This window comes from Oncorhynchus gorbuscha, linkage group LG23, assembly GCF_021184085.1.
Source record: "Oncorhynchus gorbuscha isolate QuinsamMale2020 ecotype Even-year linkage group LG23, OgorEven_v1.0, whole genome shotgun sequence".
In the NCBI taxonomy this organism is placed as follows: Eukaryota; Metazoa; Chordata; class Actinopteri; order Salmoniformes; family Salmonidae; genus Oncorhynchus; species Oncorhynchus gorbuscha.
In genome coordinates, this window is record NC_060195.1 from 38224900 (window position 1) to 38295911 (window position 71012).

At 42.8% G+C, this 71012-nt stretch overlaps 5 protein-coding genes across 8 annotated transcripts; 3 read left to right on the forward strand and 2 right to left on the reverse strand.

The window, feature by feature from the left end:
* The first annotated feature begins 1595 nt into the window (after positions 1-1595).
* LOC124010593 (cytochrome c oxidase assembly protein COX18, mitochondrial) lies at positions 1596-11557 on the forward strand. 4 transcript variants are annotated; one of them, XR_006834479.1, is made up of 8 exons: positions 1630-1762; positions 6622-7060; positions 8141-8241; positions 8581-8747; positions 8873-8988; positions 9704-9811; positions 10369-10607; positions 10769-10897. XR_006834479.1 is itself a non-coding variant. In XM_046323239.1 (7 exons), exons 2-7 carry the CDS (start codon positions 6632-6634, stop codon positions 10934-10936), a joined length of 1089 nt encoding a protein of 362 aa, XP_046179195.1. In that variant the 5' UTR covers positions 1596-1762; positions 6622-6631; the 3' UTR covers positions 10937-11557. The 4 variants fall into 4 exon arrangements, 3 of the variants coding, with proteins under 3 accessions (XP_046179195.1, XP_046179196.1, XP_046179197.1); XM_046323239.1 differs by lacking the exon at positions 10369-10607 and having other exon boundaries at positions 1596-1762; positions 10769-11557; XM_046323240.1 differs by lacking the exons at positions 1630-1762; positions 10369-10607 and adding an exon at positions 1873-3941 and having other exon boundaries at positions 10769-11557.
* A 129-nt stretch (positions 11558-11686) lies between these two features.
* Positions 11687-27938, forward strand: igfbp7 (insulin-like growth factor binding protein 7). Its single transcript, XM_046323242.1, has 5 exons — positions 11687-12174; positions 15300-15409; positions 17945-18052; positions 26810-26936; positions 27651-27938. The coding sequence occupies exons 1-5, from the start codon at positions 11751-11753 to the stop codon at positions 27671-27673; spliced, it is 792 nt and encodes a 263-aa protein (XP_046179198.1). The 5' UTR covers positions 11687-11750; the 3' UTR covers positions 27674-27938.
* Positions 27939-30099: 2161 nt separating this feature from the next.
* Positions 30100-44785, reverse strand: LOC124010823 (DNA-directed RNA polymerase II subunit RPB2-like). The gene is given in 25 exon segments (XM_046323533.1): positions 30100-30454; positions 30742-30937; positions 31175-31335; positions 31445-31558; positions 31839-31946; positions 32273-32362; positions 33019-33269; positions 33410-33504; positions 33587-33683; positions 33804-33972; positions 34138-34491; positions 34631-34742; positions 34867-35006; positions 35190-35333; positions 35463-35649; positions 35808-35927; positions 39713-39909; positions 40042-40206; positions 40306-40464; positions 43298-43333; positions 43335-43518; positions 43630-43742; positions 43849-43999; positions 44112-44184; positions 44645-44785. Coding segments are annotated over 25 exon segments (3525 nt in total). The 5' UTR covers positions 44664-44785; the 3' UTR covers positions 30100-30364.
* A 224-nt stretch (positions 44786-45009) lies between these two features.
* Positions 45010-50516, forward strand: noa1 (nitric oxide associated 1). Its single transcript, XM_046323147.1, has 7 exons — positions 45010-46388; positions 47696-47860; positions 48056-48270; positions 48880-49011; positions 49226-49342; positions 49457-49574; positions 49688-50516. Exons 1-7 carry the CDS (start codon positions 45086-45088, stop codon positions 49918-49920), a joined length of 2283 nt encoding a protein of 760 aa, XP_046179103.1. The 5' UTR covers positions 45010-45085; the 3' UTR covers positions 49921-50516.
* Positions 50517-50738: 222 nt separating this feature from the next.
* LOC124010566 (RE1-silencing transcription factor-like) lies at positions 50739-58947 on the reverse strand. Its single transcript, XM_046323146.1, has 4 exons — positions 58641-58947; positions 56146-57053; positions 55964-56047; positions 50739-55608 (listed from the first exon to the last, which is right to left on the reverse strand). The coding sequence occupies exons 2-4, from the start codon at positions 57035-57037 to the stop codon at positions 53357-53359; spliced, it is 3228 nt and encodes a 1075-aa protein (XP_046179102.1). The 5' UTR covers positions 57038-57053; positions 58641-58947; the 3' UTR covers positions 50739-53356.
* Positions 58948-71012: the final 12065 nt, after the last annotated feature.

Sequence of the window (71012 nt, forward strand, 5' to 3'; positions counted from 1 at the left end):
TAGAGAAGGACATTCAACAAGCATGGCACCTACACAAATGACTGATGATTGGATGAGAGAAATTGATGATAAAAAGATTGTGGGGGCTGTTTTGTGCGCTCTTGGACATTATCGATCATTGTCTGCTGCTGGCATAACGTATGTGTTACGGCTTTACACCCCTTGCTATATTGTGGATAAAGAGTTACCTGTCTAAAAGAAGACAGAGGGTGTTTTTTTTAAATGTAAGCTTCTCCAACATAATCCAGGAAGAATCAGGAATTCCCCAAGGCAGCTGTCTAGGCCAATTACTTTTTTCAATCTTTACTAATGAATTGCCACTGGCTTTGAGTAAAGCCAGAGTGTCTATGTATGTGGATGACTCAACACAATAAGTCAACTATTACAGTGACTGAAAAGACTGCAACACTTAACAAATAGTTGCAGTTAGTTTCAGAGTGGGTGGCTAGGAATAAGTTATTCCTAAATATTTCCAAAACTAAAAGCATTGTATTTGGGAAAAATCATTCACTAAACCCTAAACCTCAACTAAATCTTTTAATAAATAATGTTGAACTTGAGCAAGTTGAGGTGACTAAAATGCTTGAAGTTACCCTGGATTGTAAATGGTCATGGTCAAAACAACAGTAGCTAAGAAGGGAGAAGTCTGTCCATAATAAAGCACTGCTCTATCTTCTTAACAGCACTTTCAACAAGGCAGGTCCTACAGGCCCTAGTTTTGTCGCACCTGGACTACTGTTCAGTCGTGTTGTCAGGTCCCACAAAAAAGGACTTAGGAAAATTGCAATTGTTTCAGAACTTGGCAGCACAGCTGGCCCTTGGATGTACACATAGAGCTAATATTAATAATATGCATGTCAATCTCTCCTGGCTCAAAGTGGAGCAGAGATTGACTTCATCCCTACTTGTATTGTTGAATGCACCAAGCTGTCTGTTTGAACTACTGGCGCACAGCTCGGACACCCATGCATACCCCACAAGACATGCCACAAGAGGTATCTTCACAGTCCACAAGTCTAGAACAGATTATGGAAGGTGCACAGTACTAAATAGAGCCATGACTATGTAGAGCCATGACATAGAGCCATAGACTATTCCACATCAAGTAACTCATGCAGGCAGTACAATTAGATTGAAAAAACAGACAACAACAAAAAAACACCTTACGGAACAGTGGGGGCTGTGAAGCAACACAAACATAGGCACAGGCACATGCATACACACACGATAACATACACACTATACACATGGATTTTGTACTGTAGATATGTGGTAGTTCTGGAGTAAGGGCCTGAGGGCACACAGTGTGTTGTGAAATCTGTGAATGTATTGTAATATTTAAAAAATTGTATAAACTGCCTTATATTTTGCTGGACCCCAGGAAAAGTAGCTAATGGGGATCCATAATAAATACAAAATAAAAATAGCCTAAGTATCCGAATACATTAACGGGCAACGTTATCATTATAAAGAATAATTTGTTGTTAACTGACTTGCCTAGTTAAATAAAGGTTTTTAAAAAAGTTAAATACGCATTCCTTCATGATCAATTGCAGGTATCATACATATTTTTCTCCACAAGGTGGTGCTAATGCTCTAGCCTCTCACAGACGTATTAACTGTTTTCCAGACGTCATATTTCCTCGACACGTTTGGCGGCTGGAGGTGAAATCATAAATTAATACTAGATTTAGCGTGCGGCATTGTAATGTATAGATTTGGGATAGACGTTTAAATATTAGTTTCTGCAAGTGGAACGAAGGTGAGAATGTATTATTTTGTCTGAACTACATGCTATAACTAGCAAATTGCATGTCACTGACTAGCCTCATGAATCGTAGTTCCATTACACAAGAGTCATTGGACGAAGGTGTCTTCTGTACGGGATGTAAAGCCCCGTCTCTCGGTCCGAACATTTAACTCACATCGCTTGCGTTGCTGTTTTGGAAGCATGAGGACCTTTATCTTCCATATTAGCGAGAAACCATTTTCAAAAAACAAAACGTTCAATTGATACACACCTTTTTATAAGGTTAGGTTTCCTACATGACCATATCTCCATGCTGCAGCCCGTGTTTATGGAAGACAGATGGACTACGTGTGCTTAGGAATTAGCTATCTAACATGCTCCAAACACCTGTGTGTACCTGAAGGCCGCCAGAAAGTGTTGTCCATGAAAAGGTGTCAACTGCAACTGTGATAAAGCCTGTTAAGTGTCCAGTAAGTGTATTTTGATTAGTGTATATGATTGATGTGATACAAGTAAAACGCTTTGTTTCTAGAACCATGTCGCAATTGAGAATCGATTCACATTAGATAGCTTATGTGCAGTACTAGCCCCACAATGGACTAAAGGAGCCTAACGTTACTCCTTATGATCCAATGACCTTACATCATGTTTAAAGGTGAATTGGCTCTGGAAACCAAAACAGTCAAATACGCCATCTAAACATGAATCGATTGGTTCTCAATTGCGGTAGTGTTCTAGAAACATAATTCCATTTACGTTCATATCACATCAACATAATTTCACAAATGCAAAATAAACATACTGTACACTGTTAACAGTTGCGGCCAAATATATTTTTCAGTGACAACACGTTTTTTTGGCATAGCTCTTAAAGTTTACACACATGTAGGTGTTAGGAGACGCAGATAGGTAATAAGTACAGGTAGTGTATATTTAAGCAAGAAGGCACTGAGGTTGTGGTATATGGCCAATGTACCACTGCTAAGGACTGTTCTTATGCAAGATACATCAAGGTGAGGTCTGATTTAACACGGCTGTCGGCCAATCGGCATTCAGGGCTCGAACCACCTAATTTATAATTTCGTTAACCCACAATCCATTATGTTGACCAGATACTCTAGTTGTCGCTCTAACAATGAAAAGAAACGTCTTCAAAAAGGAAAGGCAGTCGGTAGGGGGACAAGATCAGGTGGTACCATTCTAGCCGATGAGAGGGCAGATATGCGTGTGAACAAAAGGTACAACTTTTTCCACTAGTTCCCACAAACACACATTTGAAATTGGCTATCGTAAACACTCATTGAAGGCTAGCTGTGTGGTTAGGTTTAAAATTGTAGAAATTGGCTTTGGCTGTGACTGGCTTATGACTTTGGCTGTTGGGACCAGTGACAACTGATATAAATTGGGTACCCTTTTCAGTACACTTGTAACAACCTAATCATTACGAACCTAATACTCGATCAAAACATTTTTTGTTAACCAAATTCAACACACTTATTGAGCTCTATACCAAAACTCCTTGCTTGGTGAGTGAAAAACATGAAAAAAACACCACCTGCTGGAGAAGGGATTTTGGCCCCAGTTGTCCCTCGCTTCTTCCTCTCTGTTTAACCTAACGTAGAACGCTTTAAAATATGCCTGAGCAGAGTTCCCACTTCAGCGGAAAAGGAAGCTATGTTGAATTAGCTGTATCCCTGAAAAACGGATGCACCCGGTTGTTGGCAACTCCGCTAAGGGAGGTTTTCAATAAACACTAACATAGAGATATGGCTGTGTGGGAATTCACTAACCCTATCATTGATCAGTGTGTATCAATGTAACCTTTTTTTATTGATTATTATTATCAGATAAGACACAGAAGGTCCTTATGCTTCCGAAACCGTAACGCAAGTGATGCGTGTTAATGTTCAGACCGAGCGGTGGGCTCTCGACAAAACTCCCCCGTACAGAAGACGCCTTCGTCCAATGACTCTTATGTGTAATGGAACTGAGAGTCATGATCAAGGGCTAGTACAGTACATGATTTACTAGCTACAAAGAGGTTTTTAGTTGTAAGATAACCTTGCTGCTTGCTTACAACAGCGTTCTTGAGTCGTTCCTATTCCCCTAAAGCAGTGGTTCCAAAACGTTTTATAGCCCGTACCCCTTCAAACATTCAACCTCCAGCTGCGTACCCCCCTCTAGCACCAGGGTCAGCACACTCTCCAATGTTTTTTTTTTAACATCATTGTATGCCTGCCACACACACTATACGATACATTTATTAAACGTAAGAATGAGTGTGAGTTTTTGTTACAACCCGGCTCGTGGGATGTGACAAAGAGCTCTTATAGGACCAGGGCACAAATAATAATACAATAATCAATAATTTTGTTCATTATTTAACCATCTTATATATAAAACCTTATTTGTTCATCGAAAATTGTGAAGAACTCTCCACAGGTTAATGAGAAGGGTGTGCTTGAAAGGATGCACATATTTCTGCAATGTTGTATTGGAGAAAGTCTCAGTCTTAAATGATTTTCCACACACAGTCTGTGCCTGTATTTAGTTCTAGTGAGGGCTGAGAATCCACTCTCACAGGTACATGGTTGCAAAGGGCATCAGTGTCTTAACAGTTCGATTTGCCAAGGCAGGATACTATGAGCACAGCCCAATCAAGAAATCTGCCAGTGGCTTCTAATTAAATTACATTTTTACAGAACCGCTTGTTGCAATTTCGATGAGGCTCTTTTGTTCAGATATCGGCAGGTGGATAGCGAATCCAGTTGTTTGTGTCATCCCTTCGGGAAAGGACCTGCGTAATTGTGCACCCAACTCATTTCGTTGCTTCGCTATATCACAATTTTCATTTTTAAATTACAAATTTTTCTCAATTTCGTGGTATCCAATTGGTAGTTATAGTCTTGTCTCATCGCTGCAACTCTCGTACGGACTCGGGAGAGGCAAAAGTTGAGAGCCATGCGTCCTCCGAAACACAACCCAACCAAGCCGCACTGCTTCTTGACACAATGCCCACTTAATCCAGAAGCCAGGCGCACCAATGTGTCGGAGGAATGGGTCTCCCGGTCGCGGCTGGCTGCGACAGAGCCTGGACTCGAACCCAGAATCTCTAGTGGCACAGCTAGCACTCCGATGCACTCGGGAGGCCTGCTATATCACATTTGACATTGTCCGTAAGCTTGAGTTCATTTGCACACAAAAATCATACATATAAAACCTGTGTGTTGTCCTTGTGAAAGCAGACAGAGAAGAGCTCCAACTTCTTAATCATAGCCTTGATTTTGTCCCGCACATTGAATATAGTATTGCAAACTGCCAAGCACTCCCTTGGCAGCAAGAGCCTCTCGGTGGATGCTGCAGTTTACCCAAGTGGCGTCGGGAGCAACTGCTTGCATGCGAGTTCCCCCTCCACTATGTCTTCCTGTCATGGCTTTTGCGCCATCAGTACAGATACCAACACATCTTGACCACCAAAGTCCATTTGATGACACAAAGCTGTCCGGTACTTTAAAAATATGCTCTCCTGTTTTCCAGCGGTTTGCAGAAGAGGATGTCTTCCTTAATTGACCACCCTATAAACGTTAATGGACATATACCAGGAGCTGTGCCAGGCCCGCCACGTCTGTTGACTCTTCCAGCTATAACGCATATAATTCACTGGCTTATGTGAATTGTTTCAAAACATCTCCTGCCATGTCACTGATGGGTCATGAAACAGTGTTGTTTGATGAAGACATTGTCTGTATAGTTTTTTTGCCTTTTCCCCCAGCATTGTCCCAACCATATCCGTGGCAGCAGGAAGAATTAAGTCCTCCACAATAGCATGGGGCTCGTCTGTCCTAGCCACTCGGTAGTTCACCATATAATACACTTCTAGCCTCTTCTTATTAATGGTATTTGTTGCTTTTATACATGTCTTACCACTCGAAACTCATCTTAATTCTCGATCCAAATTGGCATGTTTTGTTTTTAAATGTCTGTGCAAGAGTGAAGGTTTCATCGAGTTGTGAAATAGTACTTTTGAACATATAACACACTGTGGCTGAGGAAAGGCACTACTCCCAATATAAGTGAACCCCAAATCAATGTAGTTCTCATCATATTTGTGCCTCTTCGATGGTCCAACGTCCCCGCCTGTTCGGTGCTTTCCCGGGTAAGGGGGAAGTAGCTCTTCGGCTGCATCAGATTCACAGCTGTCCGTGTCCATGCTAGCTGGGCTAACAACAAATGTAGAAATACTGATACTAGTATTGGATGTGCTCGTGGAAGCAGAACGACTTGTCGTCGACAGGTGCAGGTGTGGTACTGCTGGTAGAAGCAGTACTACCAGTAGAGCTGGTATGTGTCTCTATGGACGTGGGCCTTTTTTTTCAAATACATTTTCAAGCAAACGGAATGAGCAGCAACTGCATTTGGCTACATACGGACCGTTAATGGAATTCCTGCGACAGAGTAACGGTTAATGTGATTGGATGTTAATTATTTGACGAGGCTACCTGTATTTGACATTGTTGTTATTTCGCTGAACACTAGATGGTTTAATTTTATTTTTGGCAGTGGGACGAGGCTACTTGGGCGAGAAAAAAACCTTACCCAAATGTATAGATGGCATTCCGTACCCCAGTTTGGGAATACCTGCCCTAAAGTAATGGAAAACTTACTGCAAAGTGAAAAGGTTCCAATGTCCATTGACCTTGTTGCCTGTGTAGCTAGCTAGCTAGTTGACGTGTATGTCTCCCTTACAGAAGGGCCAGTCATTGCTGCTAGCTAGGCTAAATCAAAATGAGCCAATGGTGATTGATTTACATACTATTGTGCAACTTATTTTGCCCATGCCTACGTCTTAAAAATTGTCCTCTCCTCTACAGATTTGTGACAATGCTGTGTCTGAAGATGACCATGAACGTGAGACCTGGCTCACTGTGGATGTTACATCAAATCAGCCACCTGTCACCCAAACCTCCCATTCGAAGCATCTCCCACGCTCCCTTTACCTGTGACCACCACAAAACATACCGCAGCCACGTCCCTCTTCGGGTGGCCACATTACCACGCCTCCGTCTTAGTCTGCCTCTCAAATCAACTTTATGCTTTCAGCCATGTAGACCAGCATCGACAACCAGCGGTACAGGCTGGTATGAGAGCCTAGCAGACTCTACCCCTGTCCATCTGACTGAGCAGCTACTGATCTCTGTCCATCAGACCACAGGTCTACCATGGTGGGCCAGTCTCGTATGCACCACTGTGGCCCTGAGGACAGTTGTCACACTGCCACTTGGAGCCTACCAGGCGGTCATCATAGCAAAGGTCTGTGTTGCATCAAGAACCAAGCATTATATTGTAGTGTTTTTTTTTTCTTTCAGCCCACACTGGTCCTAATGGGCAGAGTTGAGATTGAGAAGCCCTTGGGTGTGCATCTCTATAGTCTAAAGTCAAGTGGCATTCTTCCTCGTCTTATTTCCTTTGTCTGCAGAGATGTGCAAGAAACTGGCAAGTTGAAAGCGAATATCCAGGAAGCGTCGACCATTGGTTTCACCTATTTTGTAAATACATATGGGTGCAGGTCAAGGAAAAGAGATGAGGAAGCTATGTTAGACTGTTGAGATGCACCACTGGAGTAATGTATCATTTGATATGTAAATGTACAGAAACAGGATTTGAAGTTCTCATCCATATTGTTGTGTGAAACAAGTGGGCTGTGGAACATGATATAGTCACAATGGGAAGATGTTCTCTGCTGCTTATTCACTATTGCACTTGAAACTTGAAGATGTTTACACACATTCTGGGGGACAACGACAGGCAATTTAAAGTCAGCCAATGTTTCTCTGTGACTGTGCAAACATTGCTAAGCCCTTGGCCTTTATTAAGCATTCTTTCCCACTCCTCAGTTGTCGGTTGTTTCTTTTTCCAGTTTTTTTCCCCCCAGTGTCGTCGTCCTACCTTTCTTCCCCTCCCCAGTGCTGCTCTCTCTCCCACTGTGTGAGAGCAAGGGTCAGCATATCGCTCCCACAGGCCTCACACACACACACACGCAGCAGCATTCTACTCAAGCCTATGAATGTCCTCCATGATGAGTCATCATGAGAAAAACAGCTTTTTGACTTTGATATTTGGCTGTAATACATCAAGGTCCCGGACTGTTGGAGGACTTTGAGAACTTTATTTTTTTTTTAAAGGAGCAGTCGGGTTGAATGTTTTGTTGTCATAACTCAGAGAGTGGTCCTTTGTGACCAGGCTCCCTGGCCAGCCTGATTCCCTCTACGACCCATGTCCAGTTTTGGGTTACTAATGTGGGCTGTGTAATTTAGAACTTTTGGCTACATTTCATGGGGAGTCCATGTTGAATCAAAGTTAACCCCCATGCTCCTCTTTGCCTCCAGCTAGGTTGAAGCCCTGCAAGTGGAAATAGCGGAGCTGGCTAAGAGGCTGCGCTACGAGATCTCGGTGCAGGCCAAAGAGAAGGGCTGGACGGAAAAACACTGCCGGTGAATAATTGACCTTTGACCTGGGCTCCTGGAGGGCTTCCTCTGGGAGCTTGGCACCAACTCTGAAACCACAGTCTATAAATATTAACCAAAACACAACACACTTCCATGCAGTTTGAGATTTTCTTCAAAGAAAAGTGCTCTCTTGGTCTTATCTGTCAATGTAATGGTGTATGACAGTTCACTTTTTAGAACTTCTATGGGAAAGTTCCATGTTGTTCAACTGATATTACACTGTATCAGGTTTCCAAAGTCAGCTATGAGGTTTTAAAAGTAGTGACATTAAAAATGGAACTTCCTTAATGGCCTGGCATTTGGGTTCCTTTTGTGTCCCATTAGATACCAATTCAAGAAGAACCTGAAGAGGATAGTGTCTGAGCTGTACGTGAGGGATAACTGCCACCCCTTCAAGGCCAGTCTGCTGGTATGGGTGCAGCTGCCCATGTGGGTATGCCTCTCCCTGGCCCTGCGTAACCTGAGCCTGGGGGTGTCTGATGCTGCCACTGGTAAACCTCCACACTCACCATGGACGTGAATCACAATCGTCTGTTGTATCTTCTACAAGCTCCATAATCACATTTATTTTGCTTTAAGTTTAGAATGGAATATTTCATATGATTTTTGTTTTCAGCGTTGCAGGCAGAGCTGGCAGTAGGGGGAACTCTATGGTTCTCCGACCTGACATTGCCTGACTCTACCTGGATCATGCCCGTCTCTCTGGGCCTCATCAACCTGCTCATCACAGAGGTGAGGCCCTGGTCGAACTAACACACCCGGCTTGAGCAACACCTCCGTTCCATTACACACAATGGGGAAACCTTTTGGATGAAAGCTTTGATCCACCTAGTCTTCAGACCCTGTGGCAGTTTTTACAAGAGGACACTCCTTACCTAACTCGCTTTCAGATAGACCTGTGTTCAACTCACAATAGATTTCAGGGGGTGGAGTGGAGTGTCAGGTTTTGGTGTAATGAAATACTCAAATGTAGGCTAGGACAGAACATACTATCGTAGATTATCTACTGGGACGCAAAAAAGATAGTGATGTGAGTTGCTCGCTTGGTTCGGACTAGTTTTGTGATAGTCACATCTGTTTTTGATTTAAAGGGATACTTCAGGATTTTGGCCATGAAGCCCTTTATCTACTTCCCCAGAGTCAGATGAACTCGTGGATACCATTTGTATGTCTCGGTGTCCAGCAAGAAGAAAGTTGCTGACTAGCATTAGTGCAATGACGAAGTCTATGGCAACTGCTAGCAAGCTAGTAGATCCCACAGACATCTAGTCACTGCGCTAACACTAGTTAGCATTGGCTTGTGAAACTACCTAACTTCCTTCATACTGGATGCAGAAACATAAAAATGGTCCCTATGAGTTAATCTGACTATGGGGAAGTAGCAATGAGAATGTCGAGATTTTCACCGCGAATGTTTCCCTTCAGTCTAGTTTATTTGTGTTGTCAGGTATTTGCTCTGCGGAGGATGGAAGCGTCCAAGTTCCAGAAGTATGTGACCAACTTTATCAGAGGGATCTCTCTGCTGATGATACCCATAGCTGCCACCGTGCCCTCCGTAAGTGTGTGTGTGTGTGTCTGCATGCTTGTATGTGTCAGCACACGCAACCACAAACCATTTGTCCTTCAACAACATGTCCTCACAAAAGCTGTTAAACATGCCACATCACTTTCCCCCTGTAAATTAAGACAGCTAGCGCATTTCACTAGCCATCCCTATGGCAACACCCTCCCACTAGCGCTGAAACAAAAGACTTCAGCCACACCTCTGTCTCCCTCTTGCCCAGACAGGCATAGCCTCCATTGCCCCGTGCGCCTATCCACCCATCACATTACATAAGGGATGGATGAGACGAACACTTTGTTTAGGAGGCCACCTAAATGGTGATAGCAGAAAAAACACTGAGGATGTTTTCGCCCCGACTTTGGTGATAGTTCCACCAAGTCCACAGACCCATGCACAGGACGTCCCGCTTATCTGGGACACTGTGCAAAAGACACATACACACTCTGTACACTCTACAGTTGGACAGATGTTGCCACAGACAAACCCTGTTTGTCCCTGAAGACCCCCATCTGGCTTTGAAAGCCCTCTCTTGTTCCTATCTTTCCCAGATACACTGATGCAGCCTCCCAATCTAGCCCCCCCCTCAATCTGATTGGATAATCTGGAGCGTAATGTTTGTTGTGTCTCCCTCGGAGCACCATCGTAGTTGCATAAGAAACTGCCGAAGAGGAACCCAAAACGGACTGGTCCACGTGAGAGTAGGCCTTGTGAAATGCTGCAAAGGGAGACTGAAAAAAAATCAGAAGCTCTTCACGATCTTTGGTTTAGTTAGATATATTTTAGCAAGGTGATGTTTGGTAATGCTTTTTCAGATATAATTATGAAGGGCTAACCGTATGCACCTCAAAGCTTTCGGTTGAATTACATTTTACGGCTATGCATGGAGTTCAACTTTGCTTATTTGTCTCTGCTGAACGCTCTCTTTCTCCCTTCCTCTTTCTTCCCCAGTCCATGGCTCTGTACTGGCTAAGCTCCAGTTGTGTGGGACTGGGCCACAACCTGCTCCTGCGCTCGCCTCGCTTCCGGAGGCTGTGCCGCATCCCCCCCACGCGCTCCGACTCGGACACGCCTTACAGGGACATCGCTTCTTCCTTTGTCTCCAAATACATCAAGTGAAAGAGGTTTTTCCATCTGATAGTAGGGAAAGAGACTGTAGCCCCCAATCATGTCAATGCCATAGCCCCTTCCCCTGATTCAGTCAATCTTCACGATGAGTTGAAGAATTACGTGTGTTAGCGCTGGGTTGGAACAAACACCTGCACTGTACACCATGTATCTCTCCAGGACCAGGGTTGGCGACCACTCAACTAAGATCTGGAGTGGACCACAGTCCATCAGAGAATCAGACCTTGTGGACATGGAGTATCCAACACGTCCATGTCTGACAACCCAAGTCAGTGTCAAGATCTGTTTGTGACTGGTACTGTAGCATGTACATGCAGGTTTACTTTGAAAGGTAGCCACTCCCTGTTCTACCCAGGATAACTTGGTGTTGTGATTGAAGACTAACTGGCAAATGACATGGAAGAAATGTACGTATTTAAGATGAGGACCACAGTCATGGATGATCAATGGATACTACATTTGTACTTTGAACTTCCAGTGTGAATTGCATGAAAGGTTTGTTATTTTGTGAATTTTATTGTGATCCAGAAATTGATGACATCAGATGTGCTCAAAGTTGAAGTAATTGAGTGAAGTTACATCAGTAAAATAAAACATTTAGAATTAACTGTGGCATTTGGTTAATTGCAAAGTAAGTACATGTATAATGGAGACTTAGACCTTAACTTCGATGGAGACATGGAAATCAAAGATGGAGTTTAGGGGCGTGGTTGATCTTCAACAAAATCGCTGATAACTGTACAGTGCTTCACATTGTAAGAGTCTGAACACATACAGAACCGCAACTGTAATCTCAGCAAGCAACATGTTAGTGTTTTTCGCTGTGGTCTTATCGTTGTCACTTACGTCCGCATTTGCGGACCGAGTGCCGCGCAGTTGTGGCGCTTGTGAACCCAGTCTGTGCGACGCTCTCCCAGAGGTGGGCTGCAAGTCTGGCACGATTTTCGACTCCTGCGGTTGTTGTTCACTTTGCGCGGCTGGAGAGGGGGAGCCATGCAGGGGGCGCGGAACCACAGCCAAGCGTTGCGCCTCTGGACTGGAGTGCGTTAAGAGCGACAAGAACAAGAAGACAAAGCTCGGAGTTTGCGCCTGCAAGACCAAATACGAAGTGTGTGGCTCCGATGGAGTGACCTATAAAACTGGCTGCGACTTGAAAGTTGCCAGCCTGAAAGCGGTGAGCGAGGAAAAGCCTGAAATAAAAGTCCTGAATAAAGGAAAATGCGCAACAGGTGAGAATGGGGGACACTTCTATTATAGTGGAAATTGAATTCTGTCTATTTGAAAACACTCATATTTTGGGTATTGCACTAAAATAATTCGGATCTCGCTCAAATACATTTTAGCCTGATAGCCAATAGTTCACCAAGGTGCCTAAAATATTACATTTTGGTGTGATGGTTCACTTTCATATTGACTCATGTTTCTCCTTTCTCAGTAATTTAGTTATAATAAACAACGTTAAGATTTCTTGTGGAGGCTAATTAACCATTAACTTACTGTAAATTATGGTAATGTATTAATCACTGCTGGTATCTCATCTATTGTCAATGTTTGCCTTGCATGAACTGATTCTAAGTTATATTGATTTGACTATTGTCCAATGCACCATCAACTTACATTGTTATTGGACATCACTGCCACAATGCACTGATTTGTCTTGGGACCCATGCAGAGACATGAGTGCTCTCTAGTTACTGGATAGAAGAACTGGCTGAGAAATATGGAAAATCTGTGGCACTGTCCACGGGGTGTGGACAAGGTCTACCTCTATAACCCTTGCGAAATAACCAGAGTTAACTAAAGACAGCCACTGAATAAGCTGAAAGCCATTGTCTCCACTCTGGGGTGGCACCCTCCACGGCCCTGAACAGACATGTCTGAAATTCCACCCTCCAAGGGAGGGATTTTACATTTTGTAAAGGAGAATGGCCGTCAATCAAACAGCAGTGCCTCGCCTACATACACACAGACAGGCGCTGTTGGTTTATAGCAAAGCAAAGGCTTCAGTGTTTAGTTCAGTGAACCTTTACATGATTAATTAGAACTGCGTGCTGGTTTTGGATTAGGCAGGCGAAAGGGTTCGGGATGTGAAGAAGAAAAAATGTCATACCACACGCGAAAAGCCCCAGACTAATTTGCCCATATCTAACAGGGCAAGGTCAGAGAGCAACTTTCGCTGCGCCCTTAAGGCTCGCAGAGAGGTCAAAGATAGCACTACGTTAGGTTCAAGTTCAAGGCCACCATTCCTCTCTCCACTCCATGTTGTTCTTGTTTTCTCAGGGTCTATTAGCTAGGCCTATTTCAGGGGAGGATTTTGTTGACCATACTTAAACTGGTAACAGTGAATTACCCCCGGAACTCAAAATAACAGGGGCTTCTACCTCCAATATATGAGACAGTGCTTATTTATTATAGTCGTGATCATATCCGTTCCTTGGGTTGGAGTATTGAGATGACAACCCTATTCAATCTTCCATAGGCATGTGGCATCATTAATATTATCCTAAGGAGGCTTTCACTTTGCAACCCCTGTCATTCAAAGCCTAGTCTTCACAACTAAAATAAGATTTCAGTAAAGCTACACTTCTGTCCCCACTTGTGCCCCGCCCCACATGCAAAGTATTGTGTGTCAGAAGTGTGAAATTATGTACAGTTGAAGTCGGAAGTTTACATACACTTTTATGTTGGAGTCATTAAAACTTGTTTTTCAACCACTCCACAAATGTCTTGTTTACAAACTATAGTTTTGGCAAGTCGGTTAGGACATCTACTTTGCATGACACAAGTAATTTTTCCAACAATTGTTTACATACAGATTATTTCACTGTATCACAATTCCAGTGGGTCAGAAGTTTAAATACACTAAGTTGACTGTGCTTTTAAACAGCTTGGAAAATTTCTGAAAATGTCATGGCTTTAGAAGCTTCCTATAGGCTAATTGACGTCAATTGGAGGTGTACCTGTGGATGTATTTCAAGGCCTACCTTCAAACTCAGCACGTCTTTGCTTGACATCATAGGAACATTTTTAAAAATCACTCTGAAAAAATCAATCAATCCCAAAAATCAATCCCAAAACAACAGCAAAGGACCTTGTGAAGGTGCTGGAGGAAACAGGTACAAAAGTATCTATATCCATAGTAAAACAAGTCCTATATTGACATAACCTGAAAGGCCTCTCAGCAAGGAAGAAACCACTGCTCCAAAGCCGCCATAAAAAAGCCAGACTACGGTTTGCAACTGCACATGGGGACAAAGATCGTACTTTCTGGAGAAGGTATTGGAGTGGCCGTCACAAAGCCCTGACCTCCATCCCATGGAACATTTGTGGGCAGAACTGAAAAAGTGTGTGCGAGCAAGGAGTCCTACAAACCTGACTCAGTTACACCAGCTCTGTCAGGAGGAATGGGCCAAAATTCACCAAACTTATTGTGGGAAGCTTGGGGAAGGCTATCTGAAACATTTGACCCAAGTTAAACCATTTCAAAGGCAATGCTACCAAATTCTAATTGAGTGCATGTAAACTTCTGACCCACTGGGAATGTGATGAAAGATATAAAAGCTTAAATAAATAATTCTCTCTACCATTATTCTGACATTTCACATTCTTAAAATAAAGTGATGATCCTAACTGACATAAAACCGAGAATTTTTACTAGGATTATATGTCAGGAATTGTGAAAAACTGAGTTTAAATGTATTTGGCTAAGGTGTATGTAAAGTTCCGACTTCAACTGTAAGTAAATGCACACATTTTCTTGATCCATAAAAACAGAAAGTTATTTTTGAGCCAAGCACATTACTAGAAGTTTTGTTTATCAGATTAAATCATATTTGTGAATTTGTGCAAATCCGCGTAAAACCTGTCCCAATGTTTGAAAGGCAATGACAGTTAATGTTCAGTGTTCGTATTGAGAAACCAAACAGAGTTACTTTTTAACTTATTCTGACTGGCATGAGAAAACTAAAGGGAGAAAGTATGCTTAATATTTCACTAAATTCCTCACTAACAGAATTCATTCTAAACTCTCATATGGTCCATGTTACTTCAACTCCTTCACTTACTGTACTAACCTAAAAAATAAAAATGCCACATTCATTCCTTTTTGAATGGCTAAATGGACTGGAGATGTTATCTGTTAATTTATATAATACATTTATCACATATCAATCAGTACATCTCTCTGTTAGGATATTGCTGCTTTGACAATTTCCGACCTGTACCAGCTAGTCCCAGTGGATTTACAGCAGAGCTATCTCTGATTCCGCCCAAGTTAAAAGATAAGCATTACAGGTTGATTTGAAGGAGATGATAAATCCACTCAATCGTCTCACTTTTCTCTTCTCCTCCACAGCACCTGTCATTGTGACGGCCCCTGGTGAGGTCTACAATGTCACAGGCTCCCAGGTGTACCTGAGCTGCGAGGCCATTGGAATCCCCACCCCCGTGATCACCTGGAAGAAGGTACCGGAAGGTTCAATTGTGAGGTCTCTAGGACTTTTGAATCCACACTTTTCTCGGGTGTGGTACAATTATTCTTCTTTTTGAATCGCTCCATGCTTTGGGAAAAGTCTTTCCATATGGGTATATTTTGTTTTAGAAACACTCCCATATGTAGTTTCGTATGATGGTCCAAAGAACTGTACATACGGTCGTTAATGTCTTTTCCTATGTCAAGTTATTCATACGTCCCCTTCCACTGATTGTTGATTTGGGCTCTGCATTTGAGGACACAATGGACGAAAGAGATGTGAAAATAGAGGATATGAAGCATGCTATTGTTAACCACACACACTGACACAATAGCACAGGACATGAGAGGTTTCACACACTGACACAATAGCACAGGACATGAGAGGATTGAGGGGAAATCCTTAAATATTATCTGATCTTTACAGTCAAGGCTTTACTCATATCCGCGGTCAGCGGCTAACATTCTTTACATTCTTCATGAAAAAAAAGTAAAGAAGCATGAAATTCCCATTGGTTTCACAGACTAAAAATACTAAAGTTAATGAGGATAATTCAGAATGAGGTTGAGAAAATATGTAAGAAAAGGGTAAGGGAGGGGAGAGAAACAGGGTCATGGAAAGCCAGGATGCAAGAAGTCATTGTGGAGAACACAACTCATCATTCCTGGACAGACAAGGAAGTTAACCCACTGTTTGCTTACTCTCAAAATAGAGCAAGTGAACACTCTATATAGGATTTAATATGAAAACAGATATAATATAAGTTTTGATGTTGTAAGCATTGTTTTATTGAGTCGATTAGCCCAAACTACCACTCTCTCAGCTAAACAGAATGTTGCTTTGTTCGAACTGTACCCTTAGATCTGAGATTTGCCTTGACCTGTTAAATCTGACCCATTTACACAAAAAATATATATAAAATGCAACATGTAAAGTATTAGTCTCATGTTTCATAAACTGAAATAAAATATCCTGTACATGTCCCATATGCACAAAAAGCTTATTTATCTCAAATGTTGTGCACAAATTTGTATACAGCCCTGTTAGCAAGCATTTCTCCTTTTCCAAGATACTCCATCCACCTGACAGGTGTGGCATATCAAGAAGCTGATTTAACAGCATGATCATGCCACAGGTGCACCTTGTGCTGCGGACAATAAAAGGCCTCTCTAAATTGTGCAGTTTTGTCACACAACACAATGCCACAGATGTCTCAAGTTTGGAGGGAGTGTGCAATTGACATGCTGACTGCAGGAATGTCTGCCAGAGCTGTTGCCAGAAAATGTAATGTTAATTTCTCTACCATAAGCCACCTCCAACGTCATTTTAGAGAATTTTGCAGTACGTCCAACTGGCCTCACAACTGCAGACCAAGGGTAACCACGCCAGCCCAGGACCTCCATAATCTGGCTTCTTCACCTGCAGGATCTTCTGAGACCAGTCACCCGGACAGCTGATGAAACTGTGGGTTTGCACAAAATGTCAGAAACCATCTCAGGGAAGCTCATCTGTGTGCTTGTGGTCCTCACCAAGGTCTTGACCTGACTACAGTTCGGCGTTGTAACCAACTTCAGTGGGCAAATGCTCACCTTCACTGGCCACTGGGATGCTGGAGAAGTGTGCTCTTCACGAACAATTCCCGGTTTCAAATGTACCGGGCAGATGGCATGTATGGCGTTGTGTGGGCGAGTGATTTGCTGATGTCAACATTGTGAACAGAGTGCCCCATGGTGACAGTGGGGTTATGGTATGGGCAGGCATAAGCTATGGACAATGAACACAATTGCATTTTATCGATGGCAATTTGAATGCACAGATATGACGTGACAAGATCCTGAGACCCATTGTCGTGCCATTCATCTGCCGCCATTACCTATAAATATAAAGGATATTTCATGCTGAAACCCTCATTAAAACACCAATGGTATTCACTAACTTGATAGTTTGTATTTAGGATCATGTTTTACAGCTGTCACTGTATTTTTTAACATTTTTAAATCTTATTTCAGATATTTTACATGTGATTAGGCCACACCGAGGGCCAGAGATAATTACAGACACCTGTGATAATCTGAAGTATCCAAAAGGGCCACTAGATGTCTTGTGAGAGATTACATAAAATCCTTGAAAGATACCAAAATTCTGGTAGTTTACTGGTAAACTTAGAAACGTTCAATTAATATACCCTCCCTTTGTAACTCTATATGTGTTACATCCATCTTTCCATTTCAATACTTTCTTTTTGTCTCTCTGCTGTCTCTTTTTTTTGTCCCACTGATTTCCCAGATGAGCCTTTATTTTCTTTGCTTGTATCATGTGTTTTTATAGCTGTAGATGTCGGTGTCTGAGCTCAGGTCATATAAAGAGAATGTGATCGTCGATTACATGAAATAACATTTGCTTTAGCCAGTTGTCTCTTGTGCTGAAGCGTTGAATGTTTTCAGTCTCACAGCTGCACACACACACAGCATGCTCTTAATGGGTTGATTCGATTAGATAGTTATTAAGTTAATGGTTGTTTTCCCAGGTCACCAGCGGAAAACAGAGAATGGAGCTGCTTCCAGGAGACAGAGACAACCTGGCCATTCAGACCCGTGGAGGACCTGAGAAACATGAGGTCACCGGCTGGGTCTTGGTGAGTCCAACCAGCCCCCCCCCCAACCCCCCCCACACACATTAACACACAGATACACACTACTTTTTGTCATGTTTGTATTTTATTTTTTAGGGGGTAGATCAGCTTTAACATTGCAGTTACATTGTGGTTTCTATCAAAGTAATTGTCTGCATCATTTCCAATCCCCCATATATACTGTGTGTGTGTGTATATATATATATATATATATTTTTTTTTTTTTTATGTAACCCTGACACCCCTCCCCTAATTGGAGTAAACTAATGGAAAACAATACTTAGGCCTCCACTGCCAGCCAGCTTATCCATACTAAATACATTTCACGGACAGTATATTTTACATTAGTCCCAGCCTTCAGCTACCCTCAACCCCTCTCATAGTTTCTACAGATTGTAAATTAAAGATAAACACCTTTGCTAAGAGTATTATTATATTGATGAATTGACTTTTCAAATCACCCAGCAATGCTATTTCCAAGTAAATGTTGCAATCTTGCAGCCATTTCTGAACCTGCGACCAAAAACAAGCTACATATAGGCAGTCCCAAAACAAGTGATCTAATGATTCTCTTCGCAGCAAAATCTACAGAGCTGGGATGGTTGTATCCCCCATATATAACATTCTATTGGTTGCAAGAATTTTGTATAATAATTTAAATTGAAAAACTCTATTTTATTCTGAATCCGGCGTCATTTTGAATATCAGTTCAAAAACCATGTGTCATACATCGAAAATATCCTTCCAACTATTTTGCAACCTGTATGGTGCAGCTGTAAATGTTTTGATCCTTAAATTGCAATGGTAACCTTTTTGGTCTTTAATAAAGGGCCAACAGACAAGTTCCTTACCTTCTCCCCTTTACCCTTACCTTCTCCCCTTTACCCTTGCCTCTCCCCTTTACCCTTACCTTCTCCCCTTTACCCTTTCCTCTCCCCTTTACCCTTACCTTCTCCCCTTTACCCTTACCTTTACCCTTGCCTCTCCCCTTTACCCTTGCCTCTCCCCTTTACCCTTACCTTCTCCCCTTTACCCTTACCTTCTCCCCTTTACCCTTGCCTCTCCCCTTTACCCTTACCTTCTCCCCTTTACCCTTGCCTCTCCCCTTTACCCTTGCCTCTCCCCTTTACCCTTGCCTCTCCCCTTTACCCTTACCTCTCCCCTTTACCCTTACCTTCTCCCCTTTACCCTTACCTCTCCCCTTTACCCTTACCTCTCCCCTTTACGCTTACCTTCTCGCCTTTACCCTTACCTTCTCCCCTTTACCCTTGCCTCTCCCCTTTACCCTTGCCTTCTCCCCTTTACCCTTGCCTCTCCCCTTTACCCTTACCTTCTCCCCTTTACCCTTACCTTCTCCCCTTTACCCTTGCCTCTCCCCTTTACCCTTGCCTCTCCCCTTTACCCTTGCCTCTCCCCTTTACCCTTACCTCTCCCCTTTACCCTTACCTTCTCCCCTTTACCCTTACCTCTCCCCTTTACCCTTACCTCTCCCTTTACGCTTACCTTCTCGCCTTTACCCTTACCTTCTCCCCTTTACCCTTGCCTCTCCCTTTACCCTTACCTTCTCCCCTTTACCCTTGCCTCTCCCCTTTACCCTTACCTTCTCCCCTTTACCCTTGCCTTCCCCCCTTTACCCTTGCCTCTCCCCTTTACCCTTGCCTCTCCCCTTTACCCTTGCCTCTCCCCTTTACCCTTACCTCTCCCCTTTACCCTTACCTCTCCCCTTTACCCTTACCTTCTCCCCTTTACCCTTGCCTCTCCCCTTGCCTCTCCCCTTTACCCTTACCTTCTCCCCTTTACCCTTACCTTCTCCCCTTTACCCTTGCCTCTCCCCTTTACCCTTGCCTCTCCCCTTGCCTCTCCCCTTTACCCTTACCTTCTCCCCTTTACCCTTACCTTCTCCCCTTTACCCTTGCCTCTCCCCTTTACCCTTACCTTCTCCCCTTTACCCTTGCCTCTCCCCTTTACCCTTGCCTCCTCCATTTTTACGGTAATGCTGCAATCAGTTGGTTGTCATTTTAGATAAAAAGGAAATGTCGGCTCTTTTTGTTAACTGCATGTGTCACATAACTCAACCAGTCATATTTATGATATAATTTACAAAGATTGTTGTGTTAAAAAAGTATAATCTGTATATTTTAGTTTAACCGTAATATTTGTTCTGACTTTCCTGGTGGATTAAACTGAAATTGCAACCAGCTGTCTATTGTTTGTTTTAAAAATAGTGATATATTGGAGATTATTTAATTTTCCTATTTAATTTTGTCTGGCTTGCGGTTCCAAATAAAGGGGAATATTTATTGCTCATATATATATTTTTTTAAACAAGTCTTTGGGTGTAGGCAGGGCCATAAGTATATAGGTAAACTGGGATATCACTAAATAATTAACTTCTTATGGCTGCAGGGGCAGTATTGAGTAGCTTGGATGAAAAGGTGCCCAGAGTAAACTGCCCCTATTGAATACACAGTGGAATATTGGTTATGTTGTTATTCCCTTCTTTAGAAACTTGTTTGAGGATTCTACTGTGAAGTGGGGCCGATTGAGTCAGAGGTCTGCCAGCAGTCACGCGCTGGTCACGCGCATTTCACATGAGAGGTAGCTCACGCTCTTTTGCTTTTCTGAAGACAAAGTAATTCTCCGGTTGGAATTTTATTGAAGTTTTATGTTAAAAACATCCTAAAGATTGATTCGAGACATCGTTTGACATGTTTCTACGGACAGTAACGGAACTTTTTGACATTTCGTCTGCAACTGGTGAACGCGCTTCGTGACTTTGGACTTGTTTACCAAACACGCTAATAAAAGTAGCTATTTGGACATAAATGATGGACATTATCGAACAAATCAAAATTTAATGTGGAACTGGGATTCCTGGGAGTGCATTATGATGAAGATCATCAAAGGTAAGTGAATATTTATAATGTTATTTCTGATTTCTTTTGACTCCAACATGGCGGATATATCTATTTGTTTTCTGAGCACCGTTCTCAGATTATTGCATGGTTTGCTTTTTCCATAAAGCTTTTTTGAAATCTGACACAGCGGTTGCATTAAGGAGAAGTTTATCTATATTTCCTTGTATTTTCATCAACATTTATAATGAGTATTTCTGTAAACTGATGTGGCTCTCTTCAATATCACTGGATGTTTTTGGAATTAGTGAACATAATGCGCCAATGTATACTGAGATTTTTTTATATAAATATTAGAGGTCGACCGATTAATTGGGGCTGATTTCAAGTTTTCATAACAATCGGAAATCGGTCATTTTGGACGCCGATTTTCCAGATTTTTTTTTTTTACACCTTTATTTAATCTTTATTTAACTAGGCAAGTCAGTTAAGAACACACTCTTATTATCAATGACGGCCTAGGAACAGTGGGTTAACTGCCTTATTCAGGGGCAGGATGACAGATTTTTACCTTGTCAGCTCAGGGATTCAATCTTGCAACCTTACAGTTAACTAGTCCAACGCTCTAACCACCCGCGTTACGAGCAGCCCGCCTGTTATGCGAATGCGGTAAGAAGCCAAGATAAGTTGCTAGCTAGCATTAAACTTAATCAATCATAATCACTAGTTATAACTACACATGGTTGATAATATTACTAGTTTATCTAGTGTGTCCTGCATTGCATATAATCGATGCAGTGCGCATTCGTGAAAAAGGACTGTCGTTGCTCCAACGTGTACCTAACCATAAACACCAATGCCTTTCTTAAAATCAATACACAGACGTATATATTTTTAAACCTGCATATTTAGCTAGAAGAAATCCAGGTTAGCAGGCAATATGAACCAGGTGAAATTGTGTCACATCTCTTGCGTTCATTACACGCAGAGTCAGGGTAAATGCAACAGTTTGGGCCACCTGGCTCATTGCGAACTAATTTGCCAGAATTGTACGTAATTATGACATAACTTTGAAGGTTGTGCAATGTAACAGGAATATTTCGACTGATGGATGCCACCCATTAGATAAAATACGGAACGGTTCCGTATTTCACTGAAATAATAAACATCTTGTTTTCGAGATGATAGTTTCCGGATTTGACCATATTAATGACCTAAGGCTCGTATTTCTGTGTGTTATTATATTATAATTAAGTCTATGATTTGATAGAGCAGTCTGACTGAGCGATGGTAGGCACCAGCAGGCTCATAAGCATTCATTCAACCAGCACTTTCGTGCGTTTTGCCAGCAGCTCTGCTGTTTATGACTTCAAGCCTATCAACTCCTGAGATTAGGCTGGTGTAACGATGTGATGTGAAATGGCTAGCTAGTTAGCGGGGTGCGCGCTAATAGCGTTTCAAACGTCACTCGCTCTGAGACTTGGAGTAGTTGTTCCCCTTGCTCTGCATGGGTAACGCTGCTTCGAGGGTAGCTGTTGTCGTTGTGTTCCTGGTTCGAGCCCAGGTAGGAGCGAGGAGAGGTACGGAAGCTATACTGTTACACTGGCAATACTAAAGTGCCTATAATAACATCCAATAGTCAAAGGTATATGAAATAAAAATGGTATAGAGAGAAATAGTCCCATAATTCCTATAATAACTACAACCTAAAACTTCTTACCTGGGAATATTGAAGACTCGTGTTAAAAGGAACCACCAGCTTTCATATGTTCTGAGCAAGGAACTTAAACGTTAACTTTCTTACATGGCACATATTGCACTTTTCCTTCTCCAACACTTTGTTTTTGCATTATTTAAAACAAATTGAACATGTTTCATTATTTATTTGAGGCTAAGATTATTTTATTGATGTATTATATTAAGTTAAAATAAGTGTTCATTCAGTTTTGTTGTAATTGTCATTATTACAAATACATGTAAAAAATCGTCCGGTGAATCGGCATTGGCTTTTTTTGTCCTCCAATAATCGGTATCGGCATTGAAAAATCATAATCGGTCGACCTCTAATAAATATGCACTTTATCGAACAAAACATACATGTATTTTGTAACATGAAGTCCTATGAGTGTCATCTGATGAAGATCATCAAAGGTTAGTGATTAATTTTATCTCTTTGTGCTTTTTGTGACTCCTGTCTTTGGCTGGAAAAATGGCTGAATTTTTCTGTGACTTGGTGGTGACTTAACATAATCGTTTGTGATGCTTTCGCTTTAAAACCTATTTGAAATCGGACACTTTGGTGGGGTTAACAACAAGATTACCTTTAAAATGGTATAAGATACGTGTATGTTTGAGGAATTGTAATTATGAGATTTCTGTTGTTTGAATTTGGCGCTCTGCACTTTCACTTGCTGTTGTCATATCAATCCCATTAACGGGATTGCAGCCCTAAGAAGTTTTAATCAAGGCGAGCTTTCCAGAAATAGACTGTTCTAACTGTTCCTGGATGGTTGGGAGAAGTTGCTCTCGGAGGATGTGTTGGTACCATTCTTTATTCATGGCTGTGTTCTTAGGCAAAATTGTGAGTGAGCCCACTACCTTGGCTGAGAAGCAACCCCACACATGAATGGTCTCAGGATGCTTTACTGTTGGCATGACACAGGACTGATGGTAGCGCTCACCTTGTCTTCTCCAGACAAGCTTTTTTCCAGATGTCCCAAACAATTGGAAAGGGGATTCATCCGAGAAAAGGACTTTACCCCAGTTCTCAACAGTCCAATCCCTGTACCTGATGTTTTTCCTGGAGAGAAGTGGCTTCTTTGCTGCCCTTTTTGACACCAGGCCATGGTCCAAAAGTCTTTGCCTCACTGTGCGTGCAGATGCACTCACACCTGCCTGCTGCCATTCCAGAGCAAGTTCCGTACCGGTGGTGCCCCGATCCCGCAGTTGAATCAACTTTAGGAGACGGTCCTGGTGCTTGCTGGACTTTCTTAGGCGCCCTGCAGCCTTCTTCACAACAATTGAACCGCTCTCCTTGAAGTTCTTGATGATCCGATAAATGGCAGCATTATCCTTGCCTGTGAAGCCCTTTTTTTGTGCAAAGCAAAGATGACAGCACATGTTTCCTTGCAGGTAACCATGGTTTACAGAGGAAGAACAATGATTCCAAGCACCACCCTCCTTTTGAAGCTTCCAGTCTGTTATTCAAACTCAATCAGCATGACAGAGTGATCTCCAGCCTTGTCCTCGTCAACACTAACACCGGTGTTAACGAGAGAATCACTGACATGATGTCAGCTGGTCCTTTTGTGGCAGGGCTAAAATGCAGTGGAAATGTTTTTGAGGATTCAGTTAATTTGCATGGCAAAGAGGGACTTTGCAATTCATCTGATAACTCTTCATAACATTCTGGAGTATACGCAAATTGCCATCATACAAACTGAGGCAGCAGACTTTGTGAAAATTAATATTTGTGTCATTCTCAAAACTTTTGGCCACGACTGTAGTTAATTTAATCTGATTGCCATAGGGCCCTGTCCACAGAAAATACATTTGGATGATTTTGATAAAATTTTGGGTGTTTTATTTAACTCTTGTACACTTGTGGTGTTCCCGGTCAAAAATGACCAGTCATTAGAAATTAATGGGTGAGACTACAACTAGTGTATAAAATTGAGTTAAGCCACATGCCTATTCATCAGATGGACACACTTCCTCTCCCACAAACGCATGTGTGTTTGAGCACACACACACACACCTCACTCCCCTACTTGGCTTCCATGACAACACCCACGGGAACATTTCCCCAATATAATTGGGGAATATAACCACACCTGTTGGCATTCTCACAAACAATTGCAACATTGTTTCAATAATATATAGAACTTTCCTCGCAGCTCTGGTATATAAAGCTTTTTTGAGGTCTTGCTGACAATTCATTCTATGGCAGCACAATGACCATAATGATATACTGTATGTGAGGCTCTTTATCATGAGGAGGAGAGAGGCCAGGAAACTGACAGGGACGATGCAATAGAGGAGGAAGTGTCAGAAGTTGAAGACAACACAGAATATGATCCAGACCAAGAGACAACCGATATGGAACAATCCAGTGATGAGAAAGAGGGCCCTACTGAGGTTGTTGTTACATTCCTGTCAAAAAATGGAATTTGTCCTTATCTTCATCCCCAACTGAGAGGAGAGGTCGGCTGTCGACTGAAAATGTTATCGGATACGAGATACACCAGGTTGATGACAATCCTGCCACTATTTAAACATTTGCAATGTTTTCAAAACAAATGTCCTTTTAAACTTTGACACAAAGCAGTCTGTGATAAATAGCACAATATGTTTAATCTGAGTATTTGTTATAGTAAAAGTAATCCATACATTATGCTTTTTTTACTCAAAAATGTGTTGTATGAGCTCAGGGCAATGAGGCCTACAGGCCATAAATAGCAAATAGAAGTTCAAAACTTGTAATGTTCACAAGAACTGAAGTTGATCAAAATATAATATATGTATTATTATGGATTTATAATCAGCTATAATGGGCCGGTAATTTTGGACCGGGAAAACATAATTAATTAACATGAAACAAACAAAACAGGAGGTTTAAAAGACAACAGGAAATGTCAGCGTACAGTGACACGTTTATTTTTAAGCCCTGGATTTCTAGCCCATTGATATTAGTGTTGGATCTGATTTTAATAGCTAACATTTCGAAGGCCATAATAAATAGATATCCCGATAGTGGACAACCTTGTTTTACTCCCCTTGACAATTTTATACTTTTTGAGAAGTAGCATTATTTACCATTTTACACCTGGGGTTAGTAAACATAACTTTAAGCCATTGTATAAGAGATTCTCCAAATTTAAAATAGTCCAGGCATTTATATATACATTTCAGTCGTACTTTATCAAAGGCCTTTTCAAGTTCAGCTATGAATACCAGGCCTGGTTTCCCAGATTTTTCATAGCGTTCTATACTCTTTCTAGTATATGTCTTATATTATCGCCAATGTATCATCCATGTCAAAAACCTGTCTGATTAGGATGAATAATATCTGACAAAATACAGTTTAAATTCTATGCATTTTGCTAAGATTTTGGCATCACAACACTGCAGTGTAAGGGGTCTCCAGTTTTTTAGATGGACTGGATCTTTGTATTTACCACCTAGGTCCTGTTTCAGTAATGGTGAAATCAGACCTCGACTTGAAACACTGTTAGTACAAAGGATTTAAGCTATCATACAGACTTGTGGGTCGTCCCGCAGAAACAAATCAGTCAAATACCTCAAGGCCCACACAGAGGTAGTAAAGGTAGAAATTAAGCATAGAAGAGTTATGTATTAGATACCTGACATTCTATTACTTTATTTATGAATAATATTACTTGAGGCACATTCCAAAGTTATCCATGAACTTGTTACCCAATGACTTGTTCTGTTCAGATCCTCTACATAACAGAGAGTTTAATACACATGCAACTCCTTCCTCCATGTCTGAGTAAATGAACAGAAAACATTGGTGGGCCCTGTTCAGTGGTTAGATCTATCTACCCATCCCTCTCTGTTTCTCTCGCAGTATTCTGCTCCCCTGCTGTCAAACATCACATTCATTCAATTTCTTCATAGAATTTCTACTCATTGGCCATCTTCCATGATATGTTTGTACCTGTGAGAAGTATCTAAAGACCTACACAGGTGGATGCCGGCACTGGGCAGCAGTCAGACAGCCGTAAAACAATCCTGAACGCTTCTTTCCAATTGAAATGGCACCCTTGCTCTGTCGAAATGAGCCGAGCTTGGCTGGGAGGAAGAGTTGAGGCCGTGTTTGTGTTGCCTTGCGTGTTCTGATAAAATCAGATAAGGCGATAACCGCCGCCACCATGCTTTTCAGATCTCGCCGCTCACCAAGGAAGAGGCGGGCTCGTATGAGTGCCACGCTGTCAACGCCAAGGGAGAGGCCTCAGCGGTGGGCACCATTCATGTGGTGGAGTCCATCGATGACATCCCTGTCAAGAAAGGTACCCAGCACATCCTTTTCTATTTCACTGCTATTTCATGTTAAATCTATAGACCCACACAATATGGCAAAGGGGGATATTTACCACATACAAAGGGCAAATGTAGGTATTCAAAGGGCAAATCAAAGGGTGTGTATTGCACAGTATGTGTGACATGTTTGGAATTCAAGCCCGCTAGCCCGTGGTTCCCATTCTGTCCTGACATGTTTAGGAGTGCATACTTAGCTTGATCCACATCACCTGGCTGCTCTCTTGACAGGGCTTGATGGTTGCCTTCGACAAGGCAGCGCGTGTTACTGGGTGTGTAACTTTGTGCGAGCGTTGACAGATGCACTCACTGCACTGCCTATACATCTAACTTGGATGTTTAAGTGAGAACGGCATTCATATCAAAAGGAAAGCTCTACTTTTAGGTGTTTTTCCAACCCTGGTGATCTGTGATAATGGACCACTATTCAAAACAAGGGACGCTCTCCGTCCTGCAAGATCTAAGCACTTCTTCATTACCAGTGATCTAAAAAAGGAACCAGGGCTTGTTATGGGATACAAATCTGATGGAAACAGATCAAAGTATTCAGGTCTCCCCCAGATTCACATATAACACATAGGTCTCCCCTATCATTGGTCATAAATAGGACCAGTTAAGGACGATTACCATAGAAATCCACTTACCCAATGTGTCATTGTGCTCTTGCCCGTGTGTCTCTCTTCCAGTGGCCAAGGATGATGAGCTGTAAGGCATCTCAGCACAGTAGAGCCTCGGTGGCGACTCCTGGCAGGATCAGGAGAGGGAGAAGCCCCTACCATCCCACCCGTAGACCTGTACAATGACTAAGAAAGAGGACCAACAGCCACCATTAGCATCCCAGAGATCCATCAGATTTATATTTGAGAACGTTGCCATTTGTTAAATATGTGTTAAATATTTTAGTCATTTAGCAGACACTCTTATCCAGAGCAACTTTCAGTGGTGAGCGCATATGTAAAAAAATAAAAAATAATTCATACCGGTCCCCCATCCGAATCAAACCCACAACCCTAGAATTACAAGCACCATGCTCTATCAACTGAGCCACACAGGACTTGTAACAAGTCAGTTTTCAGTGATATTCAGTACACTGATTTGTAGATAGTCATCCACAAGAGTCATCTAGGCCTCTCACACACATTTCATGTCACTGACATCACACACAAGTTAATTCATCAATAAGTACACAGTGTACAAAACATTAGGAACATCTTTCTAATGTTGAGTTGTATCCCTTTTTGCCCTAAGAACAGATTCAATTTGTTGGGTCATGACCTCCACGAGGTGTCAAAAGCCCACAAGGATGCTGGCCCACATTGACTCCAATGCTTCTCACAGTTGTGTCAAACTTGCTGGGTGTCCTTTGGGTGGTGGACCATTCTTGATACACACGGGAAACTGTTGAGCGTGACCAACCCAGCGGCATTGCTGTTCTTGACGCACTCAAACTAGTGCGCCTGGCACCTACGACCCCACCCTGTTCAAAGGCACTTAAATCATTTGTCTTGCCCATTCACCTTCTGAATGGCACACTTACACAATCCATGTCTCAAGGCTTAAAAATCCTTCTTTAACCAGTCTCCTCCCCTTCATTAACACTGATTGACATGGATTTAACAAGTGATTTTTTTATTATTATTTTTATTATTATTTAACTAGGCAAGTCAGTTAAGAACAACTTATTTTCAATGACGGCCTAGGAACAGTGGGTTAACTGCCTGTTCAGGGGCAGAACAACAGATTTGTACCTTGTCAGCTCGGGGATTTGAACTTGCAACCTTTCGGTTACTAGTCCAACTCTCTAACCACTAGGCTACCCTGCCTATAGCTCTCACCTGGTCAGTCTGTCGTGGAACGAGGTGTTCCTAATGATTTGTACACTGTGCATGTGCATGCTTCACTTACTATTCCATCTTTTTTTTTATATAGTTCACTGTTTTTATGAATTATTCCATTTAATTCTAGCAAAAATAATACATTGCAAGACCATCACTAGTTGGCCAAGCACGAACAGATTACCGAACGGGTGCGTGCCCCCTGACCTATTGTTTTTCTATTAGCATATGATTGCAAAATGTGTAGAATTGCATGAAATTAGCTTTAAAAATGCAACATTTTCTCTCAGCCTCATGGCAAAATGTGAATAAAAGCATGAGACAAGCTATAAAACAGCAAAATAATCCCTTCCCCATGGCAAAAAGTGTATAATTGCAGGAACTTAGCTTTAAAACTGCAACATGTTCTGTTAGCTTCATGACAAAATGTGCAAGAAGTTGTTGAAATGCAGGAAGTTAACGGACTACCCCCAAAAAATGGAGGCCGGTTCCCGGGGGCCACAAATGCGGTAGTTTGGCCCTGTGGGCAAGGCAGAAACAGACACCCAGGCATAAAACAATTACCCTTACTAAAATTGTCATGTGAAAAAAAACACATGAATTTGAATAAATCTTACATTTGAAATGATATTATTTTTATTTCTAATGTACCAAGGTTATTTTTTGGACCCCCTGAAAAGTACACAAATCATTTTCCCCTTGACATGATGCTTGACAAGCCATAAAGACATGCCTTTGCAAAAGCCATTGTGTGGAGTGAGTGATCAGGAATTAGAGGAAGGAAAACCAAACTCAGAACCCTCTTGTATTCATATAATCCCAGTACTCGCATACTACGGGTTTAGCTACCAATCCAAACAGTGGCAGATGTCTGGGGATGTACTGTAGGGCATATTGAGTAACCGACAAGTATGAAATGGTGTAGAAAAAGGAGGATTTATGATGGAATGTAGAGATCCACTTTCGGTGCTAAAAGTCTGCAACTCCAATGAAGAGGCCAGCGGACATTGCTTTTACCAAATGTTTCTAGTTTCCCCCAGACTTAAGCTGTATGTATGAATTTGCTGTATTCACGTTGGTGTATGGTTTACTAACACTAGATGTTATTACTGTGTGACAGCTGCTGTACATCACACTAATAAATACAAAAATTGACTTGTGGTTATTTTGTGTTTTTTTCAATATTACATGATCAAGAGGTATGCACAGAGCTTTTTAAAGTGTGACAGAAATATAACATCTCAGTTTTTCAAATCCAGATCAAGATAGCTACAAAACACTGAATTAAAAAAATACAGTGTGACAGCACATTAAACATTTATTCTAGTTTTACAAAAATAACAGACGATCTTCCTTCTTTTCCAAAACTGTGATATCACAAAAAAAATACTTTCGCAGACAAAAGCACAAGCCTGACCATTAGCATCAAAACAAGTTGACTGTTGCTTTTAGTTTTAAAATCAGTCTCCTGTTTCTCCAGCTCATCCACTGTAGAGATAACTGATGCTCTCGGCATTCCTTCCACACATAATTGAATTCCCGTCGACTCGAAAAGGGTAGTGCTCCTAACTGGTCATCATACGAGGGGCGATACTCATGGACATGAGCTCCTGGAAGAGCAGCTTGCAGGCGTACGGCATTCTGACCAGGGAGATCTGAAAAGGTTACATTGTATATTATCTTAAACAAAACTAAGGCTATAGAGGCCCAGAGTCAAGATTTTTTTATAGGCTAGTCATTTTTTAACACTAATCTATAGGACACATTTCACTAGAATGTATTGTAGTTAGAATCAGAATTGGCATAGTTACTGTAATAAAAGGTAACAACAAATTAATAGGCCGACCTAAGCATAAACCATGTTAAATAAATGTGAAATTAAATAAACTAATAAAATAAAAACAGGGATAACAGGGACACCGGTGGTGGTGTTGACACGTACCTGTGTTTTGTTGCGACAGCCCCTGCACTCGTAGGTGTGCGTGCGGGTGTTGGCGATGGCCATGAGGCCACATAGGTTGCAGACGTGGACCTGGTAGGGGTCGGACGCCTCGAACAGCCTCTCACGCAGAAACTGAGCTGCGCCGTGGGCTATCTGACAATCGCGCTCCATCTCCCCAAAACGAAGACCTCCGTCACTGGGTGGACAGATGACAGCATGGTTAGTAAAGTGGGCCAAAATCAGGGCCTGTATTAGCAAAGCATCTGATCTAGGATCTAGTGCTTTTATTATCATCTAAAAAGACAGAACCGATCATAGATCAGCTCCTACTTAAAAAGTCGCTTTATGAATACGAGCTCAGAAATGGATACCATTTCTCACATAGTGACATAAAAGGGGAAGTCAGACGGTAAATAATTATTGGTGTTCTTACCGTGATCTGCCCTCCATGGGCTGTCTGTTGAGGATCTGGACTGGGCCTCGGGCCCGAGAGTGGATCTTATCGTCCACCATGTGCTTCAGGCGCTGGTAGTATGTGGGACCGAGGAAGATCTGAGAGGTAATCTTACGGCCGGTGAAGCCGTTGTACAACACCTAGAGGGGAAAGATGAAGCCGGTCAATTGGAATCTCTAGACAGACTAGTGTCAAGTAGCTACTATAGACAAGTAGGGTGTGAATGGTAAAGGAGGCTGGCGTCCTGACCTCGTTGCCCCTCAGGTGATATCCGTATTCAGACAGCAGGTTGGAGACTTTCTGCACATTGACCGCATCGTTGAAAGGCGTGGCGTCACCAATCTCCCCTTTGTTGGCTGAAACCTACAAGGTGAAAGGAGGGCGGGAAGGTGGAAACGTTGTTACAAGATAACTGCCATCCGCAACACTTGATTTACATAACATCTAAAAAAAATTAAATGCTCTGCTTGATTTTTTTATTTAACAAATTCTCGCTGACCTTTGTCATTTGTAAAATATCTAAATCTAGACGACAGACAATCCTATTGGTTTTACTTATGATCACTTTACGGTCACATTAAGAGGTCTAGTAAAAAGGGAGTAAAAGTTGAAGTGGGTGGAGGAGTCAGACAGGCGACAGTACCTTGCCCTGCAGGCACTCAATCAAATGGCCGACTGTCATACGAGAGGGGATGGCGTGGGGGTTGATGATGATGTCTGGGGTAATTCCCTCGCAAGTGAAGGGCATGTCCTGCGGAAAGCATCGGAAACAATGGACTTTACAAAGACTTCTGCACGTGGGTTCCAATTTTCGGAACCAGTTCATCTAAGGGATATCCTCTGACAGGAACGTGGCACATTCTTCCATGTTATATTTCAAATCAGTTTTATAGTACATACTCCTTCTGGGATGTTGCTTAGCATTTCCTGTGAAGAGACCTTTGTTTTGTATTTATGTTCAGTCTAAACACAATACGTCTCTAGACAATTGACCAGACAGCCTGGCTCAAATGACACACTGTGTAGTCTAGTGAGGAGTCGGTAGACGAGGCATGAGGAACATGTCTAATACTTCACCTCCTGTCTGTACTGAATACCACAGGTACCCTTCTGCCCGTGTCGACTGGCAAACTTGTCACCGATCTGGGGGATACGAACAGAGCGAACCTGGCAAGAAAAAAAGAAATGGAGTCAAGTTAAATCCTGCCACAAGTAGGCAGATGAGTGGCATGTGTAAGGAGGCCTAAACCTTCAAATCTAACTATTTGTCACATACTGCAGATGTTATTTGCAGGTGTAGCAAAACGCTGGGTGTTTCTAGCTGTGACGTAAGGATAGAGGGTGCAATATTCCGTCAGTGGAGTCCATGTTTTATTTAGTCAATCTGTCAACAACTCTGATTTGGCTTGGGGGGGGCAGGTAGCCTAGTGGTTAGAAACATTGGGCCAATAATTGCTTGATCGAATCCCCAAGCTGACAAGGTAAAAATCTGTCGTTCTGCCCTTGAACAAGGCATTTAACCCATTGTTCCCTGGTAGGTCGTCATTGGAAATCATTTGTTCTTAACTGACTTGCCAAGTTAAATAAAGGTTACACACGCACACACATACACACACAATTCTGCGTGTGAAACTCAAGTCATGGTTAATTCAAACCTGCCCCTACTGTGGATGTAATTCCTGCCTACCCTAAACTTGACAAATGAGAAGTAGAGCTGTCAACAGGAGTAATTTGTTACCATGTTTGTTTTTACATTTTTACAGCCTACTACCCGCGTTGTCAAAATGTCACTACTGGGAAAATCTAGAGGACTCAGGACATACCCTAATCTTGCAGAACTTGTAGCCCTCCTGGTTGAGTGTGACCATGACTTGGTCCACGATGCCCGTCTCGCTGGTGCGGAGGAAGGTGCTGCAGTCCCTCTTGGTGTAGCGCCGGTTGGTGCTGTCCAGCTCATCGTCGTTCTCCGGCAGGGTCACAGTCTTGCCGATGATGACGTCCTCGCCGGAAACACGCACTCCGGGAGCTATCAAGCCGTCGTCGTCCAGCTTGTCGTAAATGGCGTGCCTCATGCCTGGGGGAAGGGGAGGACCATTGGGTTGTTCAATGAGAAATTCTCTTTGTATGAATGCCAATTTAATAGAAGTTGCAGATGGAAAATGTATGAGATGATGGAAATAGGCTCTGGTTTAATGGCTGATGCCAAGGACGTACCCGAACAGGTTTCGCGTGAGGGTTTTTCAAAGATTTCCTCCTGATCGAAGCCTTTCTTTGACTCCTGCTCTTTGTAGGAGCGGTAGAACACAGACCTGAAATAAAAACACTTATTTACACATTTTGTCTTAAGTCATTTTCACAGCAAAGTGCAGGTCTTCAGATCACAGCACAAACCTGAAGAATCCACGGTCCACCGCAGAGCGGTTCATGATGACAGAGTCCTCCTGGTTGTAGCCAGTGTACGCCGCAATAGCCACAATCGAGTTGATACCTAAACCAAGCACAAATGGAGGATTTCAACGAGCCAGAACTAGAAAAACGGCAGACATTTTTAGGTCAGAGTTAAAAAAAGTGTAATTGGCTGCCAATTCTGCAGCGCTCCAGCTCTCACCTGCAGGGAGCTCTCTGAAACGTAGGTACTCCATAGAGCGGGTGGTGACTAAAGGTTTTTGGGGGTAGTAGAGCACGTGGGCCAGGGTGTCCATCCGCACATGGAAGTTGGTGATGTACACACCCATGGCTTGTTTACCCATAGCAGACTGGTATGTGTTTCTGGGAGACTACATGGGAAAAGGTGTTGGGGGGGATGTATTCATTGATTTACAGTTCAAATAGATGGATAAAAATCTTAATTTAGGATGTTTCATAGCATAGATATGAACAGTCTCTTGCCATTGCATCCTATTCAAATCAGCCCCAATAAGATTATTTTTTTGTTGCTGTACCTGGTTGTGATCGGGGAAGGGGATGATGGAAGCACAGACTCCCAGGATCATGGAGGGGTGGATCTCACAGTGGCTGTATGTAGAACAGTAGGCCACGCCCTTCTCCTGGAGGTCATCAGGGGTCATGGCCAGCATCACAGTCTCCTCCTCCAGGGTGTCGATGTACTCCACCACGCCGCTGGCCACCAGGTCCTGCCAACTGTAGTTGTTGTACTCCCTCTCCTTCAGCTGGTCGATGTGTCTCCTTTTCAGCAGCAGCTTTTGCTTCTCTACGATCAGCAGAGGACGACAGATCCTCCCGGCGTCCGTGTAGATGCGGATCTCCCTCTCTCGGATGTCTCTGATCATGGACACCTAGAAAACGGGTAATAGTGTATGAGAAAATAGAACACCTGAAAAGGGGGATATTGGGTTTTTATGTGTAGGTTAATTTAATAATAAAATAATGAAAATGTCAGAAAAGTCCTGAAAATCTGGAACAATTCTCTCTTACCTCAGACACAATGATGTCCATCTGCCTCCTCAGTTTCCTCAGTGTGTTCATCAGCTGCTCTGGGTCCTTGTGTATACCCACCCAACAGCCATTGACAAAGATCTTTGTGGCACTGTTAGGGTAGAATTAATGGAAAACATAAAATGCAGATAAAATGGGTTGACAAACTTTTCAGAGACATGACAATGTTTTTCTGTATTAATAAAGAGCAGTGTGCTGCCATCTGCTGGACTCACTCCGCAATGGCTGCCGGTGAGATCTCCTCCAGGTTCTCCATGCTCCACTCCTCCAAGAACTCCAGGATGGGAGAGGGCTGGGAGCCCACAGAGATGTAGGCCATGAGGGCCAGGTTCTTCACTAGGCCTACAGCATGACCCTGGGAAATAAGACAGGGAGGGGACATAAAAATGGGGGACAAAATAAGCAGGGACAACACTTTCAATGTCAATTGTAAGTGCGAGCTTAGCTCCTTGTGGGTAACATTACAACTTGTCATCATACAACAACTGACCCCCTTGATAAGGAACATAAATGTGATTTGGAGTGGTATTGGGCATACCTCCGGGGTCTCAGCAGGGCACACCATGCCCCACAGCGTGTTGTGAAGCTGCCGGGGCTTGGCTAGCTTGCCGTCCCTACCGATGGGGGAGTTCACACGACGAAGGTGAGAGAGGGTGGAGGCGAAGGTCAAGCGGTTCAGCACCTAAAAACAGACGAGGAATGTTGTCATTTTTAATGACGATAAACAAAATCATCTTTTCGCAGCATAACGGAAAACTAGGCTGTAACTATATAGGGATGTGTACCAGATGTTTTCTGCCCTGTGTGTTACCTGGGACACACCAGCTCTGGCCTGATGGGCCTTCTTGACGTCACCCCAGTTCCCCGTGGCCAGAGAGTACTTCAGGCCGTCGGAGATGATTCGTGTCTTGATGGCCAACTCCAGGTTGAAGTCCTTCCCTCGGTCAATAAACTTTTGGGCGTAGATGCGGATCTCTTTCAGCAGGTTCTTGAACATTCTAATTGGGTCCAAAAAATAATAATAATAATAAAAAAAGCTTCCATACATATTCACCAAATGCTCAGTTTGGATAGGAGTGCGGTTTACAAAAAGTTGCACTACATCTGAAATGAAAGCTTTCTAGACATTTTATAGATGTGTTTCTTTAGGACTTACCCACGGAACAGGAAAGCCAACAGCGGCCCAGCCAAGTCTAGCCTCTTGTTGCCATAGTGATCCCTGTCATCCAGCTCTCTTCTGCCCAGGGCCGCTAAGAGGAGTCTGTGGACCATGTACCTGCAAACAGACACAGATACACCACCGAGTTACATCGTCCAGCAACAACATAAAGACCATTGCATGAAGTAACAGAACGCCGTCATAACCTAGAATTACATAAAGAATGTCCAACAGAGATCTGGTGAGTTACACAATCTCTATGGCAGTGGTTTCAACCTGTGGCCAACAAAGTTTGTACTAAGATTTTAAAAAGTTTCATATTGCAGTGTTATATACAATTTTATATTACTTTTCACAACGCAAACCGTTTAACAGACATCCATCTGTAATAATGGGGGTGGGGGTCCAACTCAAGGTGTCTCCCCAACTTTTCAAATATTTTCAGGTGACCCTCCCCTTCTACTGTCAAATAAATTGAACACCCCCCCCCCCCCAAAATCATAGAATTAACTCAAAATAATGTTTTAGACCACAAATAACAATAACTGCGTTTATAAACGTGGATATCGACTTCGCCACTTCAGCATGCTTTTGTGGCACAGTTCGATGCCATGCAGGGCTGCTGGCCAGAAGATTCGCCGACCACCACAGATGATCGCACTCTCCCTGCTGGTTTCATTACTTCACGATCAGAGCCGCTTGCAGACAGTGATCAGCTAGGGTGGAATCAGATTTTCAACACTTTTACGCCACATTTATAATTATATAAAATATATACAACAGTTTTTCCCACCAACAGGTTTCTGTGCCAATGCACCACACAACCAATAAACAAAACATACGAATACGAGCACTTCAATATCATGGTTTGCGTTTTCAACACCACAATAGACTACGTCAATCTCAACAGAAAACACATCCATGTCCCATTCTTCTCTGCAGATCCTCTCAAGCTCTGTCAGGTTGGATGGGGAGCATGGCTGCACAGCTATTTTCAAGTCTCTCCAGAGATGTTCGATCGGTTTTAAGTCCAGGCTCTAGCTGGGCCACTCAATGACATTCAGAGACTTGTCCCGAAGCCACTCCTGCATTGTCTTGTTGGTTGTGTGCTTAGGGTCGTTGTCCTGATGGAAGGTGAACCTTCACCCCAGTCTGAGGTCTTGAGCGCTCTGGAGGGAAAACCCTTGTACATTATCCCATCCCAGAGTTGCGGTTTCATCAAATTGACTTGTTGCAGATAAAAGTATGTGCATAAACACAAAAAAATACTTTGAGACGAAATTCCCCATGTACTGATTAAAAAAACACAAGTTAAATGGGTTTCCATGGCATTTTCAACTCTACGTTTCGTCACAAAAAAAGTTGAGTAGGTGTGCGCGCCCACTCTGTTATTGGTACATGCACGCTAGCCAACAGGTTGCAGATACAGTGCAGGTATATCCTACTACATGAGATTATTATAGACATAAAAGCAAGATTATTTATATTTGTCAAATGGCAGCCAAGCATCACTTATCAAAGCCACCAGAATAAGACCCTCCATATTTATTGAAAGGAGCATCAACCTCATCACTGAAATTCTACCCTGTGAAGTTCATCATAATTTATTTAATCTATCACGCATTTTTTTTATCCAACATGTAGGCTACTTTACTGCATAAAAAAGGTTGGTTGGAAACCTGCTTAATTAATGTCAAGCCATTTTGCAGATGCTGGGATTATATTTTGGATGAATCTGCGCATTCCTACAGGAGATTTTTGAAGTAGCCTAATCAGATTAAAACATTGTGACTGGTTGTGTTAATGCCACATGCAAAAAAGGTAACACATTTAAAAAAGTGAAATGATAAATATTTCCGCCATAGTGAAGCTTTCGGTTCTAGGTGCGCGAGGAATAGACACTAGGCTTGAAGAGGAAGCCGAACATCTGTTAAGATTCCTGAATAACTAGGCCTGCCGGGAGCATACAGTTGAAATCCAAAGTTCACATACCCCTTAGCCAAATACATTCAAACTCAATTTTACACAATTCCTGACATTTAATCCTAGTCAACATTCCCTGTCTTTGGTCAGTTAGGATCATCACTTTATTTTAAGAATGTGAAATGTCAGAATAATAGTAGAGATCATTATTTATTTCATCTTTTATTTCACATTCCTAGTGGGTCAGAAGTTTACATTCACTCAATTAGTATTTGGTAGCATTGCCTTTCAAATTGTTTAACTTGGGTCAAACGTTTCAGGTAGCCTTCCACAAGCTTCCCACAATAAGTTGGGTGAATTTTGGCCCAGAGCTGGTTTAACTGAGTCAGGTTTGTAGGCCTTCTTGCTCACACATGCTTTTTCAGTTCTGCCCACAGATTTTCTATGGGATTGAGGTCAGGGCTTTGTGATGGCCACTCCAATACCATGACTTCGTTGTCCTTAAGCCATTTTGCCACAACTTTGAAAGTATGCTTGGGGTCATTGTCTATTTCGAAGACCCATTTGCGACCAAGCTTTAACTTCCTGACTGATGTCTTGAGATGTTGCTTCAATATATACACAATTTTCCAGCCTCATGATGCCATCTATTTTGTGAAGTGCACCAGTCCCTTCTGCAGCAAAGCACCCCCACAACATGATGCTGCCACCCCATCACACAGCTTTTGCACTGTTATTCAAATGACATTTTCACTGCAGCCTAGAGTAGATATTTTTACTCACTTGAGAACAATAATGCAATTATTCATTGCATTGTGGTGTTGTAGGCTAGTCTAGGTAAGAATTGTATTGTCCCTAAACAAGATCAACAGGGGAGCTTTCTTAGCTGTGTGTTTCATGTCATCACTTTTCATTCATGCAATGATGCCAGTGGTGTAAAGTACTTATTAAGTAAAAAAATACTGTAATGTACTACTTAGTCGTTTTTTGGGGGTATCTGTACTTTACTATTTATATTTGACAACTTCTACTTTCCTAAAGAAAATAATGTTTGAATCCATACATTTTCCCTGTCATCCAAAAGTACTCATTACATTTTGAACGCTTTGTTAGCAGGACAGAAACATGGTCCAATTCACACATGGAAAACATCCTTGGTCATCCCTACTGTCTCTGTTCTGGAGGACTCACTAAAACACAAATGCTTGGTTTGTATATATCGGATTGTTTGAGTGCGCCCCTGGCATTGTGCCATCTGGTTTGCTTAATATAAGGATTCTGAAATGATTTAGACTTTTGAAACTTAAGTACATTTAAAACTAAATACTTTTAGACTTTTACTCAAGTAGTATTTTACTGGGTGAATTTCACTCGAGTCATTTTCTATTAAGGTATTTTTACTCCCGCATGAAAATTGGGTACTTTTTCCCACCAATGAATGATGCACCTGGCCTGTCCGCTGCCTGTCTGCTGCCTATCTGCTATTACTATTTATTCTTGTGAATTCATATTTAAACATTGACACAGCTTTGAATACTTTTATATGTGGTATAATTGCTCGTTAGCCTGCTGCAGAGCTGGACAAACGATCCACCTACCACTAATGTCACTTTAAATGGTGGATAGAGGGCAGGAGAGACCGTTAGACTGTATTGACCTTTGGAACAGTAAAAGTTAGCACATGGAAAAGCGTAGTTTGTAAAGGAAGTGACACACCACCTTGATATAGGGGTGCATGCAAGCGGATGAAGAAATTTGGATAGAATGGAAGACATTATATAGTAAAACCTGTAAAAGAGCAAAAATTAACTAGGAGAAAAAAGTTTGACCAACTTTCCCTATTTTGGACTACCCCTCCCCCCAATAAATTGCAATCTGTCCCTAAAATATTTTGTCCTCAAGTGCTTATTGAAGTGATTTGGTGGTCCCCGGAATGGAACAGATGGTCATTACATTAATATAACATAATAAATACCCACCCTAAGAAATAGGCCTTCTTGGTCTCACAGAAGTCACTGACTCCGACGTGGGGGAGCACCTCCTTCTGCAGCACCTCCTTGGCGTACTTGATCCTCCTCTCCTTGGTGACACCGGGCTTGGCACCACGAGAGCCGATGAAGTTCAGCGCCACGTTCTGCTCCTGGATCACAAAGGCCTCGTCCAGGGATGGTTTGACCTGGTGGACCACAGCACGTCAGATAAGTAGTGTGTGTGTGTGTGTGTGTGTGTGTGTGTGTGTGTGTGTGTGTGTGTGTGTGTGTGTGTGTAGTGTTTCCTGTATCTAGAACATCCTAGACAAGAGATTTACCATCTCCATCATCTCAGGGTCGTCAAAGTCGTAGATGATGTGCTCCAGGATGTCTCTGTCGGACACAAAGCCCAGGGCTCGGAACACTATGATGATGGGCACTTCCTGTCTGATGTAGGGCAGAGTGGACACGATCCTCTGACCAATGGCACTTTTCTTCACCCCCTGGGAGAAAAAGCAACAAAACAAAATGCTGACATGTAAATCTCTGGGACGGTAGCAAATCTGACAGTAAATTTAGGACCAGGTATATCTGTTTCTCACCTGTCCTCCCCTGGCCATCATGCTGACCCAGATGGAGCTGGTGGGGCGCGAGGAGTTTTCCAGGCAGGAGCGGCACTCCCCTGTGTACGCATACTTTGAGTCCTTCTTGGCGAAGACGTACACTGTGTTCGTGGCCATCTTCTCCTGGGCGATCAGGACCTGCAAACCAAACAAGGCAATTCCTATCAACAGCCCAATTGCAAAAGCTTGTGTTAGTGCTCACTCATTAAAACCAGGGTTGGCTAGGTTCCTTTCTTAATGTAATCTGTTACAGTTCAAAACTGTAATCAGCAACATAACTTTTGGATTACCTAAACTCAGTAACAATCTGATGACTTTCAGATGACTTTCCCCTTAAGATGCATTAGAAGACAAAAATGAATATTACCAATTGAACGACATCTACTGCAGGATAAATCAGTGTTAGAGTTTACATAGCTGGCCATAAATGGAGGTGGTATTTTACTTTATGGGTTGGTTATGTAGGCTTCTTCTAACCCATTGCTTGCTAGCACAGATTACAATACGATTAGGCTATATCTTTACATTAAAAACCACCAAAGTCGGTCAGATTTCTAGTCATTCCAATTCATTTAATACACCTTGATCTTCAAGAATAGGACTTGTAAATATAGAAATACAGATTAGCCAAACTGTTTTACCTGAGCATAACCAAACACGAAGGACTTATTAACCTACTCTGTTTATGATTTTGTAGGCTACACCACTGCTGTCGTCCTTACCGCCAAGCATTTATTCAAATTGGATCATCTTTAAATTTCCGACAGCAGTAGGACCATTTAAAGAGATACAGTGCTTTCAGAAAGTATTAAGCCCTCAATTTATTCAACGTTTTGTTTGTGTTACAGCCTGAAATACTAAAAAAATTGTTTTTAGAAATCTTGTGAAATCTATTGAAAATGAAACAGAAATCTCATTTACACAAGTATTCACACCCCTGATCATTACATGTTAGAATCACCTTTGAGTCTTTCTGGGTAAGTCTCTAAGAGCTTTTCACATCTGGATTGTGCAAGATTTGCAGATTTTTTTACATATTTTTTTATTCTCCAAGCTCTGTCAAGTTGGTTGTCAATCATTGTTTCAAGTCTTGTCATAGATTTGCATGCCTATTTGAGTCCAAACTGTAATTAGGCCACTCAGGAACATTCAATGTTATCTTAAGAAATTCCAGAGTATATTTGGCCTTGCATTTTAGGTTATTGTCCTGCTGAAGGGTGAATTTTTCTCCCAGTGTCTGTTGGCAAGCAGACAACCAGAATTTGCCTGTGCTTAGCTCTATTCAGTTTATTTTTAGCCCCCCAAAAAAACTCCCCAGTCCTTGCCGAAGACAAGCATACCCCAGTCCTTGCCCATGACAAGCATACCCCAGTCCTTGCCCATGACAAGCATACCCCAGTCCTTGCCCATGACAAGCATACCCCAGTCCTTGCCCATGACAAGCATACCCCAGTCCTTGCCCATGACAAGCATACCCCAGTCCTTGCCCATGACAAGCATACCCCAGTCCTTGCCCATGACAAGCATACCCCAGTCCTTGCCCATGACAAGCATACCCCAGTCCTTGCCCATGACAAGCATACCCCAGTCCTTGCCCATGACAAGCATACCCCAGTCCTTGCCCATGACAAGCATACCCCAGTCCTTGCCCATGACAAGCATACCACAGTCCTTGCCCATGACAAGCATACCACAGTCCTTGCCCATGACAAGCATACCACAGTCCTTGCCCATGACAAGCATACCACAGTCCTTGCCCATGACAAGCATACCTTGCCGATGACATGATGCATGTGTTGGATTTGCCCCAAACAGGACATAAGGTTAATTTGTTAGCCACATTTTTTGCAGATTTGCTTTAGTGCCTGGTTGCAAACAGGATGCATGTTTTGGAATATTTGTATTCTGTACAGGCTTCCTTCTTTTCACACTGTCAATTAAGTTAGTATTGTAGAGTAACTATAATGTTGTTGATCCATCCTCAGTTCTATTACAGCCATTACATTCTGTAACTGTTTTAAAGTCACCATTGGCCTCATGGTGAAATCCCTGAGCGGTTTCCTTCCTCTCGGGCAACGGAGTTAGGAAGGACGCCTGTATCTTTGTAGTGACTGAGTGTATTGATCCAAAGAATAATAAATAACGTCACCATGCTCAAAGGGAAATTGAATGTCTGCTTTTTATTTTAATCTACCAATAAGTGCCTGTCTTAGTAAGACACTGGAAAACCTCCCTGGTCTCTGTGGTTGAATCCGTGTTTGAAATTCCCTGCTTGACTTACAGATAATTAATTGTATGTGTGTGGTACAGATATGAAATAAATCATGATAAACACTATAATTGCAAACAGAGTCCATGCAACTTAAGCACACGTTTTGTCCTGAACTTATTTAGGCTTGCCATAACAAAAGGGGTTGAATACTTAGACTAATTTCAGCTTTTGATTTTTAATTAATTTGTAAACATTTCTAAAAACATAATTCCACATTGACATTGTGGGGTATTGTGTGTAGGCCAGTGACACCAAACCTCAATTTAATCCATTTTAAATTCAGGCTATAACACAAGAAAATGTGGAAAAATGTCAAGGGGAGTGAATACTTTCTGAAGCCACTGTAGCTTACAGAAGCCTATTCTTGCTTTTTTCTTGTAATCCTTCAAATGCATTTAGTGTGTCATCATAGTGGTCTTTGACTTGTGGTCAGACTCACTCAGGCAGAACAAACCTAAACTTGCACCTTTTTTCAATGCTGATTTGAATGTCATATCATTGATAAAACAGGAAGGTGTCAAAGATTTTCTACACAAACATATTTTCTGAATTACTTTTTTTTTTTTAAGTATCTGTCATCTGATTACAATATTTTTTTCTGATAACATATTACATTTATTTCCCCAACCCTGATTGAAACATAGATTAAAGACAGGAATCTGCCCTGAAGTCTACCCTCTACTTTCTTTCTCCTTTTACCTTCTCTGACCCATTGATGATGAAGTAGCCCCCCGGGGTCCAGTGGGCACTCGTTGAGCTCACACAGATCACGGTCTGTCAGGCCGCTGAGCAGGCAGTAGGTGGAGCGCAGCATGATCGGGATCTTGCCGATGAAGGTCTTCTGGTGCTGGGTCTGCAGCTGGTCCTCACCCTCCTTGATGATGGTCTTGGTGATATCCACGTACAGTGGAGCAGAGTACCTGTATAATACAGATGTGGCCCTAGTTGGCACTGGCAGCACTGAAGGTTGCAAATGATGTGCAAGGGAGATTTATCGTGATAATAGTATGGCCCCAAATGAGCAAACTTACGTAAGGTTCCTGAGTCTGGCCTCGTTGGGCATCATAGGCGACGGGGCTCCATCTCTTTCCCAATGAGTGGGTTTTGAAAGGTAGATCTGCTCAAACTTCAGCAAGTAGCGTGGCTGTAGAGTAACAAAAGGGGAGCGTTAACAGGGCATTAGTAAGTGCCCTCGTAGAGAGAGGCAAAACATGAAGCAGAAGATCTGAAAGCGCCTGTCTGTCACTCACCGGATCCTCCACCTCACCAGAGGTGTGCTGGGCCTCAGCCTGCAGGTCAATGGGTGGGGCATCCTCCACGATCCTCTGCACAGACATCTGGATGAACTCGTCAAAGGAGTCCAGCTGCTGTCGCACCAGGCCCTTCTCATCAAAATAGGAACTGTAAGGCGCATCAGAGAGGATACTGTTATCTGAACAAAAGCAAACTGCATAGTGTATGCTACATGAGGATACAACAAAAATAGGAGAGATAGGTAAGAGCATAATTTTACCTGATAACAATCCAGCAAGCTTCCTGCCATAAATCGGGGGTGATTTCATCCTCATCCTCATCGTATTGGATATCTGAGATAACAGAATTCGGATAACAGATTACAGAAAAGACATCAAAGAAGTGCATATAGACGCAGTGACATAACATTAGCCAAGGCCCTAACTAGGTCATGGAGTTTCCTACAGCACAACAACTGATAGACACAAAGAAAGGTATTTTAAATCTGCAGACCTCAAAGACTTGCTAACTTTGTTTATTCAACATGACGTGATTTTCATATAAGTAGGCCTAGTTGAAAGTGTGATTATAGCTAGGTGTTTAGTCTGGTGAAACCAGCCAACTAATTAACTAGGCAATTAGTTAACCTCGCAAGCTACATAGCACTAGTATGCTTGCTAGCTACTGTAGCTATCTATTCTTGGTGATGCGCATATTAGCCTGTATGCTAACTAGATAGCTAGCAGCAAGCTAGCTAACTACATTATGTAAAAAATAACGCATTCGACTCAAATGGCTGAAATACCAACAAACCTTCATCTTGGTCATACATGGTTACTGCTGCTTCCCTCTCGTGTTCGCATAAATAAGCAGAAACCGACTTTTAAATCATCAACAGTGTCTGATTCAACGCTGTCTAACGTTACACACTGCTAAATGAACACACAAAATAAAATATCGATGGTCAAGCCTGAACGTCACTTCCTATATCAAAGTTATTATTTTAATGTGCAATAAATTAGTGTTAACTAAATATATTTACTACTCTGATCTAATATTAACTATAATTATCAATGGTTTTCTAACAAACAATATGTTTTATTATATTATATGTCGAATCTTAATAGTTGTAAACGTAAATAAACGGCCTTTCCGGATACGTAAGTTCCTGTCAGGATATTAATGGTTTCTTGCAACAGCGACTCACATGCGTTTTTATTCAAGGTTATGTTATCTCACTGTGGTTTCTAATGTATGATTAAATTGTATTCGTTTGTAAAGATGTATAAATTGTTGCAAGTCCCGTTACGTGAACTTGTTACTTGTAAATGTTCTCGACATCTTTCAGTTCCATGTCTATCTGTAAAGCATAGGACCAAATGGATATCATCACCTTCTCTACCAAGGCAGTATACTTCTGTGTTTGGAGGAAGCGGTTTCCATCAGGCACATCCTTTTGTATTGAATGGCACATGGATGACCAGGTTTTACAGCACTGCAAGAGGAGCAAGCGGTGAAACTCAAGAGCTGGGTAAAAAATTTAAAAATCAAGGGAAACACGCCTCCATAGAGCCAGAAAAAGAGGAGGAATTTGTTTTCATGGACTACATTGAGCCAGAAAATAGTCACGTTGACCAACTTCGTGGTCAGCTCCATGTGAATGCTGTCCCCATGATTTCCAAAGAAGACGAGAGGTTGCCGCCGAGATCAGGCTCCGAGAAGCAGCAGAGGACTCTGGAGCAACAGCTGCGGTCATTGAAAGATGGGACCGTCACCAAACTGGAGACGGTGAGCCCTGATTCTCTCATCGAGTTTCATGATGTAGGGTTCCCTCTCAAGGAAACAAGTAAGAAAAAGAAACTTAAAGGACAGCAGAGAATCTATGGTACACCAGATATGGAGGAACCTGTCAGTGACACCTGCTGCAACGGCTGTGGCGCAGTCATGCACTGCATTGCACCTGATGTGGCAGGCTATCTTCCAAGTGAGAAGTATAAACTTTTGCTAGAGGAAGATGAATTGAAAAAGGCAATTTGTCAACGTTGCTACTTGCTCACACACCACCAAAAGGCATTGACTGTCACGATGTCCAAGGAGGAATATCGGGATATAGTCCGCGGGGTCAAATCAGAGAAAGCATTGGTACTGTTGATTGTGGATCTTCTGGACATCCCAGACTCCATAGTACCAGACTTGCTAGAGCTTGTTGGAGAAAACAAACACATAGTGGTTCTGGGTAATAAAGTGGACTTGCTTCCTGGAGACTCTGAAAACTACTTGCAAAGGATTAAACGTCAGCTTTCCATGTACTGTGCTGATGTAGGCATTTCCAGTGATAATATCAAAGAAACCCACCTAATCAGTGCCAAAACGGGATACGGAATAGAAAATCTCATCTCAAGTCTTCAGAGATCGTGGAAGTACAAGGGAGACGTGTATCTGGTAGGAACAGCCAATGCCGGGAAATCCACACTGTTCAACAGTCTACTGGAGTCCGACTACTGCAAATCCAGGGCCTCAGATGTGATCCACAAAGCTACCATATCTCCATGGCCTGGTAAGATAGAGCTCTGCCCAGCCTGTAACCCAAAGTTCCACTATAAGATGCATTACAAACACTCAAACAAGACCGTGAACAAAAAGCTTCTTGTTGAATAGGTTATTTTGTTGAGTTCATGACCTTGTGATAGCACACAGACCGTCTGAGTGTTGTAGAGCTTATTTATGGAACTCTCTCCTTTCTATGCTGCTGTAATCAGAAGTCTTGAAAAAGCTTTACGTTCCAACAACTTTTACAGTCACATTGATGGAAAGCTTGAACCAATAACACCTATAGTGAGTATACCAAACATTAGGATCACCTTCCTAAAATTGAGTTGCACCCCAGAACAGCCTAATTTCGTCGCGGCATGGACTACAAGGTGTCAAGCATTCCACAAGGATTGCTGGCCCATGTTGACTCCAATGCTTCCCACAGTTGTGTCAAGTTGTCTGGATGTCCTTTGGATGGGGAACCATTCTTGATACACACGGCAAACTGTTGAGCGTGGAAAAACCCAGCAGCAATGCAGTTAATTTAACAAATATTTTGTTGTATTTTACCACCTTTTTCACCCCAATTTCGATCTTGTCTCAACGCTGAAACTCTCCAACGGGCTCGAGTTACGCATCCTCAGAAACATGACCAAACCGCACCTCTTAACTCCCGCCCGCTTAACCCGAAAGTCGCCGTACCAATGTGTAGGAGGAAACACTGTTCAACTGATGACAGAGGTCAGGCACAAGGAGTCGCTAGAGTGCGATGAGCCCCGCCGGCCAAACCCTCCCCTAACCCAGATGATGCTGGGACAATTGTGTGCCGCCCTATGGGACTTGCGATCACAGCCGGGTGTGATACAGCCTGGGCTCGAACCCGGGTCTGGGGTGATGCCTCTAGAACTGCGATCCAGTGCCTTAGACCACTGCACCACTCTGGAGTCCCCTCAGCATTGCCGTTCTTGACACAAATAGGTGCGCCTGGCACCTACTACTATACCCCATTCAAAGGCACTTAAATATTTTGTCTTGCCTGTTCACCCTCTGCATGACACACACACACAATCCATGTCTCATTTTTTCTGAGGCTTCAAAATCCTTCTTTAACTTGCCTCCTCTCCTTCATCTACACTCACTGAAGTGGATTTAACATCTGACCTCAATAATGGATCATAGCTTTCACCTGGATTCACATGGTCAGTCTATGTAATGAAAGGTTCCTAATGTTTTGTACACTCGGAGTATGTCCGTTTGTGTATAGGCTCTAGTCTCTCTAAAATGTTGAAAACAAATTCTGAAATTGTATTTGAAATTGAATATGATCCACAGGTACAACCCTGAACCTCCTGAAGTTCCCCATCATCAACCCCACCCCGTATCGCATGTTCAGGAGGTCAGAGAGGCTCCAGAGCTCCTTCAAGCAGACCGAGAGTGATCTCTCTCCACAGGAGCTCAAGAGACTAGAGCAGTTCAGCAAGCAGGGCTACCTAGTGGGTAAGAGATCGGTGTTGGCTGTTGGGGACACGACTGATGGTAACCCAAACAGGGTAGCCTAAGTACCAAGGGGTGGAATTGGACAACCCATGCAGCTTAGCCCTTGGCCTTCTGTGTTTTCAATGGCTTGCATGGTTGCTTATAGATTTGTACTCTTAATGCAGGGTAATTATTAAAAATCCAATGTTGTTTTAGGTCGCATTGGGAGGACGTTCCGTACCAACGTAGAATCCAACAGAGGCCTGATAGAGTTTGATCCTGATAGTCTGGCCTACGGAGAGGATGTGATTGACAAGGAAGAGAGAGACTGTACTCTTTCCAACCCTTCTCCGGAAGTGGAGTTGACGCTCAACGAACTGAAAGATGCACACTGGCTCTATGACACCCCTGGAATCATGAAAGAGCATGACGTGAGCTACTTCCTATTCGCTCTTGGCTCCACTGTTAGTGCCAGGCTAAAACTTTGCCCATATTATTTCATAGATTACAACTCATTACAATCCTGGAATCTGTCCAAAATGGCAACCTATTGGTCAAAAGTTGTGCACTATATAGGGAATAGGGTGCCATTTCAGACACACCCCTGCATCCACTTGAAACTGCATGTTATCATGATGTAACTGTTTACCAGCACTAGGAGAGAACACTTGGGACTAATTAATACCCTTTGACTAAGTTTCCCTTCTGATGCTAGTGAGTTGGCAGATGAAAGTAGTTCCTTAGCTTATCCCCTGGGGGAGAAGGAGTCCCTTGTTATTCCTCTCCTATTACTACATCACGTTTGGAAGTATCATTTACACAAGTGGGATGCCAGGATACATTTACAATGGAACAGATTTATGGATGTGCAGTGGAACAGATTTATGGATCAACCAACTTGCGTGTCACTGCAGTAGATTTATGTTTAGTTTATTATTGCATTGAACCACTCATAAAGGTTTTCTTATAAGACAAGCCCTAACTAGTGTTGAACAGAACAATGCCATCCATTCATCTCACCCCCCTCTCATGTTTGTTAGGTCCTCGATCTGTTGACAGAGCAGGAGGTGAAGTTGGTGGTGCCCACACAAGCCATCGTGCCCAGGACGTTTGTGTTGAAACCTGGAATGTCGCTATTCCTGGGTGGTCTAGGCCGAATTGATTACCTTCAGGTGAATGCCTTTCATTGTTGCTTATGTCCTTGAGCTGTTCTTGTCTATTCATGTTACGTATTATGTCACTTTCATGTTTTGTGTGGACCCCAGGAAGAGTAGCTACTGCAACAGCTAATGGGGATCCTAATAACAAATAACCATGCTCAACTGTGACATCGAAACAGTGGTGCAGACTTATGTCTTTGACTGAGAGGTAATCTTCATTTCCCAGGGTGAGAAGTCCTGCTGGTTCTCAGTCATTGCTTCCAACCGGGTCCCGATTCACATCACCAGTCTGGACAAGGCTGACAGCATTTACCAGAAGCATGCTGGTCAAATCCTGCTGGGAGTAAGTTGATGCTGCTTACTTAACTCCGTTATGGACATAAAAGCTCTTTCTGAAGTGGTACTACAAACAAGTTTACAAATAATGTTATCAACATGAAGAACTCTGTGTGGATAGGTACCAATGGGTGGAGGAGAACGCATGAAGGAATTCCCCCCTCTTGTCTCCCAAGATTTTGAGCTGAAGGGGCAGGGTTATCAGAAAGCCAGTGCTGATATCAAGTTTTCCTCTGCAGGTAATAGACACATAATTACAAATTGATCAACCAGCCGACCCAGACGTTTCAGGGTTGGTATTCTTCAAAAGTCTAGTGCTACCGAATTTTTATTTTTTAAATTCTATTCTTAGGATGGGTGGCAGTGACAGGAGTGGAGGGGAACAGTCTCCTTCTGCGTGCCCATGCTCCAGTGGGTGCAGGGCTCTCCCTGAGGAGTCCACCTCTACTCCCCAACATCGTTAACCTGAAGGGAGAGCGCATCAAGAAGTCTGTTGCTTATAAGACCAGGAAACCCCAGGCCCTGGTGGACACCAGCCTGTCCTACAAAGGAGCAGAGAGGCTCAAGGTGAAGAAGAAAAAATGAAGTGCTCTGTTATGGATTTTTTTTTTCCATCTCTGGGTTTTGTAAAATTGTCTGTAAATGTAACGATTATAAATAACCTACATAAACAGTTGTATTTGTTTATCGATGTGTAGACTTGTGCTTCAATTTACATTGCTTCCTTTCCATTTAGACAGCAGGTCAGGAACCTTTTTAGTGAATCACTTTTTTTCAAAGTATTTTGAAACGTAATATACTTTTTAAACGTATTAGTAACTGCAGAAAATGTTAGAAATGTAAAGGAATCACGCACCGACAACTTTTCATTTAGAAATGTAGAGCAGAAAATGGTACAGGATGTTTGTTTTAAATACACAAAAATGTTTTAAACAGCCAATTGTTTTCAAAGTCTTGGACAATGTCCAATAACTCCCCACTTTGGTGAAGGTGTTAAAGTTAGTTGGCATTTATTGAATTGAACAATAGTACATTTCTTCACTAACTGACGGGTATAGGCTAAAACTTCAATGGCCCAGGCGTTATTTTTTTTTTAAATAAACACAACCGCCGCTTATTAAAGCCAGGCTTCTATTTCCCTAATGCACACAGCTTTTGCTCAATAAAATGTTGAAAAGACATCCACACTGTTTGCGACCAGTATAAACATAACAAACTTGCAAAGGCTGCCTATCATACACCCCTGATTTTGTGCTTCAGCACCATGGATTTTATATTGTGTTTTATTTTTGGTAGCATCATGGCTAACAATGACCGAATTCAAAAATGTTTAAATGCGCATGACTGGGAATATCAGAGCTGTGTCCATGGTAACCTCGTAAATATTAAAAGGGACAGGTGGCTAATTTGAGACTGCATTTAATTGAAGTTTTACGGTACATATGATTACACATTATGTGAATGGAAAATGGTTACAAAGAAGGAACAACTTTTCCCATCAACTAAAAAGCACAATACAGGAAGTGAACAAAAGAAATAGATCATTTACAGTGACACGGAATCTAACCGTCTAGATAAGAGTGCATCGGGCTAAATTCGACCAGTTTTCCAGGGAACCCTGGTACTATTCTATGCCTTCCAATAGTCAAACACAAAACATAAGTCTTTACATTTCTATACCTTCTCACTTTGGCATCATACCCAAAACACAATATTGCACTGAGTTTACTAAGAGTATACATGGCATTTTTATTAGCTAAGTCTACCAATCACCTCAATAGAACACAGAACTAGATGCAGATGAAAGAAGTATATCACTGATGGCACAAACAGGCTACGCTTTGGAGGCCCAATTCTGTAAAACAGATGAGTGGGGTGATAACTGCAGAAATCAAGTTGATAGGTTCGATCTGCAGAGTAATCAAGCAGTTACACCTAAACTTCCAAGGAATGGTTATAAAGTTAGACAGTATAACAACATCATTGAAATCAGACATCTTACTGTAGGAAAATGTGACTCAATTAACAAAGCTACACTGTTAATATGCAAAAACATCAAAACAAAACCAGAAAATAATGATTGTCGAAGGCAAAAAATAATGTAGAACTACTGGTGTATCTTCACAGGCTCAACTAAAAAAAATCTTTGGACATTTTCTGAAATCAAACACAAAACTGATAATGGCAAAGTTTCAGATGTGTGCACAAACATCCATTTCACAACTTGTTTTCAATGTTAGCGGTCCATTCTCTATCAGTGATAGCAACATCATATCCTTTTCATCCTGATCTTAAGTTCTACAGGCCTACAAATTTCAAGGGCCAGTAACACCCTACCTCCCACATTAGTTGTGCATTTGTTAATGAGTAGTACGAGTTTTCTTTTTGTATGACTAAATGAAATTGGATATACAAAAAGTGACAACATAATTCAAACATTAACGCAAGAAACAATTCTATACCACTTGTGCCAGATGAACCCAAAGAAACCTCGCCCCATTTTATATTTCATCAATTCGACTAAGAGTCATGAGTCATGGCAATTAACACCTAGAAAGTTTTTGTAATGAAGAGATTAGTTAGTCCATTGAACAGATTGATAAGATATATACAATGTTTATTTTTTATTTTTTATCTATTGATGTTATCAATAAAATAAAGAAATCAAAGTAGTTGTCAAGTGCTCCCTAAATGGTGGACTTTGAACATGTAGTCCTCGTCCCCATTTCAGAGACAGGTCGCTTCACTGGAGTGGACTCGCACAATAGGAGTGAGAGCCCCATTATTCTCTGGGTTATTTGGCATGGACCACCTGGGTCCTTCTAATCTTGTCTCCCTAGGGTTTCTTTGGTTCTTCATTGAAAAAGTGTAACACTTCCTTTCATAATCGATTTACGGTTGTTCTTCAACAGGGCTGATGGATTAAAACAAGGCGTACAACTCATCTCTTGGTGGATTCTTCTGTAGAAAATGCAACTGTATTGTGAACTAAAAAAAAGGTGTATTCCTGAATATCAACCACTTTTGCAAAATCCAGGTAACTGCCAAAATAAAGGAAAAACTAGAGTAAATGAGAGACACAAAGTATATTGAAAGCAGGTGCTTCCACACAAGTGTGATTCCTGAGTTAATTAAGCAATCCACATGCCATCATGTTTAGGGTCAGGGTCATGTATAAAAATGCCAAGTTGCCCCTTATTTTGGCTACCATGGCTAGAAGAAGAGATCTCAGTGACTTTGAAAGAGGGGTATCAAAGCAGCATAGGGGGTTTAAAGTGTTTTTGTCTCAGTCACCAGATCTCAACCCAAATAAATACTTATGGGAGATTGTGGAATGTTATCTGAGAGAACATTTTTCACCACCATCAGAAAAACACCAAATGATGGAATTTCTCGTGGAAGAATGGCATCCCATCCCTCCAATAGAGTTCCAGGCAGTTGTAGAATCCATGCCAAAACGCATTGAAGCTGTTATAGCAGCTCTTGGTGGCCCAACGCCTTTATTTTGGCAGTTACTTGTATATACCATGCTATTACAGATTGGTTAGCTTTTAGTTAGTTGCATAACCATACGAGATTTAGAAGCAAAAAAAAATGTATCCCATATTTTCATAATTTCTCAGCCAAATGCCAAACCATGAATATTAGATTTTGGACCTCACATGGCATCAACTCGCATATCCTCTATGATTTATGTTTGAAAACAAGAACTGTAGAATTTATAGTCAAATGGTCTGGGAACCAATATGTGAAAGCCACCAATTATCAAATGACCTAGTCTGCCTAAAGCTGGTATTACAAAGACGGTCAGATAGTTTTAGGCATACCATAGAATATTCATATTTTATACAGCAGTAACCTTGAGCACTAATGCAAGGTAACTGAAAATCTACTGTTAATATGTTGACACAGATAACTATACATATGTTTTATAACAGGGGGAGAGGGTCAAGCAAAATACACAGCTGGAATCAAAGCTCCCTGCTCTGCAGGCACTCACTTGTCCGGTTTGGAAGCATTGTCAAAGATAATACACATTCACCAGGTGCCGATTCAGGTGTCGACGGAACTCCGCCTCCAAGGGGAAGCTACGGTCACAGAAGACGCACATGTGACTCTTGAGTTCAGTTGGAGTCGGAATCTCTTCTGTGGGAGTTTCAGGGTCATTCACCAGTTGACCAGCGGCTGCCGCCAGCCCGTTGAGCCCTGAATCGTCACTGCCCTCCGAGGCGCTGTCACTGATCTCACTTCCTCCGTCATGGCTGTGGATGCCCTCGTCCTCCTCGGTTTCAGTAGGCTTTCGTCTTGGCCTAGGGAGCTCCAGGGAGGGTGTTGTTGGTGTTGATGGTTCTCCCTGTGCCCGTCTGAAATCGTGAGAGACGTCACTTTCTATGGGAGATGGGGACTCGTTGGCGCTGCTGAAGCCTTCAGGAGTAGGAGTTTCCTCTGCTTTGTCGGCGACCTCAGCCTGCTCAGCCCGTGGGGTTGTGTCCTCGGTTGGGGATACATTTTGCAGTGCAAGATTGTTTTCCCCATTACTAGGCCGTTCTTCTGCAGGGCTCTGCGCAGTATATGTATCCAGAGCAGGGACAGTCTCCTGGTCAGATGCCTGCTGCTCTTCCTGTACAACTGTTGGCTGAAGCTCTGTGGCGGGACATGTTTTGCTTTCAGGGGGGCTGAAGGGGTCCTCAATGATGGAACACACCTTGTTCTCACTGGAAGCCTCGGTCTCTCCAGGGCTGGCTTTTTTCTTGCTGTTCTTTTTCAGCTTTTTCACTACAGACGAGTATATCATCTGGTTTCCTGGGTCCTTCTGCTCGGACGCTGGGCAAGGCGCAGTAGTTTTGCTTCGGGGGGTACTGGCTTTTGATTGCAACTTGTCAGCAGTCTTGATTTTCAACCGTTTGGCCTTAATGTTGGTGCAGGACTCATCAGGAGATTCTTTCATTGATAAGTCCAAGGCCTCTGTAGTTTTTCTCTTCACTGGCTTTGTCTTGCTCTTCTCCCCTTGTTTTTTCACTGGCGCTTCCAGACTTTGGGGAGCTTTTTCAACAGTCTTTTCAACCACTTTCTCAATTTTTCTGGAAGTACTCTTCTGAGATTTTATTGCATTTTTGTTCTCTTTTCCTTCTTTCTCATTCTTCAGTGTCTTCAGCTGCTCTTTTTTCTCCTCCAGCGTCTTGTTTTCCTCCTTCTCCTGCCTCTTGTTTTCCTCCTTCGCTTTCTCCATATTCTTCCTCTCTAGCATGTCTTTCTCTAACCTCTCCTTGACTGATTTGTCTTTCTCAACACTGTCCTCTTCCAAACCCACCTTTTGAACTTTTTCCTTTATTTCGGTCTTATCCTGAACACTTGTTTTTCCAGTCATCTGTTTTTTGGGACTTCTCTTAACTTTATTGCCTGCTATTTCAACCACAACTGCTGTCTCCTTCCCACTCTCCTTCAGGGTAACATTCTGCTTTGTATTCTCACTGTTCATCTCTGTACTCTTGCGTTTCAGTGTTACCTTTTTCTCTGCCTTGTCCTTTGCCTTTTTAGGTATCTCTTTGACAGAGGAGATGTCAGATTTCTTGGGGGTCTTGTCCGTTGCCATGCTTTCTACTGCTTGAACAGGGCTAGTTTTGCTGCTCTTCTTGGTCTCTTTGACAGGAGCGTTGTCACATTTCTTGGGGGTCTTGTCTGTTGCCATGCCTTCTACTGCTTGAACAGGGCTAGGTTTGCTGCTCTTCTTGGTCTCTTTGACAGGAGAGTTGTCACATTTCTTGGGGGTCTTGTCCGTTGCCATGCTTTCTACTGCTTGAACAGGGCTAGGTTTGCTGCTCTTGGTCGACAGATTAATAGGGCTTGATTGTTTATCAGCTCCAGAGATCTCTGGTCCCTCATTACCATCAATTGCTGACAGCTCAAACTTTGCTATTCCATTCACCATGGTGTACTCATCTGTGAATTCATCAGAATCAGGTTTCTTGACACGCAGCTTGACCTTTGACACATCCATTGCGATCTGTGGGCAGCCAGGGTGTCTAGACTTGATGTGATATTGTAGGTTACACTTCTTGGAAGCAGCATACTTGCAGACAGGGCAAAGGAACTGACGCGGGTTGAGGTGGAGCTCCACATGCTTTTTGTAGTTGCTGCGGTCAGCCGTCTTGTATGGGCAGTGGGGGCAGCACAGGGGCTTGGGTCCATTGTGAACCTGTCTGGAATGGCGTGTCACCTCATGCTGATTGGCAGCCAGGTAGTTGCAGCGGTCACATTTGAAAGGCCTTTCACCTGCCAAGAAAAGCAATGTGGAAAATGGTCAGTTTAGAGACATTGTAACTGCTGTTAACATCAATGGGAACACTGGCACACATTTCATGCAGAGAAGATGGACCACAATACGGAGAGACAAGCAACAATTACAAGTCAAACACTAGGCATCTCACAGCACGTATTGCAAACCACTTTACCGTTCTTATCCAAAACCATCTGCTCCAGCGAATGCAACATAAGGAGAAAAAGTTGACTATGAGAGGAAACCAAAACAGAGACCTATATCTATGCACAATCAATCCTATTTGTGTCACATAATAGAAAGATGTACGGTCAGGCTTCTTTGTCATGTAGCCTGTGTTAAGACACTCACCCGAATGTGTTCTCATATGCCTGGTAAGATGGGTCTTCTGGGAGCTTGAGTACTCACAGTACGGACATCGAAAAGGACGCTCCCCTAAAGTAGAAAAACCAGAGTTAGCTATACTGTTAAAAAAAATATATACTTTGACCATTAAGTGCATACTTGGAGTGAAAAGGTTATATTTGACATACCTGTGTGAGTGCGGATATGCTGCACGTAGTTGTTCTTACGGTCCGAGAAATAGCTGCACTGGTTGCAGGTGAAGAGCTTACTGGGGAAATGGTTCCTGAGGTGCTTTTTCCAGTGGTACTGGCTGACGGTGGTATACGTGCAGATGGTGCATTTGTATACCCTCTGGTCGTCGCCCTCCTTCTCGTGGTGCTTGAGGTGAGCCATGTAATGGTCGTAGCGGTTGGTGTTGTAGCCGCAGCGCTCACAGCGGATCAGCCCTTTGTTGTTGGCCCCACCATCACCGCTCTGCGCCTCTTGATCTGGTCCCGCCGACGTCTCTTTCTCCTGTGCCTTGTCCCCCACCATGCGTTTCACTGCGATCATCCTATTGGCGCTGTGGATTTGGATGTGGGTTACAAACTCCTCCTCGCACTGGGCCTGGTAGTTGCAGGGTTTACAGAAGAAGGGTTTCTTCTTCTTAGCTGACTCCACGATCATGCCCAGAGGTGTAGAAGGGATGGTAGGGGTGGAAGGGCTAAAAGGGCGCTGGTCAGAGGGTTTGGACAGGTCAATCCCTTCTTCCTCCTCATCTATCGCCTCGACCTGGGAAAGGGCAGCCCGTGGAGACTCTGGGTATTCTACAATACACATCTCTCTCTCATGGCTATCGTAACTGTATCTGATGATGTTCTCGTCTTCACTATCGGAGTAGCTGCCAACGGTTTGAAGCTCCATCATCTCCTTCCCTTCTGCTGGGTTTTCACAGGCTACGTTGGCGAGCATGACCAGCTGCGGGGCCGGCAGCTCGTTGTGTGGAAGCTCAGCCAACCCCTGGGCATCCTCCACCATGGACATGCCAACTGAGGTTGAGAACATGACCAATCCCATTGGATACACCGTCTGAGAAGCCATGCTGACAGGGCTGTTGCTGTGGGTGATGAGAGCAGAACCGGAGGTCATGGATTTTTTTTTAAATCAATTAAGATAGGTTTTAATTTTCAGGACTAAAATATTAGTAGTAGTAGTGGTCAAAGAGAGTTTGCATTTTAACAGACCTTCAAAAGACCAGACAACTCAAGTTACATAGACTTGGTCCCAACTTATTAAAATTATATGGCTTGCAAGTTGTCCAAGCTACTACCAACCATGTCACTGTACCTTCTCTGAATCAGTTATTTGGAATTCATAGCGCCGGATGTTTTTATGATAATTCCAGGAATGGAATCCAAGAAAGAAATCACAAATGTCCTCAATACAAGTGTCAGAATAGATAAGGAAAGTATGCTAAACCAACACAATTACAGTACACCTTCATCACATTGATTCCTTGTCTTCATGCGGTCTGCTGTGCATATTGATGCGATGTACTGGTATGTGACTACATAACCGATTACAATGTTGTATGTATTCTTAATTTGTAAGAAATTATACTTATCTCTATTAAATGTAATAAAGAAAAATATATATATAATAAATATATATAAAAATGTAACACAAAACGTACAAGAATATACCACCACTTCAAAATGTATGTTTCATAACTTCATTGTGGACCTACTTTTACTTTGACACTGTGCTTTGGTAAAATCCAGTCTCCTAGGCCTGTGTTTGCATGCACAGAAATGTGTGTTCGGCCATTTTGAAACAGCACCACCAACTTCGTCGACAGCGCCCAACAACTACAGTAGCTTGTCCTACATTCTAACTCGTATGAAGAGAAAATAAGAACTGGAAATACAAAAATACAATTGTGCACTGGGTTGTTTGATCTCCACGCCAAACAAAATATATAGACCTAAATGGTAATATTTACTAAACACATTTGACATATATTTACTTTCTAAGCACAAAACTGTGTAGAGTAGACATACTTTGTAACATGCTGGTATCAAAATAATCTAAAGAGAATACGATGACTAAAAATACAATTTCTGAGTTATAGCCTATCCACCAGACCTAGAACTAGACCTCAACAATACAAGTGGAAAGTTGCAGTATTGGTTAGGGTATGGAGAAAAATTATATTTAATATGGCTAACAAATTAATCGATTGTGGCTAAAAAAACAAACTTTTATCAACAATAGTATTCCACATATCGCTATGTAAGCTTGCTACGACAGAGGCAGAGAATGTCGCTGTCCAGCAAGGCCCCTCAAAACTTAACTCGGAAAACTAGTTTTGCGGAGGCGCAAACTCCGAACAATACAAAGTGAACCTCTATAATCTTGAACAATTTAGAAATAATGTTTATGTTATTAGTTTAATTTAAAAAACGAATCGTATCATAAATAAAGTTAGGCTTGTAAACACTTCGAAAGTTTAGAACAGCGTGTGTTAGCCATGGTCCTGATCTCCGTGCTGAAATCAGCCCTGGACAGCGCCTCTCCCTTTCAGCAACCCCAATGAGCAACCCCCACACTGCCTCCATTTTCAAAACTGTTCGTCAAAGTTAGCTTGTTTAACAAATTCAAAACAATAGGCAGTTAATATGTTAATTGTTTACATACAACTTACCGTATATATGTGTCCACTCCCTGTCGGTATTCGGTCAATATTATCGAAGTACTAGTACACAAACTGTTCAAGGAAGAAGTTTCTGTACATTCCTACACATCACCCTTGGCTCCGTCTGTTCGCAGGGAAGGCTGGCTGACGTCAGCGCGAGCTACTGTGGTGTTTCTTGGTGCTTTCAAGACATCTGGGAACTTCAGGGAAAAACGATGTAAAATCATGACTTCAGTGATCATCAGGTCGGCAAATCGGAGCTCTAGAAAAAGGCCGGAGTACCCGACTTGGAACTCCGAGTTGAATGACCGTTCAAAACATGTTTTGTCTTGAACGCACTGAAGTCGGAAGTCAGAGATTTCCGAGTTCGCAGTTGTTTTGAACGCGGCATCCACCCGGGGCGTCTTCGTTCCAAATTGCAATGTCCAATTGGTCAAACAAAGCAATCTTGTTGTACGTTCTTCTAATAAATATGTGCATTATTATGTGAGTTATTATCATTTTGCTAAATGTTTTATTCCTCTTATGAAAAAAATACAATTACACTGAGGAGAAAAACTAGTTACAAAGTGTCTACTGCTATATACATCTCAATAATACAAACATGTAACATTAGAATTAAATATAAATAACATTTAACAAGTCAAAGTACAACGATTTATGAATAAATCATTAGTGTTTTTAATGTTGGCTGGACTGGTTATTTCCTCAAAACAGTCCTGAAACATTGTTTAGATTATGTGTAATATATGCATTCAGAATGTGTAGTTAGTAGATCAGTGTCTTGCCAATAAAAAAGTAAGGATCTTAATTGACATGTTTCAGTGTTTCATTACCAGGTATACTGGGGATAGTCCACACTGAACATGGGGAAAGAGTTGTTGCGTAAGTCCCGCAATATAGTTTTGATTGAATTCTTTCCATACCAATATGATATAATTAGAGCGTTGGGCCAGTAAACGAAATGTTGCTGGATTGAATCCCCGAGCTGACAAGGTAAAAAAAAAAATTCTGCCCCTGAGCAAGGCAGTTAAGTTATGTCAAAGGATCTACCAGGCCAAAATGCAAAAGAAAGTATAACATGGAAACAACCCACACAGACTGCATTCTCTAGTCCACAGTGTACTGTTGCACAAAAACTCACTTTCGTCTGTTGGGGCCAAAGCCTTGTGCACCATGCCAGGAAGCAGGCTCTCGTCTGAGCATACACATGCCTTCACTTTTGAAATTGGGTCTTTGCAAATGTGTAGTTATGGGTCTGTTGCAAATTAAGACAGCTTTTCATCTTGATGAAAGTGTTATTAGCAACACAAGGCCTGCAGGTCAAGAATTACACCAGATGCATACATAGTTTCCTTGGGGGAGTGAGCCTGTAAAAGAATGTAATTGACACAAACCCTCTGGTCATGATTGAATTATTCAGTCATCAGACAACAAGCACATGTTTTTATCATGGACAAAATGTATCACAAACCAATGGACAGATTTTGGATTGAGTTCGAAGACTTTAAGTTATATAGGAGAAATCACTTTTAATGTTCATTTTGAAGATTCTGATATTTTGTTAGATTTTGACCCAACTGATATGAACCCCGATAAAATGTTGATAGTTCATTTGTTTATTTTCTTGAGATTCTTTATTCATAAGATGAAGTTGGCAGATAACAAAAAAACAAATTTATTGAAGATGAAACTGAAACATTATGTTGAAATCATTGGTAAATTTAAAAACAAAAAAAGCATTAAGCACCAAAATACTTTATGACAAATGTAAATGTTCTTGTAATACCCCTGGCTACATTAAGTTTATTTCCTTTTTTTGTAATGTGTTCGATACAAAAGTTAAAATGCTTATTTTTTAAAGTCAATGGATTTTATAGTTTTATTGTCGTCTGCCACTCGGTGGCATTTGTGCGTTATATTTGACATGGGGACACTGCCTCAATGGAATTTTGACTGCACTGGCCTTTTAATATTTCCTACCATATTTTGCTATTCTTTTACACTGACAATTGAATATCATAGTTGTATATTATGTGCTTCTGTCAAAGAGAAAAGAACATGTAAAGATAGACCTACTTCAGTCAGTCCAAGGGTCAAGCGATACCAACCCAACCAGTAGCAATTACAAGCAGACGCTTTTATACCTGTCACCTAACTACATGTACACACTCTTCTTCAGAGGGCTAATGGTGCTTTCAAGACAACTGGGAACTTTGAAAAATAAGAGGTCAAATCATAACGTCAGTGATCTATATTCAGGTCAGAAAGTGGCAGCTCTAGAATGAGGCCAGAGTTCCCGACTTGGAATTCTGAGTTGGATGACTGTTCAAAATATTTTTCCCAGTCAGAGCTCATTTTTCCAGAGTTCCCAGTTGTCTTGAACACACTGAAGTCGGAAGATGGAGATTTCACAGTTCCCAGTTCCCAATTGTTTTGAACTCAGCAATAATACTCCTCCCTGTTGCTCACCTGCAAGATGCCACTTGATTAGCAGTAAGGGAAGAATGGAGAGTCCAGAAATAGCCAGACATGTAAATTGGGCTAAGGAACAGAAGTTGGGTTTTGGAGAAACACCATCAGTGCGTGCTCTGCAAGGAATACAGCTGATGAAGGCAGGGCAAGAGTGAGGTGAACGGATAGACGTGGTAATGGTCAGCGAGGAAGAAGAAGAGCCGAGTGGGAAGATGTGTGTTGAGGAAGAAGGCACAAATCATATTCTGCTGTCGCTGATGGCTCAGTACCTGACGAGAGTGAGAATAAATTACATGTGGTCAAATCAAATCAAATTGTATTTGTCACATGCGCCGAATACAACAAGTGTAGACCTTACAGTGAAATGCTTACTTACAAGCCCTTAACCAACAATGCAGTTTTAAGAAAAACATCTAAAAAAATAAGAAATTAAAGTAACAAATAATTAAAGAGCAGCAGTAAAATAACAATAGCTAGGCTATATACAGGGGGTACCGGTAGAGAGTCAATGTGCGGGGGCACTAGGGTGGCTGGAGTCTTTGAAAGGAAGAGTTTGAAAATGTAATTGAAGACACTTGCCAGTAGGTCAGAGCATGCTTGGAATACATATCCTGGTAATCCATCTGGCCCTGCAGCCTTGTGAATGTTGACCTGTTGAAAAGTGTTAGTCACATCGACTAGCAGAGAGCATGATCACACAGTTGTCTGGAACAGCTGATGCTCTCATGCATGTTTCAGTGTTACTTGCCTCGAAGCGAGCATAGCAGTAATTTAGCTCGTCCGGTAGGCTCGTGTCACTGGGCAGCGCTCGGCTGTGCTTCCTTTTGTAGTCTGTAAAAGTTTGCAAGCCCTGCCACAGGGCCTATCCGCCGCCATTGTTGCAACCCCTACTACCAGTCTGTTCAAGCTCTCTTTTGTTTCGTCCGAGATCCCTAAAGATTGGAAAGCTGCCGCGGTCATCCCCCTCTTCAAAGGGGGTGACACTCTAGACCCAAACTGTTACAGACCTATATCCATCCTGTGTAACATCGTTCGTCTGTTGAATGAAGAGAGTCAGACCGAAATGCAGCGTGTAGGTTACTCATGACTTTAATGAAAGTATTGCGGTACATGAAATAACTGAACTAAATACAAAAACAACAGAACGGAATGTGAAACTAATTACAGCCTATCTGGTGACTACAACACAGAGACAGGAACAAACACCCACAAAATACAAAGCGAAACTCAGGCTGCCTAAATACGGTTCCCAATCAGAGACAACGATAAGCACCTGACTCCAATTGAGAATCGCCTCAGGCAGCCAAGCCTAACAACACCCCTAATCAGCCGCGATCCCAAATATACAAACCCCAATACGAAACACAACATATAAACCCATGTCACACCCTGGCCTACCCAAACATATAACAAAAACACAAAATACAATGACCAAGGCGTGACAGAACCCCCCCCCCCCCCTAAGGTGCGGACTCTTGGACGCACCTCAAGAGCATAGGGAGGGTCCGGGTGGGTGTCTGTCCATGGTGGCGGTTCTGGCTCGGGACGTGGACCCCACTGCATTAATGTCCTATTTCCTCCCCTTCGCGTCCTGGGATAATCCACCTTCTCCGCCGACCATGGCCTAATAGTCCTCACCCAGATCCCCACATAACTGAGGAGCAGCTCGTGACAGAGGGGCATCTCAGGACAGAGGGGCATCTCAGGACAGAGGGGCATCTCAGGACAGAGGGGCATCTCGGGACAGAGGGGCATCTCGGGACAGAGGGGCATCTCGGGACAGAGGGGCATCTCGGGACAGAGGGGCAGCTCGGGACAGAGGGGCAGCTCGGGACAGAGGGGCAGCTCGGGACAGAGGGGCAGCTCGGGACTGAGGGGAAGCCCGGTACTGAGGGGAAGCCCGGTACTGAGGGGAAGCCCGGTACTGAGGGGAAGCCCGGTACTGAGAGGAAGCCCGGTACTGAGAGGAAGCCCGGTACTGAGAGGAAGCCCAGTACTGAGAGGAAGCTCAGGCAGGTAGTAGGCTCCTGTAAATCCTGGCTGGCTGGCAGATCTAGAAGAGACTGGTTGTCGAGCAGATCTGGAAGAGACTGGTTGTCGGGCAGATCTGGAAGAGACTGGTTGTCGGGCAGCGCTGGGCAGACTGGGAGCACTGGCGGCGCTGGGCAGACTGGGAGCACTGGCCGCGCTGGGCCGACTGGGAGCACTGGCGGCGCTGAGCAGACTGGGAGCACTGGCCGCGCTGGGCCGACTGGGAGCACTGGCGGCGCTGGGCAGACTGGAGACTCCGGCAGCGCAGGAGAGGAGAAAGGCTCTGGCTGTGCTAAACAGGCGGGAGACTCCAACAGCGCAGGAGAGGAGAAAAGCGCTGGCTGCGCTGAACAGGCGAGGCGCACTGGAGGCCTGGTGCGTGGTGCTGGAACTGGTGGTACTGGATCGAGGACACGCACAGGAAGCCTGGTGCGGGGAGCTGCTACCGGAGGACTGGTGTGTGGAGGTGGCACAGGATGGGTTAGACCGTGAAGGCGTACTGGATATCTTGAGAGCAGTGTAGGCACAGGACGTGCAAGGCTAGGGATGTGCACAGGAGGCCTGGTGCGTGAGGCTGGCACCAACTTCACCAGCTGACTAACACGCACCTCAGGTTGAGTATAGAGCACTAACTCAGGTGCTATCAAATCCCCGACACGATCCGTCGGACGAATATTATATCTATAGCACCAAGATAGCAACTCCCTCATTACTCTCCACTCCACTTTCCCCATTAACTCCTTCACAGTCTCTGCTTCGCTCACCTCTAACACTGGCTCTGGTTCTGGTCTCCTCCTTGGCTCCTCACGATGAACAAGGAGAGTTGGCTCAGGTCTATCTCCTGACTCAGCCATACTCTCCCTAAGCCCCCCCCCCAATAATTTTTTTGGGGTGACTTTCGGTTTTCGCTCTGCGCCGCCTTGCTTTCCTTTTCGACTCCATTCGTCTATAGCCCTCTTCGCATTGCTGTAGGGAATCCCAGGCGGGCTCCTGCACTCTCTCCGGGTCGGCCGCCCACCTGTCGATTTCTTCCCACGTCGTATAATCCATGCCTCTACCATCCATAACGTCCTTCTTTCGCTCCTGAAACTGTCGCTGTCGTAGCCAGTTTACACGCTGCTCGGTCCGTTTTTGGTGGGTGTTTCTGTAATGGCATTCGTCTGTTGAATGAAGAGAGTCAGACCGAAATGCAGCGTGTAGGTTACTCATGACTTTAATGAAAGTATCGCCGTACATGAAATAACTGAACTAAATACAAAAACAACAGAACGGAGCGTGAAACTAATTACAGCCTATCTGGTGACTACAACACAGAGACAGGAACAAACACCCACAAAATACAAAGCAAACTCAGGCTGCCTAAATACGGTTCCCAATCAGAGACAACGATAAGCACCTGACTCCAATTGAGAATCGCCTCAGGCAGCCAAGCCTAATAACACCCCTAATCAGCCGCGATCCCAAATATACAAACCCCAATACGAAACACAACATATAAACCCATGTCACACCCTGGCCTACCCAAACATATAACTGATAGAGGAAAATATGTTTGAAATGACTAATTATGTATACATTCCAATCAGAAACTGACTAGTCCAAATGCTATAATGTACTGTCCCTCTTGCTCCCTTTCACAATTGTATATAATGTAGTCAGGAAGTTAAGTAACAATGAAGGTCTGTTCTTTAAGTTCATTCAGTTGTACAAATCTCCAGGTGGTGGGAACGGGCCATCTCCAAAATGGTCGGGAATGTTGATTTATGCTGACTGGCCTTGACTTCGTGCTGATAACGCGGAGGCTTGAGAATTAGAGGGGCCCTCTGTTTGTGAAACGGAACGTTTGGAAAACGCTGACGTCATTTTCAGTTTATAACCTGTGGTAATGTGTGTGAGCATTTAGTACTCATCAAGAATAAATGCTGAACTTGTTTTTAAGACTGGTCTCTTGCTAATTCATGCAAATGATAAACTTACAACTTATCATGAATTAGAAATGAATGCGAATTGAATTGATTTTGGCAATAAAACATAAAGGGATTAAGAATTCCTCTATCAATAACAAAAACACAAAATACAATGACCAAGGCGTGACATCCTGCCATGCCTTTCTAAAGTCTTTGAAAGCCAAGTTAATAAACAGATCACTGACCATTTCGAATCCCACCGTACCTTCTCCGCTGTGCAATCCGGTTTCTGAGCTGGTCATGGGTGCACCTCAGCCATGCTCAAGGTACTAAACAATATCATAACTGCCATCGATAAAAGACAGTACCGTGCAGCCATCTTCATCGACCTGGTCAAAGCTTTAGACTTTGTCAATCACCGTATTCTTATCGGCAGACTCAATAGCCTTTGTTTCTCAAATGATTGCCTCGTCTGGTTCACCAACTACTTCGCAGATAGAGTTCAGTGTGTAAAATAGGAGAGCCTGTTGTCCGTACCTTTGGCAGTCTCTATGGGGGTACCACAGGGTTCAATTTTCGGGCCGACTCTTTTCTCTGTATATATCAATAATATCGCTCTTGCTGCGTGTGATTCCCTGATCCACCTCTACGCAGACGACACCATTCTGTATACATCTGGCCCTTCTTTGGACACTGTGTTAACTAACCTCCAAACGATCTCCAATGCCATACAACACCTCTTCTGTGGCCACAAACTGCTCTTAAACGCTAGCAAAACCAAATGCATGCTATTCAACCGTTCGCTGCCCGCACCTGCCCGCCGGACTAGCATCACTACTCTGAACGGTTCTGACCTAGAATACGTGGACAACTACAAATACCTAGGTGTCTGGCTAGACTGTAAACTCTCCTTCCAGACTCATATCAAACATACCCAATCCAAAATCAAATCTAGAATCGGCTTTCTATTTCGCAAAAAGCCTCCTTCACTCACAACTTACCCTAGTAAAACTGACTATCCTACCAATCCTCGACTTCGGCGATGTCATCTACAAAATAGCTTCCAATCCTCTACTCAGCAAATTGGATGTAGTCTATCACAGTGCCATCCGTTTTGTTATCAAAGCGCCTTATACCACCCACCACTGCGACCTGTATGCTCTAGTCGGCTGGCCCTCACGACATATTCGTCGCCAGACCCACTGGCTCCAGGTCATCTATAAATCTATGCTAGGTAAAGCTCTGCCTTATCTCAGCTCACTGGTCACGATAACAACACCCACCTGTAGCATGCGCTCCAGTAGGTATATCTCACTGGTCATCCCCAAAGCCAACAGCTTCTTTGGCCGCCTTTCCTTCCAGTCCTCTGCTGCCAGTGACTGGAACAAATTGCAAAAATCGCTAAAGCTGGAGACTGACATTTCCCTCACTAACTTTAAACATCAGCAATCTGAGCAGCGCTAACCAATCGCTGCATCTGTACATAGTCCATCTTTAAATAGCCCACCCAATCTACCTACCTCTGAGAACTTGGTCTCAACTAGCTGACCTGGTTAAATAAAGGTGAAAAAAAAACAACTAAAATCTGACGAGCATGGAGCCGGTTTAGTACGATTCGATCTTAGTCCTGTATTGACTCTATACAGGACTAATATCGAATTGTACTAAACCGGCTCCAATGCTCGTCAGATTTTAGTACTAAACCGGCACCAATGCTCGTCAGATTTTAGTTTTTTTTTCACCTTTATTTAACCAGGTAAGCTAGTTGAGAACAGGTTCTCATTTACAACTGCGACATGGCCATGATAAAGCAAAGCAGTGCAACAGAAACAACAACACAGAGTTACACATGGAATAAACAAGTGTACTGTCAATAACATCCCCATATTGTTTTTATTTACTTTCCTGCTCTTTTGCACACCAGTATCACTACTTACACACCATCATCTGCTCATCTATCACTCCAGTGTTAATCTGCTAAATTGTAATTACTTTGCTGCTATATGGCCTATTTGTTGCCTTACCTCCTCATGCCATTTGCACTCTGTATATAATCTTTCTTTTTTTCTATTGTGTTATTGACAGTACACTTGTTTATTCCATGTGTAACTCTGTGTTGTTGTTTCTGTTGCACTGCTTTGCTTTATTGAAAAAAACAACTAAAATTTGACAAGCATTGGAGCCGGTTTAGTACGATTCGATCTTAGTCCTGTATCGACGCTTTGCATGTTTAATGGTTCATCTGAAGGCAAAGTGGGGTTTCTTATAAGCTTCCAGGTTAGAGTCCCGCTCCTTGAAAGCGACAGCTCTACCCTTTAGCTCAGTGCGGATGTTGCCTGTAATCTATGGCTTCTGGTTGGGGTATGTACAGTTGAAGTCGGAAGTTTACACACACTTAGGTTGGAGACATTATAACTCACTCCACAAATTCCTTGTTAACAAACTATAGTTTTGGCAAGTTGGTTAGGACATCTACTTTGTGCATGACACAAGTACTTTTTCCAACAACTGTTTATAGACAGATTATTTAACTTGTATCACAATTCCAGTGGATCAGAAGTTTACATACACTAAGTTGACTGAGCCTTTTAACAGCTTGGAAAATTACAGAAAATTATGTCATGGCTTTAGTATAATCTGTTAGGCTAATTGACAAAATTTGAGTCAACTGGAGGTGTACCTCTGGATGTATTTCAAGGTCTACCTTCAAACTCAGTGCCTCTTTACCTGACATCATGTGAAATTCAAAAGAAATCAGCCAAGACCTCAGAAAATAAATTGTAGACCTTCACAAGTCTGGTTCATCCTTGAGAGCCATTTCCAAATGCCTGAAAGTACCACGTTCATCTGTACAAACAATAGTACGCAAGTATTCACACCATGGGACCACGCAGCCGTCATACCGCTCAGGAAGGGGACCCGTTCTGTCTCCTAGAGATGAACGTACTTTGGTGCGAAAAGTGCAAATCAATCCCAGAACAACAGCAAAGGATCTTGTGAAGATGCTGGAGGAAATGGGTACAAAAGTATCTATATCCACAGTAAAACAAGTCCTATATCGACATAACCTGAAAGGCCGCTCAGCAAGGAAGAAGCCACTGCTCAAAAAACGCCATAAAAAAGCCAGACTATGGTTTGCAACTGCACATGGGCACAAAGATGGTACTTTTTGGAGAAATTTCCTCTGGTCTGATGAAACAAAAATAGAACTGTTTGGTCATAATGACCATCGTTATGTTTGGAGGAAAAAGGGGGAGGCTTGCATGCCAATGAACACCATCCCAACCGTGAAGCACGGTGGTTGCAGCATCATGTTGTGGGGGTGCTTTGCTGCAGGAAGGGCTGGTGCACTTCCCAAAATAGATGGCGTCATGAGGATGGAAAATTATGTGGATATATTGAAGCAACTTCTCAAGACATCGGTCAGGAAGTTAAAGCCTGGTCGCAAATGGGTCTTCCAAATGGACATCACAAAGCCCTGACCTCAGTCCTATAGAACATTTGTGGGCAGAACTGAATAAGCTTGTGTGAGCAAGGAGGCCTACAAACCTTACTCAGTTACACCATCTCTGTCAGGAGGAATGGGCCAAAATCCACCCAATTTATTGTGGGGAGCTTGTGGAAGGTACCCAAAATGTTTGACCCAGGTTTAACCATTTAAAGGCAATGCTACCAAATACTATTTGAGTGTATGTAAACGTCTGACCCACTGGGAATGTGATGAAAGAAATAAAAGCTGAAATAAATAATTATCTCTACTATTATTCTGACATTTCACATTCTTAAAATAAAGAGGTGATCCTAACTGACGTAAACAGGACATTTTTACTGGGATTAAATGTCAGGAATTGTGAAAAACGGAGTTTAAATGTGTTTAAACCTTCGACTTCAACTGTATCAAATCAAATTGTATTTGTCACATACACATGATTAGCGGATGTTAATGCGAGTGTAGCGAAATTCTTGCGCTTCTAGTTCCGACCATGCAGCAATATCTAACAAGTAATCTAACCTAACAATTTCACAACAACTACCTTATACACAAGCGTAAAGGAATGAATAAGAATATGGGGAACGCGAAGTGAGACAGCCATCTCTGTCGGTGCCGGAATGTTTTGGTCTGCGTCGCAACAAACAGCAGCCGTCACAGACACAGGGAATTTTCCATTTCAGTTTTTCCACCTCAACACTGAGTGCCACCCCAGTAATCATTCCCTTCAAAGGCGCCCTGCTCCGGAGAGCATAGCAAGTCACAGGTATGGTCGCTAATCGCTAATCGCGTGACACGAAGAGCTCATCTCTGTCTGCGCCATCATCTCAAATGTCAAGCTTATGTTCATGTTACAGCAGTGTGTAGGAGGGAGATTCCGAAATGTGAGAAGTGTGCAGGAAGGCATGGGACAAAGGAATGAGTAGTATCGGTGGAAAAAAACAGTGAGTGTCAATTGTCTTAGTGCCCATGTTGCTGGGGATCAGAAGTGTCCCGTGCAAGAGAGACAGGTTAAGATTGACAGGGTCAGAGTAGAACAGAAGATGTAGTATGATGAGGCAGTGAAGAGAGTAGAGTATGATAGGTCAAGGTTGAGTGGTAGGCCCAGGCCAATACAGAGTGATACAAATTTGTGCTTCAGTAAGGTTAGCTTCTAGCATTAATTGCCATCAGCTGTACCTCAGAAATTGAAAGTGAATCACAGAAAATAGATGTTGTGGTGGCATCTGCAGAGAAGTACTTAGGTGTATTAGGTGTAAGGTGTAAGTTTTACTGCAGAAGGGTTACAAGGTGTGTTGAACAAAAGAGTCCCTTCCTCCCAGGCCATCGACCTGGTGTAGGATCAGTTAGGGTAAAAGTAGTGGAATGGTGTGGTCATTTTTATTGTTATGAGATAGGGTTAGTTGGTGGTATGTAATAGTGGTATATAGAAGTTAGCTGGTGGTATGTCAAATTAAATCAAATTGTATTTGTTGCATGCGCCGAATAAAACAGATGTAGACCTTACTGTGAAATGAATACTTACAAGCCCTTAACCAACAATGCAGTTTTAAGAAAATATAGTTAAGAAAATATTTACTAAATAAACTAAATAAATTATTTTAGTAACACAATAAAATGAGGCTATATACAGGGGGTACCGAGTGAATGTGCGGGGCTCTGGTTGCCTAGATTTGTTCTCAATCAGAGGCAGCTGTTTATCGTTGTCTCTGATTGAGGACCATATTTAGGTAGCCATATTCATTGGGTATTTTGTTGGTTATTGTCTATGTATAGTTGCCTGTCAGCACTTGTGTTATATAGCTTCACGTTAGTTTTGTATAGTTTGTTAAGTGTTCTTTGTTTATTAAAAGAAGAATTTATTCTCATCACGCTGTGCCGTATTGGTCTCCTCTATACGACGAACGTGACAGAATAACCCACCAAAGAAGGACCAAGCAGCGTGCCAAAGAGGAGTGGACATCTTGGACCTGGGAGAAAGAGGAGTGGAGGACATCCTGGACCTGGGAGGAGGTAATGGCAGGGGACAAGACCCTGCCATGGAAGTAGTTGGAGAAAGCACAGGAGGAACAGCGACGATATGAGGGTACACGGCTAGATATGAGGGCACACGAGGAGATTGGCTGAGTCAGGTAGGAGACCTGAGCCAACTCCTCGTGCTTACCGTGGGGAGCGTGTAACTGGTCAGGCACTGTGTTATGCAGAGATGCGCATGGTCATCCAGCCAGGACGTATTGAGCTAGCTCTATGTTCTGGATCTCCAATGCGTCTCCACGGTCCAATGTACGCCCTGTTCCTGCTCCTCACACTCGCCCTGAGGTGCGTGTCACCAGCCCGGTACCACCAGTGCTGGCACCACGCACCAGGCCTACAGTGCGCCTCGGCAGTCCAGAGCGTCCGGCGACAGTACCCAGTCCAGAGCGTCCGGCGACAGTACCCAGTCCAGAGCGTCCGGCGACAGTACCCAGTCCAGAGCGT

Bases quoted from the DNA above. Each gene is read 5' to 3' on its own strand.
- LOC124010566 (XM_046323146.1), bottom strand. From the start codon at position 57,037: ATGGCTTCTCAGACGGTGTATCCAATGGGATTGGTCATGTTCTCAACC. The intron at 56,048-56,145 runs GTATGTCAAATA...TTTCTACTTTAG, and splicing joins GCATATCCGCACTCACACAG to GGGAGCGTCCTTTTCGATGT. The intron at 55,609-55,963 runs GTGAGTGTCTTA...TTTTCTTGGCAG, and splicing joins GCATATGAGAACACATTCGG to GTGAAAGGCCTTTCAAATGT.
- noa1 (XM_046323147.1), top strand. From the start codon at position 45,086: ATGATTAAATTGTATTCGTTTGTAAAGATGTATAAATTGTTGCAAGTC. The intron at 47,861-48,055 runs GTAAGAGATCGG...ATGTTGTTTTAG, and splicing joins CAAGCAGGGCTACCTAGTGG to GTCGCATTGGGAGGACGTTC. The intron at 48,271-48,879 runs GTGAGCTACTTC...CATGTTTGTTAG, and splicing joins GAATCATGAAAGAGCATGAC to GTCCTCGATCTGTTGACAGA.
- igfbp7 (XM_046323242.1), top strand. From the start codon at position 11,751: ATGTTAGTGTTTTTCGCTGTGGTCTTATCGTTGTCACTTACGTCCGCA. The intron at 12,175-15,299 runs GTGAGAATGGGG...TCTCCTCCACAG, and splicing joins TAAAGGAAAATGCGCAACAG to CACCTGTCATTGTGACGGCC. The intron at 15,410-17,944 runs GTACCGGAAGGT...TTGTTTTCCCAG, and splicing joins CCGTGATCACCTGGAAGAAG to GTCACCAGCGGAAAACAGAG.
- LOC124010593 (XM_046323239.1), top strand. From the start codon at position 6,632: ATGCTGTGTCTGAAGATGACCATGAACGTGAGACCTGGCTCACTGTGG. The intron at 7,061-8,140 runs GTCTGTGTTGCA...GCCTCCAGCTAG, and splicing joins AGGCGGTCATCATAGCAAAG to GTTGAAGCCCTGCAAGTGGA. The intron at 8,748-8,872 runs GTAAACCTCCAC...TTTTGTTTTCAG, and splicing joins GGTGTCTGATGCTGCCACTG to CGTTGCAGGCAGAGCTGGCA.